The sequence below is a fragment of the Macaca nemestrina genome, chromosome 7, assembly GCF_043159975.1.
Source record: "Macaca nemestrina isolate mMacNem1 chromosome 7, mMacNem.hap1, whole genome shotgun sequence".
Taxonomy (NCBI): domain Eukaryota; kingdom Metazoa; phylum Chordata; class Mammalia; order Primates; family Cercopithecidae; genus Macaca; species Macaca nemestrina.
In genome coordinates, this window is record NC_092131.1 from 33,596,931 (window position 1) to 33,647,799 (window position 50,869).

The window sequence follows — 50,869 nt, forward strand, 5'->3', positions numbered from 1 at the left end:
GAGCGAGAGAGGCATGAATGAAGTAAACGCACAAAATGAAAATATAACCAGCTGCAATAAATGCTAGAAGCAGGGAAAAGTGAGGTGCTGTGGGAGGAAACAATGAAGGGTGGTTAGGAAAAGACTCTCTGGGGAAGGAACATTCACAGTGGGGATGGAAGGAAGAATAAAAATTAACAGAAGAGTAGAGGAAAACAAGGTTGGTTTTCTAGCCCCTAAAGAGGTTCAAACAGAAATTAGCTGGGCGTGGTGGCATAAGCCTGTAATCCCACCTACTTGGGAGGATGAGGCACAAGAATCACTTTAACCCGGGAGGCAGAGGTTGCAGTGAGCTGAGATTATACCACAGCATTCCAGCCTGGGCAACAGAGCAAGACTCTGTCTCAAAAAAAAAAAAACAGAAGTTGGAGCAATGGGCAAGGCCAGGGCATAAGAAGCCTTGAAGAGCAGGGCGCAGTGGCGCGCGCCTGTAATCTCAGCACTTTGGGAGGCTGAGGCCGGCAGATCACTTGAAGTCAGGTGTTCGAGACCAGCTTGACCAAAATGGCAAAACCCCATCTCTACTAAAAATACAAAAATTAGCTGGGCGTGGTGGCAGGCACCAGTAATCCCAGCTACTCAGGAGGCTGAGGCAGGAGAATCTCTGGAACCCAGGAGGCAGAGGTTGCAGTGGGCCGAGATCACACCACCGCACTCCAGCCTGAACAACAAGAGTGAAACTCTGTCTCAAAAAAAAAAGCCTTGAAGGGCTTTAAATGGACTGTTGATCTGGTTTCCATTTGTTCAGATTTCTCTGGCTGCTTTGTAGAAACTGGATTAGAGCAGGAGGAAATTCAAGTATAGAAACCCAGTTTCGCAGAAGGACATGAAAATGAGATAATAGTAGCTGGCCTAAAGGGGTAGAAGAGGAACCTATAAGCTAAAAGAATGTTAAATGACATATGATCAATTGCAATATGTAGACCTTATTTGGATCCCGAATTTTTTTTTTCTTTTTTTTTTTTTTGTAGAGATGGGGGTCTAGCTATGTTGCCCAGGCTGGTCTTGAACTCCTGGGCTCAAGCAAACCTCTGGCCTTGACCTCCCAAAGTTCTGAGACCACAGGTGTGAGCCACTGTGCCCAAGTAGATTGTGAATTTTTTTTTTTTTTTTTTTTTTTGAGACCGAGTCTCGCTCTGCCGCCCAGGTTGGAGTACAGTGGCCGGATCTCAGCTCACTGCAAGCTCCGCCTCCCAGGTTTACGCCATTCTCCTGCCTCAGTCTCCCGAGTAGCTGGGACTACAGGCGCCCGCCACCTCGCCCGGCTAGTTTTTTGTATTTTTAGTAGAGACGAGGTTTCACCGTGTTAACCAGGATGGTCTCGATCTCCTGACCTCGTGATTCGCCCGTCTCGGCCTCCCAAAGTGCTGGGATTACAGGCTTGAGCCACCGCGCCTGGCCAGATTGTGAATTTTTTTAAAACCTAGAAAAGAAAAAAATAAAATAAAAAGAAAATATCGATCACAGTTATGAGCTAATTAGAAATTTGAACTAATTTTAAGTTGGCCCTAAACCTGGTGGCTCACACCTGTAATCCCAGCACTTTGGGAGGCTGAGGTGGGCGGATCACAAGGTCAGGAGTTCGAGACCAGCCTGGCGAATATGGTGAAACCCCGTCTCTACTAAAAAAACAAAAATTAGCCAGGCGTGGTGGTGGACGCCTGTAGTCCCAGCTGCTTGGGAGGCTGAGGCAAGAGAATTGCTTGAACCCAGGAGGCAGAGGTTGCAGTGAGCCAAGATCGCGCCATTGCACTCTGCCTGGGCAACAGAGCGAGACTCCGTCTCAAAAAAAAGAAAAAAAAAATTGGATCTTATCCAAAAGATAACTCTGAAATATAAACTCAAATATTAACAACCAATATGATATATGGCCTTTTGCTATGCTTCATTGTGATTTTTTCTATACAGATATTTACATCTATATTTTCATAGTTGAGATCACACTTTACATCAAGTTTAGTATTGGTGTAATACTTTTTTTGTTCAATGCAATACAATCTGTTTTATTGTGAAAGCTGAATTAAAATTAAAAGATCTATAAAAAACTGTCATTTTTGGCTTTCAAAAGCACCAACTTTCATGATCAAAAAAGGCCACAACAGGGCCAGGCGCAGTGGCTCATGTCTGTAATCTCAACACTTGGGGAGGTGGAGGCGGGTGGATCAACTGAGGTCAGGAGTTCAAGACCAGCCTGGCCAACATGGTGAAAACCCATCTCTACCAAAAATACAAAAAATTAGCCAGGAGTGGTGGCGGGTGCCTGTAATCCAACTACCCAGGAGGCTGAGGAGGAGAATCACTTGAACTTGGGAGGCAGGGGTTGCAGTGAGCTGAGATCCAGCCTGGGCAATAAGAGTGAAACTCTGTCTCAACAACAACAACAACAAAAAAGGCCACAACAGTTAAGATTGTATTACTTGATTTTATTGTATACTAAGTGGTGGGCACAGAGCAATTCTCCTTATAAAGTACACAATTACTCAGAACATTTTAAATAATGCACATTAAAGCAAGTATTCATTTTACAAGTTGTTCTGCAATCTAAACATACAATAGCTTGGAGAACAACAGTTAGAAAACAAAAGCCGGCCGGGCGCGGTGGCTCACGCCTGTAATCCCAGCACTTGGGGAGGCTGAGGCGGGCGGATCACAAGGTCAGGAGATCGAGACCACGGTGAAACCCCGTCTCTACTAAAAATACAAAAAATTAGCCGGGCGCGGTGGCGGGCGCCTGTAGTCCCAGCTACTCAGGAGGCTGAGGCAGGAGAATGGCGTAAACCCAGGAGGCGGAGCTTGCAGTGAGCCGAGATCGCGCCACTGCACTCCAGCCTGGGCGACAGAGCGAGACTCCGTCTCAAAAAAAAAAAACAAAAAAAAAAAAAAAAAAAAGAAAACAAAAGCCAATGTAAAAAGACAGATTAAAACAACTAGAGGCCAGGAGCGGTGGCTCTCCCCGGAAATCCTAACACTTTGGGAGGCTGAGGCAGAAGCATCGCTTGAGCTCAGGAGTTCTAGACCAGCCTGGGCAACATAGTGAGACCTCTACTGAAAAAAAAAAACTTAAAAATTATCTAGGCATGTTGGCACACACCTGTAGCCCCAGCTACTCAGGAGATTGAGGTGGGAGGAGTTGGAGACTGCAGTGAGCCATGATTATTATCCCACTGCACTCTACCTGGACCACAGAGCAAGAACCTGTCAAAAAAAAACAAACAAACAAACAAACACACACACACACAAACCAAGTACAATTAGAACAGTATAGGTTTTATACGGCTTGGATTTCACAGTTTTCTTAACTGCATCATCAGTGTCAGAAATCTGTTCCTGGCCAGGTGCAGTGGCTCACACCCATAATCCCAGCACTTAGGGAGGCAAAGGTGGATTACTTGAGCCTAGGATTCAAGACTAGCCTGAACAACACAGTGAGACACCTCCCCCCACACTTGCCTTCTCTACAAAGAAAATTTTTTTTTTTTTTTTTTTTTTGAGACAGAGTCTCGCTCTGTCGCCCAAGCTGGAGTGCAGTGGCCGGATCTCAGCTCACTGCAAGCTCCGCCTGCCGGGTTTATGCCATTCTCCTGCCTCAGCCTCCCAAGTAGCTGGGACTACAGACGCCCGCCACCACGCCCGGCTAATTTTTTGTATTTTTTTTAGTAGAGACGGGGTTTCACCATGTTAGCCAGGATGGTCTCGATCTCCTGACCTCGTGATCCGCCCATCTCGGCCTCCCAAAGTGCTGGGATTACAGGCTTGAGCCACCGCACCCGGCCAAAAAATTTTTTTTTAATTAGCTGTGTGTGATGCCAGCAAGCACCTATAGTCCCAGCTACTAGGGAGGCTGAGGTGGATCACTTGAGCCCAGGAGATGGAGGCTACAGTGAGCTGTGATCCCACCACTGCACTCCAGCCTGGGTAACAGAGCAAGACTCTGTCTCAAAATAAAAATAAAAAAAAATGTGCGTATATATATATGTGTGTGTGTGTGTGTGTGTGTATATATATATATAAAATCTTTAAATTTAAATTTTAAAAAATCTTAAATTTAAATTTAAATTTTAAAAAATCTGTTCCTTCAGCTGGCTCCTTTGCTCCAGATTCAAGGAAATACCTTCTCTTCCTGGTTTCATTTCACCTTCTGGATCCATCCAATTATCTAATATCAATTCCCCTTTAAAATCCCAAACACTGGCGTGGCATGGTGGCTCACACCTGTAATCCTAGCACTTTGGGAGGTCAAGGCAGGCAGATCAGTTGAGGTCAGGAGTTCGAGACCAGCCTGGCCAACATGGTGAAACCCCGTCTCAACAAAAAAGACAGAAATTAGCCAGGCATGGTAGTGAGTGCATGCAGTCCCAGCTACTTGGGAGGCTGAGGCAGGAGAATCACTTGAACCCCGGAGGCAGAGGTTGCAGTGAGCCAAGATCGTGCCATTGCACTCCAGCCTTGGGGGACAAGTCTAAAAAAAAAAAAAAATCCCACACACTAATGTACTTCATTTTCCTAACCTGAAACATCAGGTTTTCATCTGTGCTGCTGCTGCTGTTCTCTTTGGAAGATGACAGAGCTCTTCAAGTTTCACCAGTCTTTTGCTTCTTTACAGGTCTTTCTGGAGCAACCTGCTTTTTCCTCTTTAACTTTTTGTCAACATCACTGTCAGAACCACTGCTAGAAGAGCTTGAAGAAGCAAGTTCCTTTGATTTGCGCATTGCTGTCCTCCACTGCACTCCAGTAGCCAAACACCCTCCTGCTTGCTCACTGGCAACGCTGGTGTATTACTTCTTCTTCTTCTTTTTCTTCTTTTTTTTTTTTTTGAAATAGAGTCTCACTCTGTCACCCAGGCTGGAGTGCAATGGCACAATCTCAGCTCACTGCAACCTCCACCTCCCGGGTTCAAGCAATTCTCCTGCCTCAGCCTCCCAAGTGGATGGGATTACATGTGCCGCCACCACACCTGGCTAATTTTTGTATTTATAGTAAAGATGGGATTTCACCATGTTGGCCAGGCTGGTCTTGAACTCCTTACCTCAGGTTATTTGCCCGCCTCAGCCTCCCAAAGTGCTGGGATTACAAGCGTGAGCCGCCGTGCCCGGCCTGCTACTTCTTTTTTTTTTTTTTTTGAGACGGAGTCTCGCTCTGTCGCCCAGGCTGGAGTGCAGTGGCCGGATCTCAGCTCACTGCAAGCTCCGCCTCCCGGGTTTATGCCATTCTCCTGCCTCAGCCTCCCGAGTAGCTGGGACTACAGGCGCCCACCACCTCGCCCGGCTAGTTTTTTGTATTTTTTAGTAGAGAGGGGGTTTCACCGTGTTAGCCAGGATGGTCTCGATCTCCTGACCTTGTGATCCACCCGTCTCGGCCTCCCAAAGTGCTGGGATTACAGGCTTGAGCCACCGCGCCCGGCCTGGCCTGCTACTTCTTAAAAGTTTATAGTAATAGATAATGCTGAGGCACCCTGGGACAGTAATGCCACTGAATACCAAACTAGGACTTTTTTTTTTTTTTTTTTTTTTTTTTTTTTTTTGAGACAGAGTCTCGCTCTGTCGCCCAGGCTGGAGTGCAGTGGCCGGATCTCAGCTCACTGCAAGCTCCGCCTCCCGGGTTTATGCCATTCTCCTGCCTCAGCCTCCCGAGTAGCTGGGACTACAGGCGCCCGCCACCTCGCCCAGCTAGTTTTTTGTATTTTTTAGTAGAGACGGGGTTTCACGGGGTTAGCCAGGATGGTCTCGATCTCCTGACCTCATGATCCGCCCATCTCGGCCTCCCAAAGTGCTGGGATTACAGGCTTGAGCCACCGCGCCCGGCCCAAACTAGGACATTTTTTAGAGTGAAAGGGGACAAGATCTGTAAACCTAAATTACCCTAGAGAGGTGAGGTTGCTTGCTTTAATACTTTGGTTGCCTTATTAATTTTTCAAAAATTGTATCCTACTTTTTTGGTTTTCAAAATAAGAAAGACATACTTGAATAAAGTTATTTCCTCTTCAAAGTCTTCCTAGATTCCACTTTTCCCCATGCTGAGTTAAATGCCTCTCTTTGGTTCTGGGGCAGTGGTTCTCAATGCTAGGGGGTGGAGTAAAGTTCCATTACAGTAAAGCTGGAATTTTGGTCCTTTCTCCCCAAGGGACATTTGGCAATGTTTAGAGACATTTTGGGATGCCTGGGTCACAGGGAATGCTACTGGCATCTAGTGGGTAGAGGCCTGGGATACAGCTAAACATTCTACATTGCAGAGGAAAGCCTACTCAACAAAGAATGATCAGGCCCCAAAACTTAATGGCGCCAAGGCTGAGAACCCCTGCTGTAAGATATGTTTGTCACAGCACTTCATAAAGACAGCTGTAGGCCAGGCGCGGTGATTCACACCTGTAATCCCAGCACTTTGAGAGGCCGAGGTGGGCGGATCAACTGAGGTCGGGAGTTCGAGACCAGCCTGACCAACATGGAGAAACCCCGTCTCTACTAAAAATACAAAATTAGCAGGGCATGGTTGCACATGCCTGTAGTCCTAGCTACTCGGGAGGCTGAGGTAGGAGAATCGCTTGAACCCGGGAGGCTGAGGTTGCAGTGAGCCGATATCACGCCATTGCACCCTAGCCGGGTCAACAAGAGCAAGACTCAGTCTCAAAAAAAAAAAAAAGACAGCTGTAATTGTCAACTGGTTGACCTACCCAGCTAGACTGCAACTTCCATAAAGACAAGTGATACATGTATGTTGTGGAGTGTTTGGCATGCTGTTGAAACTTAATAAGGATTGAAGGAAAGTGAGAAGATACATCCAGATTCAAATTTAGGGACCTGTGAGATCATGCGGGTTTTTTTTGTTTGTTTGTTTGTTTGAGCCATTTCCCACCTCCCTTTGGGTACTAATCAGTCAACTGATAAGCATTTCATTCATTCAACTATCTATCTTATCCATCGATCATCATCATCTATTTATTTATTTTTGAGACAGGGTCTCTCTCTGTCACCCAGGCTGGAGTGCAGTGGCACAATCACGGCTCACTGCAGCCTTGACCTTCCGAGCCCAAGTGATTCTCCTGCCTCAGCCTCCAGAGTAGCTCGGACCACAGGCGCTCGCCACCATCCCCGGCTAATGTTTTTATCTTTTATCTTTTGTAAAGGCGGGGTCTTGCCATGTTGCCCAGGCTGGTCTCGAACTCCTGGGCTCAAGCGATCCTCCCGCCTTGGCCTCCCAAAGTGCTGGGATTGCAGGAGTGAGCCACCGCGCCCAGCTGGAAGCCTAATTTATACTTTTTTAAAGATCATGCTGGCTCCTCTGGGAGAATATATAAAACATCTATTATACTCAGAATCTAAAATACTTGCCATAAGGTAGTTACACTCTCGGCGACCTATTGTCAAAAGGGAAGCCTCCCAGAAAAGATGGGGGCGCTGTAGCCGCCGGGTCAGACGAGTCCACTCTCTGGTACGTTTAGAGACGTCGGTCGCTTCCGGGAGAGGCCGCGTCTCCCGCGCCTTCCTCTCTATCCGCCGCCGTCTCTGTGGTCCCCGCCCCCGCCGCCCCCCCCAGCCCCGCCGCCCCCCCCCGCCCCCCCCCCGCCCCGCCCCGTTTCCCCGGACTCTGCCCAGTGCTGAACTCGGGGCCGCCGGGTTCCAGAGTCCCTCGGGTCTCAGGTCATGGCGGTCCCGGGGCCAGCGCCCGGAGCTGGCTCCAGGTAAGCAGGGCGGTCGGGGAGGAGGTTTGGGAGCAGGAGATCGGGGCTGTGGGGAATGGGCTTTCCTGCCCACCGTGCGTCGTCCGACGCCCTGGCGCCTCCGTCTCGCACCCACGACTTCTGAGAGAAAGAGGAGCTCTTGAAGGGGCGTCCGCCCTCCCGCGGCTCGAGGCCGTTCCGCACCGGCCGCGGCCCCCTCGGTTCTTGGCTGGACTTGTGCCATCTCCTGCACCCGGTGTGGGACCCTCTCTCTCGCAACTGGCTTTCTTTTTTTGAAAAAAGAACCTCAGGTGCACAAAATTGAGTTAATCCTTCTCAGTTCTTGACACCCTGTGGGCCAATGCAAGGCTCCTTGTTTATTTTATCACTTCCTCTCTTCGTTCCTATTCCCAGACCCCTTTCACTCCCCTTTTCAGACAGCCACTCTGGTGTGTTATATAAGTGGCTTTACGGTCCAACTTGTGTAAATTTGTGCACGTGTTACTTTGAAATCTATATAGTGGTTTCGAATTCCTAGATAATATGCTGTGATTTTTCTTTAAACCTTTTTTCCCAACGTTGTGTTTTTGAGTCCATCCGTGCTAGTCATCTCGTTTTCACTTCTGAGTGCTGCTATGTGCATAGACTTATTCCCCTAGTGGGGGATACCTAGATTTTTTTCTTTTTTTTCTTTTCTTTTCTTTTCTTTTTTTTTTTTTTTTTTTTTTTTTTTTTGAGACGGAATCTCGCTCTGTCGCCCAGGCTGGAGTGCAGTGGCCGGATCTCAGCTCACTGCAAGCTCCACCTCCCGGGTTTACGCCATTCTCCTGCCTCAGCCTCCCGAGTAGCTGGGACTACAGGCGCCCGCCACCTCGCCCGGCTAGTTTTTTGTAGTTTTTAGTAGAGACGGGGTTTCACAGTGTCAGCCAGGATGGTCTCGATCTCCTGACCTCGTGATCCGCCCGTCTCGGCCTCCCAAAGTGCTGGGATTACAGGCTTGAGCCACCGCGCCCGGCCAGTTTTCTGTATTTTTTAGTAGAGACGGGGTTTCACCTTGTTAGCCAGGATGGTCTTGATTTCCTGACCTCGTGATCCGCCCGTCTCGGCCTCCCAAAGTGCTGGGATTACAGGCTTGAGCCACCGCACCCGGCCATCTAGAGTTTTTTCTAATATTAACACCCTAGAGGCCACACTGTCATGAATATTCTGGCAGTTGTCTCCTTGTGGATATTGGTGCATTTCTCTGGGTATCCACCCCAGAGTTGGGTCCTGGTCATAGCTAATTTTGCTGGATTGTTCTTTGGAATGGTCACACCAGTTTATACTTCACGACGGATAGTACCTAAAGCTTCCTGTTTCCCAGTATCCCTCCATCGTCCAGTGGTGGTTGGTTTTGTAATGTTGTCTTTTTTGGTTTTTGTTTGTTTGTTTGAGACGGAGTCTCGCTCTGTTGCCCAGGCTGGAGTGCAGTGGCCGGATCTCAGCTCACTGCAAGCTCCGCCTCCCAGGTTCACGTCATTCTCCTGCCTCAGCCTCCCGAGTAGCTGGGACTACAGGCGCCCGCCACCTCGCCCGGCTAGTTTTTTGTATTTTTTAGTAGAGACAGGGTTTCACCGTGTTAGCCAGGATGGTCTCGATCTCCTGACCTCGTGATCCACCCGTCTCGGCCTCCCAAAGTGCTGGGATTACAGGCTTGAGCCACCGCGCCCGGCCAGGTTTTGTAATGTTTATCAGTCTGGTGGGTGTAAGGTGGTATCCCATCGTGTACATTTTCTTTCTTTCTTTCTTTCTTAATTTCTTTCTTTCTTTTTTTTTTTTTTTGAGACAGAGTTTTGCTCTTGTTGCCTGGGCTGGAGTACAGTGGCACGATCTCGGCTCACTGCAACCTCCGCCTCTCGGGTTCAAGCGATTCTTCTGCCTCAGCCTCCTGAGTAGCTGGGATTACAGGCGTGCGCCACTATACCCAGCTAATTTTTTGTATTTTAGTAAAGACGGGGGGTTGACCAGTCTGGTCGCGAACTCCGTACCTCAGGTGATCCACCCGTCTCGGCCTCCCAAAGTGCAGGGATTACAGACGTGAGCCACTGCGCCCAGCCTGCATTTTCATGTGTTTATTAAACATGTGGGTTTTCCCTTTTTTGAATCGCCTGTTTATATCCTTTCCCACTTCTCTATGGATTTCCTATGTTCCTGGCTTGCAGGAATTCTTGTAGGCTCTAGATATTACATCCTGGCCATGCCCGGTGGCTCACACTTGTCATTCTAGCACTTTGGGAGGCTGAGGTGGTTGCACCACTGGAGTCCAGGAGTTCCAGACCAGTCTGGGCAACATGGTGAAACCCCATCTCTACCAAAAATACAAAAATTAGCTGAGCGTGTTGACGCACGTCCGTACTCCCAGCCACTAAAGAGGCTGAGGTGGGAGAATCGCTTGAACCCGGGAGGCAGAGGTTGCCCCGAGCTGAGATTGCACCACTGCAGCCTGGGCAACAGAGCAAGACCTTGTCTCAAAAAAAAAAAAAAAAAAAAAAAGATTTTAGGCCAGGCACTGTGGCTCGCACCTGTAATCCCAGCACTTTGGGAGGCCGAGGCAGGCAGATCACCTGAGGTCAGGAGTTCGAGACCAGCCTGACCAATATGATGAAACCCTGTCTCTACTAAAAATACAAAAATAGCCGGGTGTAGAGACATGCGCCTGTAATCGCAGCTTGTCAGGAGGCTGAGACAGGAGAATCTCTTGAACCGGGGAGGTGGAGGTTGCAGTGAGCCGAGATCGCGCCATTGCACTCCAGTCTGGGCAATGAGCAAAACTCCGTCTCAAAAAAAAAAAAAAAAAGAGATTTAAAGTCCTTGTTGGTTTTGCACTCTGCAGATACCACCTCCAAGTCTTTTAACTTAATCTATGGCACTGTGTTGAATAAAAACATTTAACTCTAATGAAGTTAAATTCATCAATTTCCCTTGTATAGGTTTTTAAGGTACCTTCATTAAGATATTTTTCTACATTTCTTTCTACTAACATAATATTGTTACTTTTCACATTTAGATTTTTAATCCATTTGTAGTTTTTTAAGGTTTTTTTTTTTTTCTTTTGGGGACGGAGTTTCGCTCTTGTTGCCCAGGTTCTTGTTGCAATGGCACAATCTCGGCTCACTGCAACTTCTGCCTCCCGAGTTCAAGCAGTTCTCCTGCCTCAGCCTCCCAAGTAGCTGGGATTACAGGCATGTGCCACCAGGCCTGGCTAATTTTGTATTTTTAGTAGAGATGGGGTTTCACCATGTTGGTCAGACTGGTCTCGAACTCCTGACCTCAGGTGATCCGCCCACCTCGGCCTCCCAGAGTGTTGGGATTACAAGCATGAGCCATTGCTCCAGGCCTTAAGTTTATTTTTGTAAATGGTTTGAGATAATGACCTAAGATTTTTTCCACTGTTTTCGATTACCACCACACCTGACCCAATTAATAACTAATTAATTAGTTAAAAATTAGAGAAGCTGTATAGCATAGTCAAGAGTGCAGATTCTTGGAGCAGGTTGACTGTGTTCAAGCTCTAAGGCTGCCACTCACCAGGTGGGTGACACAAGACAAGTTACTTCACCCCTTTTTGCCTCCGTTCCTCATCCATAATATAAAATATAGTCCCTATTTCCTAGGGTCATGGCCATTAAATGAATTACACATGTAAAACATTTAGAATAGGGCACATAGTGCATGCTTCATAAGTGCTGGCAGTTATTAGTATTAATGTGTCCTTTCTTGTGTTGTAACCTCTATTGTGTGCCTATGTGAACATAGGTGTTTGTTCTGTGGGTTTTTTGTGCGTGGTTTTTGTAGGGTTTTTTTTGTCTGTCCTGTTGGTCTTTTTGTTCTTGTGTTAATACTGTAGTATTATTCTAGCGCTGTAATTTGATATGTCTTAATAACCTGATGGTTTGGGTCTCTTCCTCCTCCTCTCCTGTTTTTCATAATTGCCCTAAGCTAGGGACCTTTTATATTTCCATACAAAGTTCCTCAGAGAAGTCCTGCTTTTGATTGGTATTACAACGAATTTATAGATTGCTTTTGTTTTTTGCTTTTTTTGAGACAGGGTCTTGCTCTATCACCCAGGCTGGAGTGCAGTGGCAAGATTTCTGTTCACTGCAGCCTTGACTTCCTGGGCTCAAGCAATCCTCTTGCCTCAGCCCTCTGAGTAGCTGGGACTATAGGTGTGCGCCACCATGCCCGACTAATTCTTGTATTTTTTGTAGAGACAGAGTTTTGCCATGATGCCCAGGGTGGTCTCAAACTCCTGGGCTCAAGTGATCCGCCTCTCTGGGCCTCCCAAAGTACTGGGATTACAGACGTAAGTCACCACGCCCGACCTATAGACTGCTTTTGTTAGAACTGAGGTCTTTGGGCTGGACGCGGTGGGTCATGCCTGTAATCCCAGTGCTTTGGGAGGCTGAGGCGGGCAGATCATGAGTTTGAGACCAGCCTGGCCAACATGGTGAAACCCTGTCTCTACTAAAAATATAAAAAATTAGCCAGGGGTGGTGGCAGGCACCTGTAATCCCAGCTACTTGGGAGGCTGAGGCAGGAGAATCGCTTGAACCTGGGAGGAGGAGGGTGCAGTGACCTGAGACCACACCACTGCACTCCAGCCTAGGCAACAGAGGGAGACTCCATCTCAAAAAAAGAAAAGAAAGAAAGAACTGAGGTCTTCATAATGATGGGTCAAGCCAGGCCTGTCTTTCTAGGTCTTCTTTCATGTCCTACAATAGAGCTTTTCATTTTCCCTCTAAAATGTCTAATATGTTATTTTATTTATTTGTTTTTTTAAGAGACGGAGTCTCGCTTTGTCACCCAGGCTGGAGTGCAGTGGTGCCATCTCAGCTCACTGAAACCTCTGCCTCAAGGGTTCTAGCAATTCTCCTGTCTCAGCCTCCGGAGTAGCTGGGACTACAGGCGCATGCTGCCACGCCCGGCTAATTTTTTGTATTTTAGTAGAGATGGGATTTCACTATGTTGCCCAGGGAGGTCTCGGACTCCTGAGCTCAGGTAGTCCACCCGCCTCAGCCTCCCAAAGTGCTGGGATTACAGGCGTGAGACACTGCACCCGGCCAATATGTAAAAGTTAACTCCTGGATATTTGATAGTTTTTCTGTAGGTTTTTTACTTATTTTCTTTATATTTTATAATTGATTATTGCTGGTATAGAAGAACACTATTGATATTTGTATATCTAATGACATTGGTAAACTCTTTATTTTCAACAGTTTGTCTGTCAATTTGCTTGTTTCCTGTGTAAATGATCACATCATCTGCCAGTACCAGTTTTGTTTTTTGAGATGGAGTCTCGCTCTGTTGCCCAGGCTAAAGTGCAGTGGCATGATCTCAGCTCACTTCAACTTCTGCCTCTTGGGTTCATGCGATTCTCCTGCCTCAGCCTCCCAAATAGCTGGGATTACAGGCGTGTGCCACCATGCCCAACTGATTTTGTGTTTTTAGTAGAGATGGGGTTTCACCATGTTGGCCAGGCTGGTCTCAAACTCCTGGCCTCAAGCAATCCTCTTGCCTCGGCCTCCCAAAGTGCTTGGATTACAGGCATGAGCCACTATGCTTGGCCAAAGAATTTGCTTTGTATCCATGGTCTGTTCCCAGCCTACCATCTTCAGCATTTGGAAACCATTCTTTCTGCATGGCCTGGACCCTTTGCAGAACAATGTGGATACGCTTAATAACTGCTTCCTAAGGCTTAATTACATCTTGGGCTTTTCTCTGCCTCCCCACCTTCTCTTCAGGCCGAGGTTGGATCTGCAATTTCTCCAGCGGTTCCTGCAGATACTGAAGGTTTTGTTTCCTTCTTGGTCATCACAGAATGCCTTGATGTTCCTGACCCTTTTGTGCCTGACCCTACTGGGTGAGCGAGTGAGCCCAGACTAGAGGAGAGAGGGGAGCTCTTGTTTGGGGTCCCTTTCCATCTTTTTTTTTTTTTTCTGAGACAGAATTTCTCTCTCGTTGCCCCAGGCTGGAGTGCAGTGGCACGATCTCAGCTCACTGCAACCTCTGCCTTCCTGGTTCAAGCGATTCTCCTGCCTCAGCTTCCAGAGTAGCTGGGATTACAAGCACCCATCACCACGCCCGGCTAATCTTTGTATTTTTTAGTAGAGACAGGGTTTCACCATCTTGGCCAGGCTGATCTCGAACTCCTGACCTCAGGTGATACACCCTCCTCAGCCTCCCAAAGTGGTGGGATTACAGGCGTGAGCCACCGTGCCCAGCCCCTTTTCATCTCTTTGGGGTGCTGGTGAGGCAGGGACTCAGGAAGAAGCCTCACTTCTTTTTAACCCCTCATCACTGATTTCTTACTCCTCTCCCTCCTTTCAGAACAATTGGTGATCTACCAAGTTGGCTTGATCCCCAGTCAGTACTATGGTGTCCTGGGAAACAAAGACTTGGAAGGGTTTAAGGCTCTGACATTCCTGGCTGTCATGCTCATTGTTCTGAACTCCACGGTAAGATCTTTCCCTCACTCTGTGTCTCTCTTCCTCTCCAGTCCAGTGTGATTGTAATGCCTAGTGGGACTTAGCCTCCAGGAAGCAGGAAGCAAGCTATAGGGGTGTGTTTCCTCCCTTTTCTGGGAACTAAAGGCATAGTTGCCCTTATTAAGCACATTGATCTTGCTACTGGCCCACGTGGAATTGATTCCTCAGATGTTTCTTTTTTTTTTTTTTTTTTGAGACGGAGTCTCGCTGTGTCTCCCAGGCTGGAGTGCAGTGTGGCGTGATCTCGGCTCACTGCAAGCTCCGCCTCCCAGGTTCACGCCATTCTCCCGCCTCAGCCTCCCAAGTGGCTGAGACTACAGGCGCCCGCCACCACACCCAGCTAGTTTTTTGTATTTTTAGTAGAGACGGGGTTTCACCGTGTTAGCCAGGATAGTCTCGATCTCCTGACCTCGTGATCCACCCGTCTCGGCCTCCCAAAGTGCTGGGATTACAGGCTTGAGCCACCGCGCCCGGCCGATTCCTCAGATGTTTCAACTCCTGGGCCCAGGCCACAGGTTCTGGTTTAAATCAGCATTTAGCAGAACTGATCATTGCCCCTTTCCTTCCTAGAACTCTTGTTTCCGGCAGCTCATTAAAACTGGGCTCGGCAGCCAGAGCTGCTGCTCCTCCTCTGTGGGACCGAGGCTGTGACTTATCCTGGCACCATGTCACACCTCCCAGCCTTTGAACTGGTGCTTTCTTGCACAATGGCCCCCTCCCCTACCCCTCATTCAGTAGGGGGCTACCGCCTGCTCACTTTTCATCATCCCTCCGTTGTCACCTCTTTCAGGTCTTCCTCAGCTTTCTCCTTTGTGTCGCCTCCACCAAACTCTACCCTTTTTCTGTACTTAACTAATTCCTTGAGTTTACCTCTGTTGTAACACTCCTTACACCCTTGTAATTGTTTTCTGGCTAAACTGTGAGTTCATGATGTCCCTAGCGCTTAGCACATAGTTGCTCTGGAAGTGGTAAATGAGTCTGGCAGACTCAAGGCTCTGCCAGAACTCAAGCCTAATGCTCTCTGCCAGGCTGTACCACCTGTTTTTTTTTGGGAAGCCACTTCTCGTCATACCGTGGCCACTTTTGTTGGGTCTTCGTTCAGTAAGCACCTATGCATACAAATCTCTGTCCCAAGCTTGGGGGACAAAGGAGTAAGAACTAAATGGAATCGACAATATGGTCTCCAGTTTTCAGAAGCTCATCTACTCTCAAAATAACACAGTGTAGAAAGAGGCTTGAGGGTCTTGCCTCTGGTAAGCCCTTTAATGTTTGGTGAAGGAGGCCGGGCGTGGTGGCTCACGCCTGTAATCCCAGCACTTTGGGAGGCCGAGGCGGGCAGATCACCTGAGGTCAGGAATTCCAGACCAGCCTGACCAACATGGAGAAACCCCGTCTCTACGAAAAATACAAAATTAGCTGGGCATGGTGGCACCTGCCTGTAATCCCAGCTACTCAGGAGGGTGAGGCAGGAGAATCGCTTGAAACTGGGAGGCGGAGGTTGTGGTGAGCCAAGATCACGCCATTGCACTCCAGCCTGGGCAACAAGAGTAAAACTCCGTCTCAAAAAAAAAGAAAACTTTGGTGCAGGAATGAACATGTGAGTCAGTGAGTGAGGAAGGGCAAGTCTCATGACTTGATGATTTAAACAAGAAAAGAGCTGAGTGGACAGAGTAATCAGAGTCAGAGTAGGCTGGGATGGGTCAGTGGAGGCTCTTGCCAGCCATGAGCTTTGAGCTGAGATTTTCAGGAAGCCATCTCTCCCTTCCGCTTGCTTCCCCCACTGCACAGCTGAAGAGCTTTGATCAGTTCACCTGCAACCTGCTGTATGTGAGCTGGAGGAAGGACCTCACTGAGCACCTCCACTGCCTCTACTTCCGGGGCCGTGTGTACTACACCCTCAATGTGCTGCGGGATGACATCGATAACCCGTAGGTGCCCCAACTCAGTCCTTTCTATACTCTGTGTGGTCCTTTCCATCTGGCCTAGCCCTGGAGACTCCTGGCGGCAGACCCCATGGAGATGTCTACAGTTGTTTTCAAATGCTGCTGCCCAGAGTCATGGGGGAGGGTGCCCTGCAGAGGACCCCTGGAGAAGCTGCAGGCTGCTAAAAAGGAGCCTGCCAGGTGCAGTGGCATGCACCTGTAGTCCCAACAACTTAGGAGGCTGAGGCAGGAGGATCACTTGAGTCCAGCAGTAGCACACCGTGAGCACGCTTGGGAATAGCCACTGTACTCTAGCCTAGGCAGCATAGCAGAAACCCCCACCTCTTAAAAAAAAATGTCAGGAGCAGCTTCCTTTTGTCCTTTTCATTTTTTATATCTTAGTCTTCCAGTAAGGCACCCTCTAAAGAAAATGTCCTTGCTAGAAAAACTAGCTCTTAGATTTTCATCAGTAAAAAAAATACCGCTATCCAGGACTCAGTCTAGGATTCAAATCCCATTCTATCACCACTCAGCTTATAGCTCTTAAAGTCACCAAGCCCCAGGTTCCCCTTCTGTAAAATGAGGATGATAATAGTTCCTATCTCAAAGGATGTAGTGAGGATGAAATGATATCATTCATATAATGCACATGTACAGTGCCTGACACATAGCAAGTGTTCCACTGTAAGTTAGCTATTGTTATTTTACAGATGAGGAAGCTGAAGCCCAGAGATTGCAGGTGACTTGCCCAAGGTCACGTCGCTCATTGGAAATAGGAAGCAGTATAGCCCTAGTGGTGAGATGAGACATATGGGGTCTCCTTCACACCCATCCCCTCACTTACCGCCTTCCTAGCAAGCACTTTGTTGCCTGGGGTGCCTCTCAGCTCAAGCTGAGCTTTGGTGCAAAGATGCCTGGGAGGCTGCTGCTGCTACCTAACTTCTAGGCCCCTTTCTGATGGCTGTGGCTTCCATCCTGCCTTTGCCCCCGGAGTAGCTGGTACTACAGGTATGCCTCACAGCCTGGAGCTTTCACAGCCAGATAACTACAGGGGCCAGGGTAGGGTTTATATAAGAGAAATTTGGGAAGATTGAGATAAAGGGGATAGTTTTCTTCATCATCCAAAAAAAGCAGCTCATCTACCTTCAAGTTTTTCTTTGGCTCTGCTCAGAGCTGGCTCAGACCCCTGGGTGCTGGACCTTTCAGTTCCCGCTTTTTCAGGGGATTAACTGAGGCACCGTAAGGTGCAACTCTCTAAAACCCTGTTTAAAGGCCCCAGGATTTAGTTGCCCCTAGGCAACCAGCCTTGTCTGGTTCCCTCTTCCCACAGGGTCAGTGCTCACAGTACTGCGAGGCAAGGTCAGGAGCAGAGGTGATGTGAAAGTGTCTTGCTCTCTCCACCTTTGGGCCCATCTCCCTGGGTCCAGCTACTCTGTGTCATTGGCTCCAGGGACCAGCGCATCAGCCAGGATGTGGAGCGATTCTGCCGGCAGCTCAGCAGCATGGCCAGCAAGCTGATCGTCTCCCCATTCATCCTCGTCTACTATACTTACCAGTGCTTCCAAAGGTGAAGTCTCCCTCCTCCCCAGCCTGGTGTTTCCAGAGAGTCCTCAGCTCTCCCACGTCAAGGTCCAAGAGAAGCTTATTTCCCTTCTCTCCCACCTAAACCTTAGGGAGTCTTCCCATCCCCTGTGCTCAGGCCCCTGCCCTTCCTTTGGCCCTGTGTTGTTGCAGTGTCACAGGTATCCTGGCTCTGACAGCTCATGCCAGATGCTCCCACATAGGAGCAGACGGCCCAGTGGGCTACTCAGATTGACAGGGGCTACCCAAGAGGGTATAGGAATAAGGGCTGAGGCCTGTGGGGATAGGTGGCACCCCACACCCTCTCTCCCTCTCTCTATTTCAGCACAGGCTGGCTCGGGCCTGTGAGCATCTTTGGGTATTTCATCCTGGGGACCATGGTGAACAAAACTTTGATGGGCCCCATTGTGACGAAGCTGGTGCATCAGGAGAAGCTGGAGGGAGATTTTAGGTGTGTCTCCCTCACCTGAGGTTTCTGGGCTGGGGCATAATGGTTAAAGAAGGGGATGTGGAGTAAGACTGCCTAAGTTCAAATCCTAGCTGTGCCAGTTACTAGCTGTGTGATCTTGGAGAGGTCTTTAACCTCTCCAGGCTTCAATGTTCTTGTCTCCAAAGTGGAAATGGTACCGTTGCCTACCAAGAGGATTGGGAGGATTAATGAGATCATACCTGAGAAGGACTGAGAACCGTGTCTGGCTGGCCATCACCATCATCATTGTCATCTCTTAGCCTTCTCACTGCCCTGGCGTAACCACCCTGTCTTGGATCAGTTGGGCGTAGCAGCCGATGGATCCAGCGCCTACCCTGTGCTTCTTGTCCCCCTCCTTCAGGCCAGGCCCTGGGAGGAGGAGATGCTGTGAGCAGGAATACCCCCGTCCTCTCTGCAGAAAGCTGAGGGGCAGCCCTGTCTCTGCAGAGCTCCTGCCACACCCCCTAGCCCCGGGGTTTTCTACCCAGTAACAGTCCAGGAAAGGGTCAGACTGAGGCAGCCACAGTTTTCAGGCAGAGCTGGGCTCCACTTGGCGGGGGTCTTCTTGATCCAGGACTCCAACAGGAGTGGGGCCAGTACTCCCTGTGGTCAGCACACATTTCCCTTTGGTCCGCCCAGGTTCAAGCACATGCAGATTCGGGTGAATGCGGAGCCTGCCGCTTTCTACAGGTGAGTCTGGAGAGATGGTTCCCCTTCTGCCTTGCCAGAGCTGAGAGTGGAGAAGGAAAGATGAATCCTACAACTCTCCCACCACCACCGAGCTCAGGGGCTGAGTGTTGTCACACTTGGCTGTGACCCTCTCCCTCTACCTCCCCCTGCCCTTGTCTGCCTCGTCCTAAGGTACAGGGGTTTGCTTCTGAAGTTGGTGGTTCCTTATTGTGGCCAGCTTTAGTCTTAGTGGCCTAGCATAGGGCCTGAAATTGTCAAATGAATGAATGCCTCGTCCTCTTGCTGGTGACTGTAAGACATCCCTCTGCCTCTGCTCTTCTGTCTGTTAAGAAGCTTTCTTGCCAGTCTGAGGTCCGGGCCTGATCCTTTGTCTCTGTAGTGTGGGATGGAACGGGAGCTTCTCAGAAAACCAGGAGACCTCCTCACAATGCTGTCTAATGGAGCCAAGCGTCTGGTCTCCTGACAGCAGTAGCAGGAGCAGCAGCAGCATGAAATCCCATCCCTTCCCTCCGGTGCCAGCGCCAGTCCCTGTGCTCTGCCTTAGTGAGGCCTCTGAAATCAGCATTAGGATTGTGTAGGCGGAGGTTTGCGTTTAAGTGGAAGCTACTCCTCGGCTCACCTGTAGTTGGGGTGGATCTGATAGCCCTGGGACCTTTGCTCCTCAGTCTCTGCTGCAGTTTGCAACTCCACCACTTGAGGGCACCAAGAATACTGCGACTCTGCACTGGGGTGGGATTGTGAGGTGGGCAGGGCTGGGTGTGTAAAAAAAATTGCTTTTGGAGGCTGGGCATGGCTCACGCCTATAATCCCAGCGCTTTGGGAGACTGAGGCAGGTGGATTGCCTGAAGTCAAGAGTTCGAGACCAGCCTGGCCAACATAGTGAAACCCTATCTCTACTAAAAATACAAAAAATTAGCTGGGCGTAGTGGTGGGCACCTGTAATCCCAGCACTTGGGAGGCTGAGGCAGGAGAATCGCATGAACCCGGGAGGTTGAGGTTGCAGTAAGCGGAGGTCCTGCCATTGCACTCCAGCCTGGGTAACAGAGCAAGACTCCATCCCAAAAAAAAAAAGAAAAGAAAAGTTGCTTTTGGATTCTGTAACCTCTGCTCATGAAGCTCTGGGAAGGCAGGTTAGTTCTTAGAGTTTCAGATGAATTCTTCTGTGGCCTCTGTGCAAAATCTGAAAGGCCCCCTCTCTCCTCCCTCCACCTTTTCTGCCTTAGCGAATTTCTTCCCATCCTTGAAACCCCGGATCACCTCCTCTGGAGAGCTTTCCCAGACTCCCTTAATGGCTAAGCCCATCTGCTGCCATGGCCCTGAGGGCACACTTAGTACTCCTGATTCCGAATGAAGAATGCAGTGTGCCTGCCTGCCCTCTGGACTGAGAGCTCCTCAAAGACAGAGATAATTTTCTTATCTCTTTATTGCACTAGCTAACTAGTGCAGTGCCTGATACACCTAGTGACTGCTTTGTGTATGTTTATTTAACAATAGTTTTTATTTATTGAGGGCCCCTTATATTTATTGAGGGCTTGGCATTTTATATTTAGAAACTTTTAATTTTCACTCTAACTTATTACATAGGTATTAGTGGCTCTATTTTATAGATGAAAAAACTGAGGCTTGGAGGCTTAAGTAGCCTGCCTGTGTCACCCAGCTAGTAACTGGCCAGAGCCAGGATTTGAACCAGGTCTGCCCAACTCTAGAGTTTATGTTCTTCACACAGACAATACTATAAGGCATGACTGAAGCCGTGAATGGGTGCTAGTGGTAGACAGAGCTTGAGACCAAGACCATTTGGATGGCCTTGGTTTCTAAAGGAGGGTGTGATATGGGACAGGGGCCCCCCAACCTGGCAGAACCTCTCCAGCCCTGTGGACATCCCAGCCTTTCCTTGTCAGAGCTGGGCATGTGGAGCACATGAGGACAGACCGCAGGCTGCAGATACTCCTTCAGACCCAGAGGGAGCTGATGTCCAAGGAGCTCTGGCTGTACAGTAGGCGAGGGGGCCCAGGGAAGTGGGAACCATGGGGTTGGACTGGTCTGCTTCCCTTCCCACACCTGTCTACCTCCTGTCTGCAAGGATAAATATGCCGTGATGAAGGAATTCACCGGGGGCCGGGGGCTGTTGCCTTTCTGTGAGTATCCTCAAGAGAATGAGGATCCAGGGAAGGCATGTGGCCCTATCTTAGGGTTGTGTCCCCTGCAGGGCATGTGGATGGTTCCTGGGTGTCTCACGCATCTGTCTTCTACAGTCGGCATCAACACCTTTGACTATCTGGGCAGCATCCTGAGTTACGTTGTCATCGCAATCCCCATTTTCAGCGGGGTCTATGGAGACCTGAGTCCTGCAGAGCTTAGCACCCTGGTCAGCAAGGTGAGACTCCCTTTTGGTGACCCCTCATGCTGTCCCCCCTCCGTCCTTTGGTCCAGTGCCTGTGGGCTGGAGTCAAGACCTGCTTGACCACTCCCCATCCTGTCCAGAATGCCTTTGTGTGCATCTACCTCATCAGCTGCTTCACCCAGCTCATCGACCTGTCCACGACGCTCTCGGATGTGGCTGGCTACACGCACAGGTGAGGCTGGGTCCCACCCCTCTGGCTCCTGAGCAGAGTGTGTGCTGCTGGAATAAGTGGCTGAGTGAAAAAAGGAACAGAGACATACCATGTACTCGTGGGTGTGAGATAGGAAAAGGAATTCGCCTTCACCTGGCCCCCAGACCCTGCCTCAGATTTTCTTTTCTTGCTTAGGATTGGGCAACTTCGGGAGACGCTGCTGGACATGTCCCTGAAGTCGCAGGACTGTGAGATCCTAGGCGAGAGCGAGTGGGGCTTGGACAAGTGAGTAGTGGGCTGGCAGAGCAGTAGTTGAGGCTTCAGGCTCTGGCATTACCTGGCTTGGGTTACCCTGGAGCCCTGCCCTTTCCCAGAGTTTTCCCAGGGCAGCAGAGTTGTGAGGAGTAGATGGAAATGGAATGCCAGGCACATGTAAGTTCACAGTCGATGTTGCTGTTCCGGCATCTGTTGTGTTAATTTACACCATTCCCCCAGCTAATGGAAGCAAAGTACACACACCTTCTGCCTGAGATAACAGGAATCTGCAGTGTCCTCCTCTTCCTGTGCTTCCTCCTCCCACTGAGTCCTTTCCCTGCCCCTTTCCTTGGGGCATATCTGTCTTTGTTCTCCCACCTCACTTAGCCCCAGAGATGTCTGTATTCGTGTATCTGTGTGGATCTGTAATGTTTCTGTGCATTCAGGATTTGTTTGCTCTCCACACTTTCCTTGGGCAGATTACCTAACTGTTCTGTTTCCTTTTTTTTTTTTTGAGACGGAGTCTAGCTCTGTCGCCCAGGCTGGAGTGCAGTGGCCGGATCTCAGCTCACTACAAGCTCCGCCTCCCGGGTCTGTGCCATTCTCCTGCCTCAGCCTCATGAGTAGCTGGGACTACAGGCGCCCGCCACCTCGCCCGGCTAGTTTTTTGTATTTTTTTAGTAGAGACGGGGTTTCACCGTGTTAGTCAAGCCTGTCTCGATCTCCTGACCTCGTGATCCGCCCATCTCAGCCTCCCAAAGTGCTGGGATTACAGGCTTGAGCCACCGCGCCCGGCCCCCAACTGTTCTGTTTCTTCATGTCTGAAAAGGAGGTCATAATGGAACCTTCCTTCACTTGTTGTAAGGATTAGATATCATCATCTCTGGAAAGTGCTTGGACAGTGGCCACATCATAAGCTTTCAAAAATCAATCTGAATTCCAGGGCCTACACTCAACTTGCTTTTCTTAGGAGTTGATGCCTTAACTCTTGCTTCTGTTCCAAATGAAAGCTTCATGCAACCATGAGTTCAGAGGCTAGGCATAAAGGAGGGTCTGTAGGAAACTGGAATTGCTGTTCTGTGGGTTGCCAGGCATCCATGCAGAGCCTGAAACTCCAGAACCGTTTAGCTTTAACCACTCCCATTCTTGTTATTAGTACTCTGGTCATACTGTGACACCATGAAGACCCACCAGCATTAGAATTAGATGACCTCTAATTCTACCGCTCTGTGACCTGGGCAGTTACTTAGCCACCTGACTCTTAGTGTCCTCATCTGTGATGATATTTGAGATTCATGGGCGTTAGACTGATTAAGATCAGTCCCATAAGGGGCTTTGTCCACCCAGGCACAGAGTAGAAGTTCCACCCCTACCCCTGTATTAATGTGCTCAGGCTGCCGTGACAGAATACCCCAAGCCGGGTAGCTTAAACACTAGAAATTAATTTTTTCACAATTCCGGATGCTTAATGGTCCACGATCAAGTTGTCAGTAGGGTTGGTTTCTTCTGAGGCCACTCCTTGGCTTGTAGATGGCCACCTTGTTGCTGTGTCGTCATGTGGCCTTTCCTCTGTGTATGCATGTCCCTGCCACCTCTGTCTTCAAAGGACACCAGTCATAGTGGATTAGGGTCCCGCCCTAACAGCTTCATGTTAACATCATCTCTTTAAAGACCCTGCCTCCAGCCGGGCACAGAAGCTTCCACCTATAATCTCACCACTTTGGGAGGCTGAGGTGGGCGGATCACCTGAAGTCACAAGTTCAAGACCAGACTGGCCAACATAGCGAAACCCTGTGTCTACTAAAAATATGGACGCAGTGGTGGGCACCTGTAATCCAGCTACTCAGGAAGCTGGGACAGGAAAATCACTTGAACCCAGGAGGCGAAGGTTGCAGTGAGCCGAGATTGCACCACTGCACTCAAGCCTGGGTGACAAGAGCAAGAGTTTCTCTCAAAAAAAAAAAAAAAAGAAGAAGACCCTGCCTCCAAATGTGGTTACATTCTGAGGCACTGGGGGCTGGGATTTTGGGAGGATGCAAGTCAGCCCATAACAATCCACAGGTGGTGGCTCCCGGGAGAAGTGCCTCCCCCACAGCAATACTGACCCTGCCCATCTTCCTCACGTCCCCTCTCTTCTCTGACACAGAGCCTCAGGGTGGCCAGCGGCAGAGCCAGCAGACACAGCATTTCTCCTTGAGCGGGTCTCCATCTCTGCCCCCTCCTCTGACAAACCCCTAATCAAGGATCTGAGCCTAAAGATCTCCGAGGGACAGAGCCTGCTCATCACAGGCAACACGGGCACTGGCAAGACCTCCTTGCTCCGGGTTCTGGGCGGCCTCTGGACAAGTACACGGGGTGAGAGCCAGGCCCTCCCTCCCTCTGACCCAGCCTGGGCCCTAGGGGTGGAGTGAGGGTGGAGACAGTGTAGTAGAATCCATTCTTTTCTGTTGGGGAACAAGGAAGAGAGGAGACAGGCAGTTGCCTCTTCTGGGAGATCTCACAATGAAGGTTTCTGTGGGCTCTGCAGGCTCAGTGCAGATGCTGACGGACTTTGGGCCCCATGGGGTGCTATTCCTGCCACAAAAGCCATTCTTCACTGACGGGACCCTTCGGGAGCAGGTCAGCCTAGTTCAGGGGGCCCACTCCTCCCTCCTCAGCCCCACCCGCCCACAGCTGGGACCTTTGGCACTGTGACAGGTCTCAGGCCCTAGAGTCAGGGCAAAAGGTGAGGTAGTAAAGTGGCCCGAGCCTGGGACCTGCTGGCTCTAAGAACCTTGTATTCACATCCATGGATTGGGCCCACTACTCAGAGCAGCTCCTGAGGCAGGTAAATGGGGCAAGGACTCACGCCAGATATCACACGCATAAACACCCGAGGTGGGTTTGTGGGGCCCCTGCCCTCAGGAGGCTGTTCCACTCTTCCCACTAAACACACTTCTGAAGGTTGTAGGGACCTTGCCCTGATGTCTGCGGGCCAGAGCCTCTCCCATCTGACCCGGGCCAGGCGTTCCCACCTCTCCTCCTTGGGAGGTTCCAGTGGGTTCTGGAGGGAGGGTGGGCTGTGTGCAGCTCCATCTCTTGCTCTCCCTCCTCCTAGGCTGGTGTGGTTTTTTTCTTTTCTCAGGTGATATATCCCCTGAAGGAGGTCTACCCCGACTCAGGTGAGCTGGTCCTCCTCAGGTCATGTCCTCTCCTTCTGTCACAGTTGTCCCTGCTCTACCTGACTGTGACCTCACCTGTGCCCTTTGGGAGAGGCCCCAGCCAGGCCGCTGATTGAAGGAAGAGGGACTCCTGTCTTCCTTTGACTGTTCGGGGGTCTGCACCCAGATCTCACCTCATTCTGTCTTTCCGTCCTTAAGGAGAGACGCCCATTGGGACAAGGGAAGTGATGCCTTCCTTCACCCACCCCTTCCCTTACCAAGGGCTGCAACCTGTGACTTCAGAGGCTTCACCCAGCATTCTGGGGCCCCCACCCCTGCCATGTGCCCTGTCTATTCTTTTTTTTATTTTTTGAGATGCAGTTTCACTCTGTCACCCAGACTGGAGTGCAGTAGTGTGATCTCAGCTCACTGCAACCTCCACCTCCTGGGTTCAAGCAATTCTCCTGCCTCAGCCTCTTAAGTAGCTGGTACTACAGGCGCATGCCACCATGCCTGCCTAATTTTTGTATATTTAATAGAGACAGGGTTTCACCATGTTGGCCAGGGTGGTCTCCATCTCTTGACCTTGTGATCCACCCACCTCGGCCTTCCAAAGTGCTGGGATTACAGGCGTAAGCCACTGTGCCCAGCCTTGCCCTGTCTGTTTTGACCAGCCAGGAGGCTCTGGCTTTTTGCAGAAGGCTTCTCTGTTGTGCAGGTTCTGCTGATGATGAGAGGATCTTGAGGTTCTTGGAATTGGCAGGCCTGGTAAGTGGGGGCAGGGACCCTCAGGACCCAAGCCCACCTGGGAGCACCAGCTACAGGTAGGCAGGTGCTGGCCCTGCTGTGCCTGGGCCCAGGACTGGAAGTCTGAACCTGGGGTGGAGAATGGGAGTATCAATTGACAGTGTGTGCTGTTGGCCAGGTTTAGGCAGGAAGCGGGTAGTGCTCTCACTGGAGAATTTTTTTTTTTTTTTTTTTTTTTTTTGAGACGGAGTCTCGCTCTGTCGCCCGGGCTGGAGTGCAGTGGCGCGATCTTGGCTCACTGCAAGCTCCGCCTCCCGGGTTCCCGCCATTCTCCTGCCTCAGCCTCCCGAGTAGCTGGGACTACAGGCGCCCGCCACCTCGCCCGGCTAATTTTTTTGTATTTTTTTAGTAGAGACGGGGTTTCACCGTGTTAGCCAGGATGGTCTCGATCTCCTGACCTCGTGATCCACCCGTCTCGGCCTCCCAAAGTGCTGGGATTACAGGCTTGAGCCACCGCGCCCGGCCTTCTCACTGGAGAATTTTAAAACAAGAATAGGACTGACAAAGGCAGTTTGCTTTTTTGTTATCACCATACTCCAGCAAGTCTAAACAGCGTCATTGGTAGAATATATTCCTCTCTGGCTGGGGCAGACTGTCCCACAGCCCCCCACCTTGGTATGCCACTGGGGCATATGTTTGTCTTAGAGATGTGTGTGTGCGCGTGCTGGGGAGTGAGGGAGGTTCCCCATGATGGCAGGTAGCAGGGCTGGCCATTTCATGGACATCGTGCCCTCTGGGTCTGTTACAGTCCAACTTGGTGGCAAGGACAGAGGGTCTGGACCAGCAGGTGGACTGGAACTGGTAAGAACAGAGCTTGGGTGCTTCAGAGATAGCTCCACCATAAAGACCATTGGTTTCAGGGTCCCTGTCAAGGAATGGAACGGCTCCTGACCCCAAAGTCCAGATGTTTGGCTGGTCAATCGGGTGCAAGTTTATGTCCTTGGGAACAGAGTTTTGCCTCACTCTGTGAGGGCTGTAGGCCTATGGTTGAAAGGGGAGGGGCTTCTATCTCCTGGGGCTCACCTCTCTACAGAGAAACCTCTTCCCACCCAGACCATTCTAGGTAAAAGCTAAGCTATATCCTTCCTCTTCCAGCAGTCCTCTCCCCTCCCTTTCCTCAGGTATGATGTTCTGTCCCCAGGGGAGATGCAACGGCTCTCCTTTGCCCGACTCTTCTACCTGCAACCGAAGTACGCAGGTAAGGTCTGCCTTGTGGCTGCACATGCATGTGTTGTCTGCACTCAGGGGTGTAGCAGCATGTGTTCACGGGCACCCAGGCACACCTGTGCATGACTGGGCTTCTCCGAGTTCCCTGCTGGAGAGGACAGCAGGCCCTGCCCTTGTAAACAGTGCTTGGCATCTTCAGAGTAACACTGAATATGCTGTACTGCCTGCTCATAAGCTTTCTTTTCTCTTTTTTTTTTGAGACAGAGTCTCACTCTGTCACCCAGGCTGGAGTACAGTGGCACAGTCATGGCTCAGTGCAGCCTGGAAATCCCAGGCTTGAGTGATCCTCCCACCTCAGCCTCCTGAGTAGCTGAGACTACAGGCATGTGCCACCACACCCTGCTAATTTTTTTATTTTTAGTTTTGTAAAGACAGGGTCATGCTGTGTTTCCCAGACTGGTCTGGAGCTCCTGGACTCAGGCCATCCTCCCGCATTGGCCTCCCAAATTGCTGGGATTACAGGCATGAACCACCATGCCCAGCTCATAAGCTTTTTGCCTGGCAGCAGCTGGAGCCAAGAGCCAACCTTGAAGGGTTGTAATTTTATGCTCTTCTGGCTCCACCATCAAATGAATGGGCACCCATCCTCCTCTCCTGCCAAGCTGTGCCTGGCAGGGAGATGGGTGTGGACTTTTCCAAAGACTGACCTTCTTGCGGGGGACTGGGATTCCCTGGATTGAGTGGTCCCAGGAAGTGGCTGATGCTTATCTGTAGAAGCTGAGAGATTTCATGCAGCTGCTTACAGGCGATTCCCTCACAGAGTCTGGCCCTCTGCTCCTCTGACCCATCCTTCTCCCTGAGGCAGGGCTTCTGGAAGCCAGAGCAGCTTTCAGCCTCCCCTGGGTCCCAGCCGGGGTTGAGTGTGGGTGGGAGGAGAAGCAGCAGCAGCAGAGGGCAGGGCTTTGATCTCTTCCTCTGTGCTCTGCCCCCAGTGCTTGATGAAGCCACCAGTGCCCTGACAGAGGAGGTGGAGAACGAGCTCTATCGCATCGGCCAGCAGCTGGGGATGACGTTCATCAGTGTGGGACATCGGCAGAGCCTTGAGAAGGTACCTGTGCTCACAAGGATGGCCTAAGGAGGAGAGAGAACCCAAAGGCTGAGCCTGGCCAGAGCCAGAGGCTCCTCAAAACAGGGAGTAGCAGTAGCAGAGAGAACTGAGTGGCCTCCTGTGCCAGTGGCCAGGGCAACCTGATCTCCGTGTGGTGGTGGTCTCTTGTAGTTTCATTCCTTCGTTCTGAAACTCTGTGGAGGAGGAAGATGGGAGCTGATGAGAATCAAAGTGGAATGAAGCTCCAGCTTTTAGAAGGAGAGCCACACTCTGGAGGGTCGGCAGCCCTCAGGAGTGACCAGGAGGACTGGCGGGGAAGATCGAGCTCAGGTTCGCCACATAGGTCCTGTGCAGGAGCCCTGGCGGTGTTGGGCTGAGCCCGGGTCTGGATTTCTGTGGGGGACACTGAGTCTCCCAGTGTTCAGTCTCCCAGGACTCTGCTGCCTCAGCCAGAGCCTCCATATGCTTAAAGTGTTGATTACCTACAAATGATTTCAGATCGTGTTTGCTAAAGAGAAATCTGGAAGTGTGAGATCTATAAGAAATGAAAGGTCAGGGTGGAAAGAGATCTCTTGGAGTCAAGAGATCTGGAAATCTTTTAATCAGTTATATTGTGCAGCAATAGATTTTTAACTTTAACTGACCATTTAAGTTTTTTTAATAAGTTTTTTACAAAGAAAAGTTAAACATTAAAAAGAGTTACAGCTTTCTGTCTTCTCTATCATGGAATGATCTTTTTTATTGAATCTCCAGACTTGTATTTGAGAGCTTGGTGGGAAGGGAAGCATGCTCTGCTGTTGCCCAGGGTTTTTCACTTCTCCCTACATCTCCCTTTCCATTCATCAGTGTTGTGTGGTTAGAACCTGAACCACTAACCTCTAGGGACCTTTAGTCTGTCCTGTCTTCACCCAAATGAAAGTAAATCCCTTTCCCCTTAGCCAAAATAAGGTTGGGTTTAAAAAAAAAAAAAAAGTTTATATTGGGGAAAAACAACAACAAATTAAACAGACAAAACCCAGAAAGCACAAAGCATGAGGTGGAGTTACTGTGCCCAAAGTCCTCACTCAGACCAGTGCCCCTCCAGTTCAGTTGTCTACGTATTACCTCCCTCACTTTCATGATTTTTGCCAGGCTTCTGTACTTCTTGTACTTAATTTTTTGTTTGTTTGTTTGTTTTGAGACGGAGTCTTGCTCTGTCGCCCAGGCTGGAGTGCAGTGGCGCGATCTTGGCTCACTGCAAGCTCCGCCTCCCGGGTTCATGCCATTCTCCTGGCTCAGTCTCCTGAGTAGCTGGGACTACAGGCGCCCGCCACCATGCAATTTTTTGTATTTTTAGTAGAGATGGGGTTTCACCGTGTTAGCCAGGATGGTCTTGATCTCCTGACCTCGTGATCCACCCACCTCAGCCTCCCAAAGTGCTGGGATTATAGGCGTGAGCCACCGCACCCGGCAAGTTACTTAATATTTTTAAAAACAAACTCACCTTTTAAGTTTAAATGGATTTTTAAGTGAAATTTTACACTTCACATAAATGGAAAGTAACTAAAAATAAATACAAGAAAAACCACCAGTGTTATTAAATTACAGCTAGATGCTGTTGCCTGCATAGACTCTGGGCCTGAGGCTTGTTCTTTTTGTAAAAAAGGGAGGTGAGGAGTTAGATGGACCGGCACTCAACTGAGATTTTTCTCCTTAATAAAATTAGAAAGATGGAGCAAGAATTGTATTTTCTCACTGTAAAATTTAAGATTATTTAACGCCTTCTTGGTACCACCTAAAAATGGCTTTATTACCGACTTCTTCAACTCCTAAGCCTTTTTCACAGGTGCTGCTGATGCTGCCAGACTATTTTGTTTATTTTTATTATGTATTTATTTATTTATTTTTGAGACAGTGTCTCACATCTCACTCTATAGCCCAGGCTGCAGTCTAGTGGCACAATCATAGCTCATTGCAGCCTTGACTTCCTGGGCTCCTGTGATCCTCCCACCACAGCCTCCCAAGTAGCTGGGACCACAGGCAGGAGCTCCCATGCGCCGTGTCCAGATTATTTTGGAGACCAATTCATTCCTAACTCAGGGTCTTTGCATTTGCTGCTTCCTCTGCCTCTAACTGGTTCCCAGTGCTGTTCTGTTCTTTACTCTCAGCCTTCTCCCCACAGAAACTGCCCAAGAAAGCTACTCCTAGGGGCACACTCCTCCTAGGGGCACACTCCGCACCTGCTTCCCTCCCTTATGTCAGAGATAGAGACTACTCAGTGTTGTAGATGTGTCGATACAAACGTGCATGGAAGAAAATCGGGTCTTGGGTCCTTCATAGTACATTATGAACAAAATGTTTGTTTTAAATGCGTCGTACGTTAGCCAGGCAAATAGTTTCCCAAACTTAAGGCCCATTTTGGCCACCCAGGAATCTACAGTGACCCATGTGGATGAGACATAAAGATAGCCGTAGGTTTCCCATCACTCTTCTGGAGGCTCCTGGGCTGCGGGACAGGCAGAAAAGCCATCTTTTGTCATCTCTATCCACTGTCAGCTTACCATGTCAATGTGTGTCTAGTAAAGGCACCTCAAACCCAGCATGTCCCAAAATGAACTTAAGAGCTTCCCCTGGCTGGGTATGGTGTCTCATGCCTGTAATCCCAGCACTTTGGGAGGCCGAGGCGGGTGGATCACAAGGTCAGGAGATTGAAACCATCCTGGCCAACATGGTGAAACCCCATCTCTACTAAAAATGCAAAAATTAGCTGGGTGTGGTGGCACATGCCTGTAATCCCAGGTACTTGGGAGGCTGACGCTAGAAAATCGCTTGAACCCAGGAGGCGGGGGTTGCAGTGAGCTAAGATCATGCCACTGCACTCCAGCCTGGTGCCAGAGCAAGACTGTCTCAAAAAAAGAGCTTTCCTCACTCACGCCTGTAATCCCAGCACTTTGGGAGGCCAAGACGGGCAGATCACAAGGTCAGGAGTTCAAGACCAGCCTGGCCAATATGGTGAAACCCCATCTTTACTAAAAATAAAAAAGTTAGCCAGGTGTGGTGACAGCCATCTGTAATCCCAGCTACTGGGGAGGCTGAGGCAGGAGAATCACTTGAACCCTGGAGGCGGAGGTTGCAGTAAGCAGAGATTGTTCAGGGCACTCCAGCCTGAGCAATAGAGCGAGACTCCGTCTCAAAATTAAAAAAGCTTTCCTCAGAGCCTTTTCTAGCATCTCCTCTGATGGCAAGTGGCGCCACTCACTGTCCATCTGGATACATGAGTCAAAACTTTAGACCTAGCCTTGGTGCACTAGGTCTAAAGTACACCCTTGTCTAGTGCATCACTGGGTACCGTCGATCTGACCACATAAGTCAATCTTCCAGCCATTCACTTCTCTCACCTGCTTGAATCCTAGCTAGAAGCAGCTCAGAGGGAGCCAGAAAAATGAGAAAAACCACAAGGAGAATCGAGAAACAGGAGCCTGGACGGCAGCTGGACTCTGAAAAAAAGAAGTATCAGGAGGCAGCCTGAGCCTGCCACGTAGGGAATGTTAGTAACTGGTGGCACAGCCATTCTGTGGGCTATGGGGCAGCTCTTGAAAGTGAGGGCACTTTGATTTGCTGCACACCAGCCATGTCTGAGGCACCATTCTCAGTTCCAGGGTTACAGTGGGGAGCAAGATGGACCTAGCACCTCTGCTGGAGCTCGTGTGTTCCATGTGGTACATGGTGGGTCTGAAGACAGAAAACCGCAGGAAAACGCTTTGGGCTCAACTACAAGTAGAAAACATTTACAAATTCCTATGTCTGTTGTGATACTCTAGCAGGTCTTCTTGAGCTGCCTCTAGAACTCAAGCATTCTAGCATTCCCCAAAACATCAAGTCAAATACAAAACCATGGAACACTATTACAGAATGTTACCAGATGGTTCATGAGTGTGTAGGGAGTCCTAGTTTCTGCTGCAAAGCAGGCCACCTTTTTTTTTTTTTTTTTTCTTTGAGACAGTTTCACTCTTGTTGCCCAGACTGGAGTGCTATGGCGCAATCTCGGCTCACTGCAATCTCCGCCTCCCAGGTTCAAGCGATTCTCCCACATGGGCCTCCCTAGTAGCTGGGATTACAGGCATGTGCCACCATGCCCAGGTAATCTTTTGTTGTTGTTTTTTTTTTTTTTTTTTGAGATGGAGTCGCTCTGTCCCCTAGGTTGGAGTGCGGTGGCGCAATCTCGGCTCACTGCAAGCTCCGCCTCCCGAGTTCACGCCATTCTCCTGCCTCAGCCTCCCGAGTAGCTGGGACTACAGGCATCCACCACCACACCCAGCTAATTTTTTGTATTTTTAGCAGAGACGGGGTTTCACCATGTTAGCCAGGATGGTCTCGATCTCCTAACGTGATTCGCCCACCTTGGCCTCCCAAAGTGCTGGGATTACAGGCGTGAGTCACCACACCCGGCCTTTGTTTTTTTTTCAGTAGAGACAGGGTTTCACCATGTTGGCCAGGCTGGTGTCGAACTCCTGAACTCAGGCAATCCAACTGCCTCAGCCTCCCAAAGTGCTGGGATTACCAGCGTGAGCCACCGTGGCCTGCAAACCATCTTTAACATCCCCATTATCTTTCCCTCAGTTTCACTTTTTATGCAGCGGCCTGTGTCTTCTCCCTCTCCTGTCTGTCCCCTGCAATCCCTTTAACCCCTCCGAAAGAATTGGGTACTGGAGGGGACAACTTGGATTCCGGGACAGATTATCTCAGGAAAGACCAGAGAGGATGGAAGTGATCTTAGCTTTTGAACAAAAATTCATGAATGCGACATCTGTGGGGCAGGCACTGCGAACAGAAGTCCTCATACACAGCTGCCGCACGTCCCCCACATCCAGCATTTTCCAGACATTTTTTCATTTATGTATATGTGTATGTATGAGTGATGGGGTCTTTCTCTGTCATCCAAGCTGGAGTGTAGTAGCACAATCATAGCTCACTGCAGCCTCGACTTCCTGGGCTGAAGCAATTCTGCCTCAGCCTCCTAAGTAGCTGGAACTATAGGTGTGCACTACCATGCCCAGCTAAATTTTTTGTTTTTGGAGATGGGGTTTCACCACGTTGCCCACACTGGTCTTGAACTCCTGGGCTCAAGCAGTCCTTTTGCCTCGGCCTCCCGAAGTGCTGGGATTACAGGTGTGAACCACTGTGCCCTGCCCATTTTTTCATTTAGTTGTCACCACAGACCTGGCAGCGAGGAAGGCTGCAGGGCCTGGGATATCACTGATGGCCAGTTGAGAAGGAAGCAGAGTGGGAAACGCTCCGGGCAGAGGAAGGAGGGAGGGAGATGCTTCTCATGGGCAGAGGATAAGGAGCCCCCACGAGACTCGGGCTGGTCACTCTGGTCATTTTGAGGGTGGCAGGGACTGGCAGGTCACAAATAAGCCTCTGTTCCTGCCATAGGCCAGAGAGAGCTGTGCTCTGTGTTCTGCATCCGCAAGAGCTGAGCTTGTCAGTTCCAGGAAGCCGGAGAAACACAATACCAGTTATTCTCTGTAAATGTTGCCTTTATGGAAGCACTGTCTTGTTGGTACCAGGAGCTCCTGGCTGATTCCGTGCTTGGATTTTGGGACAATGCATGTTCCTGAGCTAATCCCTGGGACAGAGAGGACCCTGTGGAGGCACGTGTAATTGTTGGGACAGCCTGCCCTTGGAGAACAAGTCAGCTGAGAGGGCGCCGGTACCCTTGTGGGAGGCTGCAGCAATGCCCTCCTAGGGAGTGGGGTAAAGCTTATCTAGGCCCTGGCCCTGGGCATCAAGCAGGAGGACATGGGCTTGGGAACATTGACCTTGAGCCTGCAAGCCTGGTGAGGCTGGCCAGGGTGGGCCAGTGAATTTGTTCATCTGTAGGTAGGAAAGAGTCTTGAAGGTTGGAAGCCTCAGGGAAGGCTCGAGTTCAGGGCAGGACAGAGGGGTTCATTTGTTTTTAGCTCCTGGCATTCAAGGAAATCTCTCAAGGCACTAGCTGAACAGAGACCACACATGACAAGGATTACTGACTTTGCCAAAACAGTTCGGTAAAGTCACCAAACAAAGAGGCAACTACAGCCTTCAGCATTTAAAAACAGCAAACTGGGGAAGGAGGAGAGACTGATTTCTAGGGTTGCCATATTACAATATTCAAATGTCTAGTTTTCTTTTTTTTTTTTTTTCTTAAGACAGAGTCTTGCTCTCTCCTAGGCTGGAGTGCAGTGGTGTGATCTCTGCTCACTGCAACCTCTGCCTCCCAGATTCAAGTAATTCTCCTGCCTCAGCCTCCCGAGTAGCTGGGATTACAGGCGCTTGCCACCATGCCCATCTCATTTTTGTATTTTTAGTAGAGACGGGATTTCACCACGTTGCCCAGGCTAGTCTTGAACTCCTGACCTCAGGTGATCCGCCCACCTCAGCCTCCCAAAGTGCTGGGATTACAGGCGTGAGCCACCGTGCCCGGCCTTCAAATGTCTAGTTTTCAATAACAAGTAGAACCTCACAGATTATACAAAGAAATAAGAAATGATGGTCCATTCAAGAGGAAAAAAGTTAATTGACAGAACCTGTCTCTAAGGAAGCCTAGACATTTAAATATGCTCAAAGAGCTCAAGGAAAGCACAGGCAAAGAACTAAAGGAAACCAGAAAAATGATGTACAAACAAAATGAATATCAAGAAAGAGAAATTATAAAAAGGAATTCAGGCCGGGTGCGGTGGCTTATGCTTGAAATTGTAGCATTTTGGGAGGCCGAGGTGGGTGGATCACCTGAGGTCAGGAGTTCGAGATCAGCCTGGCCAACATGGCAAAAACCCATCTCTTTTTTTTTTTTTTTTTTTTTTTTTCCTTTTTTTTTGAGATGGAGTCTCACTCTGTCTGGAGTGCAGTGGCCAGATCTCAGCTCACTGCAAGCTCCGCCTCCCGGGTTCATGCCATTCTCCTGCCTCAGCCTCCCAAGTAGCTGGGATTACAGGCGCCCGCCAACTCACCCGGCTAGTTTTTTGTATTTTTTAGTAGAGACGGGGTTTCACCGGGTTAGCCAGGATGGTCTCGATCTCCCAACCTCGTGATCCGCCCGTCTCAGCCTCCCAAAGTGCTGGGATTACAGGCTTGAGCCACCGCGCCCAGCCGCAAAACCCCATCTCTACTAAAAATACAAGAAATTAGCCGGGTGTGGTGGGGGGCCCCTGTAATCCCAGCTACTTGGGAGGCTGAGGCAGGGGAATCACTTGAACCCGGGTGGGCAGAGGTTGCAGTCAGCCGAGATCGTGCCACTTCACTCCAGCCTGGACAGAGAGTGAAACTCCATCTCAAAAAAAAAAAAAAAAAAAAAGGAATAAAGGAATCCAGTAGAGCTGGACCTGAAAAGTATAGCAACTGAAATAAAAAATTCACTAGAGGGGTTCTACAGCCAATGAGAACAAGTGGAAAAAAAGAACCAGCGAACCTGAAGACAGGATGATTGAAAGTCTCCAGTCTAAGGAGCAGAATGAAAGAAAGTAAACAGAATCTAAGTGATTGTGAGACACCATCAAGTGGAATAACATCCTGAGACTGTGGGACTCTCAGGAGAAGAGAAGAGGAAGGGGAAAGAAGAATATTTCAGGAGGTAATAGCTAGAACGTCTCAAGAGAGTGAAGGGTAGAAAATATTTGCAAATCAGAAATCTGATAAGAGTCTAGTATCCCGATAATATATAAATAACTCTATATAAAGAACTCTTACAACTCAACAACAAAAAGACAATCCAATTTAAAAATTGACATTTCAGGGCCAGGCGCAGTGGCTCATGCCTGTAATCCTAGCACTTTGGGAGGCCGAGGCGGGCGGATCATGAGGTCAGGAGATCGAGACCATGGTGAAACCCCATTTCTACTAAAAATACAAAAAATTGGCCGGGCGCAGTGGCGGACGCCTGTAGTCCCAGCTACTCGGGAGGCTGAGGCAGGAGAATGGCGTGAACCCGGGAGGCGGAGCTTGCAGTGAGCCGAGATCGTGCTACTGTACTCCAGCCTGGGCGACAGAGCGAGACTCCGTCTCAAAAAGAAAAAAAAAAAAAAAAAGACATTTCTCCAAAGAAGATATATAAACGGCCAGAAAGCATACAAAAAAAAGATGATCAACATCATTAGTCATGAGGGAAATGCAAATAAAAACCACAGTGAGATATTTCATACCCACTAGGGTGGCTATAATTTAAAAAACAGAAAATAACAAGTGCTGATGAGGAATAGAAAATTAGGTCTGGGCGTGGTGGCTCACGTCTGTAATCCCAGCACTTTGGGAGGCCAAGGCAAGTGGGTCACCTGAGGGCAGGAGTTCGAGACCAGTCTGGCCAACATGGTGAAACCCCGTTTCTACTAAAAATACAAAAATTAGCACAGAGTGGTGGCACACATCTGTAGTCCCAGCTACCCAGGAGGCTGAGGCACAAGAATCGCTTGCACCTGGGAGGCAGAGGCTGCAGTGAAGCCGATATCACACCACTGCACTCCAGCCTGAGCAACACAGCAAGACTCCGTCTCAAAAAGAAAAAAAGGTAAAGAAAAATTGAAACCTTTGTACATTACTGGCAGAAATGTAAAATGGTGCAGCCACTATGGAAAACATTCTGGTAGTTCCTCAAAAAGTAAAATAACTACCATATGACCTGACAGTTCCATTCAGGCATATCTCAAAAGAACCAAGGATGGGTACCCCAACCAATACTTGTATAGGAATGTTCATAACAGCACTATTCACAATAACCAGAAAGTGGAAACAGCTCAAAAATGTCCATCAACAGATGAACTGGCACTGTCTCTATCACTGGATTTGGTGCTGAAGCTGCTTCTAGCTCTGCAGCTGGCAGTCATTCTGGCTTTAGCTTGGGGATGAGTGCTGTGGTGGGTGCTGGAGCTAGCTCCTTTGTAGCTGGTGCTGGCACTGGCTGTATTGCTAGTGCTAGACTAGGTGCCAGAACTGTCTAGCTCTGGAGCTGGATCTAGGGCTGGTGCTAGAGCTGGAGCAGGCTCTAGCTTCAAAACTGCCATTGGAGCTGACTCTAGCTCTAGAGCTGACACCAAAGCTAAATATAGCTCTGTGACTGGTGCCACAACTGGCTCAAGCTCTGGAACAGGTGATGGAGCTAGATCTAAAGCTAGCACTGGCTTTAGCTCTGGAGGTAGTGCCAAAGCTGGCACTTCAGCTGACCTAGGCTCTGAAGCTGGTGCTAGAGCTGGCTCTAACTTCTCATCTGGTGCTGGAGCCAGTGATGGAGCTGGCTCTAGCTGTGCTCCTGGTGCTGGAGCTGGCATTAGCTCTGGACCTAGAACTTGCTTTAGTGCCAGCATTAGTGCTGAACCTGCTTCTGGCTCTGGAGCTGGCACTAGATCTGGCTATGGTTCACGAGTGGATGCCAGAGTTGGTGCTGGAGTAGGTGCAGAGCTCGCTGTAGCTCTGGAGCTGGAGCTAGTGCTGGTACTAGTGCTGACATTGGCATAGGAGCTGGAGTAGGCTCTAGCTTTGGAGCTGACTCTAGCTCTGGAGATAGCACTGGGTCTGGAGCTGGCTCCCGAAGTTGAATGTAGCTCTGGAGTTGGCACAACAACTGGTTCTAGCTCAAGCTAGTGCTACAGCTGACTCACTCTATAGTTTGTGCTGAAGCTGATGCTAGAGCTGACACTGGATCTGGCCCTAGCTCTGGACCTGGTATCAGAGCTGGCACTGGTGCTGGAAGAGGAGAAAGATTTGCCAGCATGATTGGATTCCATGTGTCTTTTCAAAGACAGAAAGCATCCCACTGCAGGCCAGACATGGTGGCTCATGCCTGTAATCCCAGCACTTTGGGAGGCCAAGACAGGTGGATCACTTGAGGTCGCAGTTTGAAAACAGCCTGACCAACATGGTGAAACCCCGTCTCTACTAAAAATACAAAATTAGGCATGGTGATGCACACCTGTAATCACAGCTACTTGAGAGGCTGAGGCAGGAGAATCACTTGAACCTGGGAGGTAGATGTTGCAGTGAGCTGAGATTGCACCACTGCACTCCAGCCTGGGCAACCAGAGCGGAACTGTGTCTCAAAAAAAAAAAAAAAAAAAAAAAGCATCCTACTGCTTTAAGAGCAGTCCCAGCCAGGCATGGTGGCTCACGCCTGTAATCTCAGCACTCTGGGAGGCTGAGGCGGGTGGATCACGAGGTCAGGAGTACGAGACCATCCTGGCCAACATGGTGAAACCCCATCTCTACTAAAAATACAAAAATTAGCCAGGCGTGGTGGGTGGTGCCTGTAGTTCCAGCTACTCAGGAGGCTGAGGCAGGAGAATCGCTTGAACCCAGGAGGCGGAGGTTGCAGTGAGCTGGGATCGCGCCACTACACTCCAGCCTAGGCGACAGACCAAGATTCCAACAAAATAAAAGGAGCAGTTCCAGCACAAGAACCGTGCCCCCAGCAAGTCTTCTCAGTCTGCAGCCCACCAAATGAGTGCTCCAAGCTTACTCTCTGCTCCTGTCCAACACAGCTCGTCCCTGGTGGCCCAACCCCAGGCCCCTCCCCACACATTCCCGCACACCCACCCCAGTCCTCTTCATCCTCTTGCTCTACCCCAGTGGTCCCTAGGTGCTTGAGCTGAGCAAGAAGAAGTCAGGCCTAGCACTCCAGGTACCAAGCCGGCATGATGAGCTGAATGTAGCCACCAACAGCCTCAGGCAGGGCAAGTCTTGAGGCTGACAGAATTCTCCAGGCACTAGTCCAGACAGGAGCCCAGAATGAGGAGATGACGCTGGGACAGGTGAGTGAGCAGTGGAGTCAGAGGCCTCGCCTTTCCTCCCATGCCACCCTCCTGTGGCACCCCTGCAGGGGTCTAGGCTCCCATGTCTTCCCTTGCCCACTTCTACCCCAAACCCCAGCCCCAGTCTAGCTGTTCTGGCAGCAGCAGACCTCGTCACCAAACGTGGGGCTAGCAAGGAGCCTCAGGCCTAGGGAGCTCTCAGTAAATGTCTGACCAGCCAGGTGCAGTGGCTCATGCCTGTAATCCCAGAATTTTGGGAGGCCGAGGTGGGCGGTTCACCCGAGGTCAGGAGTTCCAGACCAGCCTGACCAACATGGAGAAACCCTGTCTCTACTAAAAATACAAAATTAGCCAGGCATGGTGGTGCATGCCTATAATCCCAGCTATTCGGGAGGCTGAGGCAGGAGAATTGCTTGAACCTGGGAGGTGGAGGTTGTGGTGAGCCAAGATCGCGCCATTGCACTCCAGCCTGGACAACAAGAACGAAACACCATCTCAAAAAAAAAGGTCTGACCAGCTCCCCAAGGCAGGCCTAGACAGTCTGGGGAAGACCCTCCCCATCTAGGGACACGTGGGTCACCCTTGCCCTTCTGCTCAGGAGGTACCAGAGGGCCTCTTCCTGACTCCAGTCCTCCCAGCCCAGGCTGTCTGCTCACACACTGCTCACTCGGTCTGTCCACATTCTTCTTCTAATTTTTTTTTTTTTTTTAGACGGAGTCTCGCTGTGTTATTCATGCTGGAGTGCAGTGGCATCATCTCAGCTCACTGCAACCTCCGCCTCCCAGGTTCATGCAATTCTCTCACCTCAGCCTCCGGAGTAGCTCGGATTACAGGCATGCGCCACCACACCCAGCTTATTTTTGTATTTTTAGTAGAGACAGGGTTTCGCCATGTTGGCCAGGCTTGTCTCGAACTCCTCACCTCAAGTGATCCACTCACCTCGGCCTCCCAAAGTGCTTGGATTACAGGTGTGAGCCAGTGCACCCAGCCAGTCTGCCCACATTCTTGACATCTGTCTCTACTCACTAGCCACACTGCAGCTTCCAGAGAAGAGTGAGCCTGGCCCCCAGCTTCGCCAGGGGTGGTCAGATGGGTGGGCACCTTCCAGTTCTAGCATGGCCACAGAGTACACTCCTACCATCTGTCTCCCACTTCCAGTGGAAAAGATGATGCTGCCCCAGGGGACCTGGCACCAGGCCACCAAGCTCAACCACAGCCCTCTCTGCACCCCACTAGGCAGACAGAACCACCAGAGGAGTCTGGCTTCCCTTTAGTTCCAGACTGGGGAGGCCATCATCACACCCCTCTAATCCTGATGTACCACGGCCAGGGAGCCACATGCAGCCAGTGGCCTCACAGAGCTATGGTTAACTCTGGACACACATCCACTATGCAGTCACGGACTAATATAGGCAGAAGCCCAGAAGGCTCTCTGGCTGATAGCTCTGCCTTCTGTTACTCAGTTGGAAGTATGCTAAGTCATCAGCATACTTCCACTTCACCCAGTCTCCTGGGGAGGATCAAAACCAAATCCTACTGTCTATTTTAGCACCTGGCTTTAGCCTCAGCTTTCTGGAATAACTATACCCTGCCCCCACCACTGTAAGTTGATTGTGTTTGAAATCTAGACTGCTACACCCCCAACACCTAGAAGAGTAGACACTCTAGTGTCCATGCTGATAAATCCTTGGTTAGGGTTCTAGCACATGCTGCCTTTATTAAAAACTGCCCCAAACCCGTTTACAAAAGTAGTAGCTAGTGCAAGGGTGAGTGGCTTATTATGGGGCAGGCTGGACTTGAAACTAGAGAAAGCCTAATTCTTGCTTATTTCAAAGGTTCATTCCTGGGGTATGAGTGAGGTATTAGCTACATGTGCTTGGGGACATCAAAGTACCCTGGACCCCTCCAGTCAGAGAAAAAGGGTCTGGGAAGTCTTTCATGCCAGGATATTCAAAATGTATCTGTGGCCGGGCACAGTGGCTCATGCCTGTAATCCCAGCATTTTGGGAGGCTAAGACAGGAGAATTGCTTGAGGCCAAGAGTTCAAGACCAGTCTGGACAACATATTAAGCTACAAAAAATGTAAGTGTTTTTTTTTCCTGCAAAAAATTTTAAAATTAGGCCAGGCGCGGTGGCTCACGCCTGTAATCCCATCACTTTGGGAGGCCGAGACGGGCGGATCACGAGGTCAGGAGATCAAGACCATCCTGGCTAACACGGTGAAACCCCGTCTCTACTAAAAAATACAAAAAACTAGCCGGGCGAGGTGGCGGGCGCCTGTAGTCCCAGCTACTCGGGAGGCTGAGGCAGGAGAATGGCGTAAACCCGGGAGGCAGAGCTTGCAGTGAGCTGAGATCCGGCCACCGCACTCCAGCCTGGGTGACAGAGCGAGACTCCATCTCAAAAAAAAAAAAAAAAAAAAAAAAAAATTTTTAAATTAGCTGGATGTGGTGGCACACACCTGTAGTCCCAGCTACTTGTCAGGGCTGAGGTGAGAGGATCACTTGACCCTGGGAGATTGAGGCTGCAGTAAGCCTCATCACACCACTGCACTACAGCCTGAGCAACAGTACAAGACCCTCTCTCAAAAAAATAATAAAATTCAATGTAAAAGTTAAAATAAAGTGCAACCGTAAGCACTATACAATGTGTTTTCCCAACTCTGTCCCCTGAGAAGGCCTAGAAGCAATTGTACCACAATAACAGTAAGCATACCTGGTGCCCAGATTTTGGTACCTAAGTACCATTCTCCACTAAAAAGCCAGACAAGAGGCACCAACAGATGTTAAAACTAGTGGATTAAAGTTTGATGAGGAATAAGATATTTATATAGTCTCAAAGCATCATCCCACAAAATACTTTTTAATAAGTACATGATACTCATTAACTTCACAATGGAAAAACCTGGCAGGTACTATCTTTTTTGTTTTTGTTTTGAGACAGGGTTTCACTCCCATTACCCAGGCTAGAGTGCAATGGCACAATCTTGGCTTACTGTAACCTCTACCTCCTGGGCTCAAGCAATTCTCCTGCCTCAGCCTCCCAAGTAGCTGGGACTACAGGCACACATCACTGCACCCAGCTAAATTTTGTATTTTTTGTAGAGACAGAGTTTTGCCATGTTGCCCAGGATGGTCTTGAACTCTTGAGCTCAAGCCATCTGCCCCACCTTGGCCTCCCAAAATCCTGGTATTACAGGCATGAGCTACTGCACCTGGCTAGCAGGTACCATCTTAATTGAATGATAAACATTAACATCACCGGTAATGGAACAACATGGTGTGCTTCCTGATATATGATGCACTGAGAATGGAGAACGAGTTCCATGGAATTTTCTCCAAAAATTCAGATTCAGGTATGCAACCTGAGTCTTATGAGGAAATATCAAAACCCAAATTGAGGACATTCTATCAAGTAACTGACCTGAAATCATCAAGAACGTCAAAGTCATAGAAGGCAGTTCCAAATTGGAGACTACAGAGACTGGGTCAGTCAATTCAGCATGCAGTCCTGGATCAGATCACAGTTGATAAAGGACATTTTTGAATGATCAGGGTTCTGTGGATTAGTTGATAGTATTTAATACACTTGTGGACAAATCAAAGTCAATTTCTTGATTTTATTGGTTGTATTTGGTTATGTGGGAGAGTATCCTCATTTTAAGGAAATATACACTGAAGTATTAAGTGGTAATGGGGTATCAGGTCCCCAGCTTACTATCAAATGGTTTAGAAAAAAATGCAAAAATAGGCCGGGCAAGGTGGGTCATGCCTGTAATCCCAGCACTTTGGGAGGCCAAGGTGGGAGGATCACTTGAGCCCAGGAGTTTGAGACCAGCCTGGGCAACATAGTGAGACCCTGTCTCTACAAAAAAATTAAAAAATATTATCTGGGCATGGTGGTGCACATCTGTAGTCCCAGGTACTTGGGAGGCTGAGGTGAGAGGATCATTTGAACCCAGGAGGCTGAGGCCACAGTGAACCATGATCACACCACTGCACTCCAGCCTGAGGTGACAGAGGAAGACCCTGTCTCAAAAAAAAAAAAAAAAAAAAAAAGTAAAAATAGATATACAGAGTGAATAATTAAAAAATGTAGTGAATTAGATTTTAGGTTTTGTTTTTGTTTGGAGATGGAGTTTCACTCTTGTTGCCCAGGCTGCAGTCCAATGGCGCAATCTCAGCTCACCACAACCTTCGCCTCCTGGGTTCGAGCAATTCTCCTGCCTCAGCCTCCCGAGTAGTTGGGATTACAGGCATGCGCCATCACGTCCGGCTAATTTTGTATTTTTAGTAGAGACAGAGTTTCTCCATGTTGGTCAGGCTGGTCTGGAACTCCCGACTTCAGGTGATCTGCCCTCCTTGGCCTCCCAAAGTGCTGGGATTACAGGTGTGAGCCACCACCACTCCCGGCTAAGAGTTTTTTGTTGTTGTTGTTGAGACAAGAGTCTCACTCTGTCTCCGAGGCTGGAGTGCGGTGGCACCATCTCGTCTCACTGCAGCCTCAACCTCCTAGGTTCCAGGGATTCTCCTACTTCAGCCTCCCGAGTAGCTGGGACTACAGGCATGCGCAACTACGCCCAACTAATTTTTTTATTTTTAGTAGAGACAGGGTTTCACCATGTTGGCCAGGCTGGTCTCCAACTCCTGACCTCAAGTGATCCACCCGCCTCAGCCTCCCAAAGTGCTGGGATTACAGGTGTGAGTCACTTCACCTGGTGAGTATTTTTTAAAGTACTGCTAAAAGAGTAAATCCTTCCCTTTATTTCTACCTGACTCCCTGACTATCCTACCAACTGTATGGTCTATGTGCCTGTGGGAGAACTTCCATTCTTCCAGCTGTCATTGCACCTAGCCCAGCACAAAAGACTGGAAGAAAATACATTTAATATTTTCAGCTGGGCGCTTGAATCTGGGAGGCAGAGCTTGCAGTGAGCCGAGATCGCGCCACTGCACTCCAGCCTGGGCGACAGAGCGAGACTCCATCTCAAAAAAAAAAAAAAAAAAAAAAAAAAAAATTTCATTGCCTCTCTGCCTAACCACTCACTCACTCCTCCAGTGCTTACTTGACACTTCTGAAGGTAGAGGGCAGAGATGAAGAGGAAGGTGCCAGTTACAGGAGAGACGCAGAACCATGGCCCAGGAAGGCTAAACGTTTAGTTCACAGACCGCAGAGTGTTTTTGGAAGCCTCTTCGCAAGAAGGGATTAGTAAGAACCAGGCAAAACAAATCCAAACAGATAACTGATGTCAGGACCAGGGGAAATGTCCCAGCAGGAAACTGAGTGGGGCAGTGACCACCAGTCATAGAGAAGGATACCAAAAAGCCAAAGGCTTAAGAGGTAACATGTTATTCCCATTTCACAGCCCTTTATAGTTTACAAAGGAGCTTTTATGACAATGATGGAGTAGGCTGGTAAACAATTCTGATTAAGAACACCTAGAGGTGAATAAAATATAACAAAAACAAGTTTTATGCATGACTGGAATAGGAAACAAGAAAGGGAATCCCAGGTATGACAGTCAGAGTTGGATGGTGACTATTGACTAGGACTTGCATTTTATTTATTTATGAGATGGGGTCTTGCTATGTTGCCCAGGCTGGAGTACAGTGGTGCAATCATGGCTTACTGCAGCTTCAACCTCCTAGGTTCAAGTGATTTTGTGATTTTTGGGTTTTTTTTGTGTGTGTGTGGATTTGGAGCTTTGCTATGTTGCTCAGGCTTCTGTCAAACTCCAAGGCTCAAGTGGTCCACCTGCTTTGGCCTCCCAAAGTGCTAGGATAACAGATGTGAGCCACCTGCCCAACCCTTAGGACTTACATTTTATTTTTTCATTTTATTTTAATTAATTTTTTTTTTTTTAGAGATGGAGTCTCGCTCTGCCACCCAGGCTGGAGTGCAGTGGTATGATCTCGGCTCACTGCGACCTCCGCCTCCCAGGTTCAAGCAATTCTCCTGCCTCAGCCTCCCCAGTAGCTGGGATTACAGGCACCCACCACCATGCCTGGTTAATTTTTTGTATTTTTAGTAGAGATGGGGTTTCACCATGTTGATCCGGTTGGTCTTGAACTCCTGACCTCAGGTGATCCACCCGCCTCAGCCTCCCAAAGTGCTGGGATTACAGGGTGAGCCACCACGCCTGGCCGGGACTTGCATTTTAAATGTGCATGTGGGAGAAGAGCCGACCTCATGGTGAGGACTGGAAAGGACACTGACGCAATGCAAGTATTCGCACAGAAAAAGAGAAGGAGAAAAGCTCATTGTGGTCAATAACAAAACACACAAGCAGACAGTATATCATGAGAGTAAAAAATGCAACAAACAAAAAGCAGAATTACAAGGCAAAATTGGCAAATCCACAAAGCAGAAGATTTTAAACTCTAATTTCCCAAAATTGGAAAAAACATGTTTAATCACAAATGGAATATTTATGAAAATTAACCACATACTAGCCCTAACCAAGTCTCGATATATCAAAAGAGCAAGATGATGAACCGTGATCTCTGATCATAGTGTAATAAAATTAGACTGAGCACAGTGGCTCACGCCTGTAATCCCAGCACTTTGGGAGGCCAAGGTGGGTGAATCACCCGAGGTCAGGAGTTCAAGACCAGCCTGATGAACATGACAAAACCCTTCTCTACTAAAAATACAAAAATCAGACAAGCGTGGTGGCATGCGCCTGTACTCTCAGCTATTTGGGAGGCTGAGGCAGGAGGATGCTTTGAACCCAGGAAGCAGAGGTTGCAGTGAGCTGAGATGGTGCCACTACACTCTAGCCTGGGCAACAGAGTGAGACTCTGTCTCAAAAAAAAAAAAAAATAGCAAAAATTAGCTGGGCGAGGTGGCTCACACTTGTAATCTCAGCACTTTGGGAGGCTGAGGTGGGTGGATCACCTGAGGTCGGGAGTTCACGACTAACCTGGCCAACATGGCAAAACCCCGTCTCTACTAAAAATACAAAAATTAGCGGGGCGTGGTGGCAGACGCCTGTAATCCCAGCTACTGGGGAGGCTGAGGCATGAGAATCACTTGAACCTGGGAGGCGGAGGTTGCAGTGAGCTGAGATCATGCCACTGCACTCCAGCCTGGATGACAGAGTGAGACTCTGTCTCCAAAAAAAAAAAAAAAGAAAAAAATTAGAAGGCGATAATAGAAAGAATCACTTCCCTCACGAAAATCCTAGAGCCTGGAAATTTCAAAACATTCAGAAGCTTAAAAATGGAATTTAATAAATATGTGAAACTGAAAATAAGTGAAAACTCTGTGCAGTCTTTTGGGATGCAACTCTAATAAAAACGACATGTATGCTTTTTAAGATCAGGCGCTGTGGTTCACAGCTGTAATCCCAGCACTTTGGGAGGCCGAGGAAGGAAGATCGCGAGCTTAGGAGTTTGAGACCAGCCTGGGCAACATGGTGAAACCCTGTCTCTACTGAAAAAAGTATAAAAATTAGCCAGGCATGGTTGTGCACACCTGTGATCTCAGCTACTGGTCAGGCTGAAGTGGGAGAATCACTTGAACCTGGGAGATGGAGGTTGCAGTGAGCCATGTTCACGTCACTGCACTGCAGCCTAGGTGACAAAGCAAGACCGTCTCAAAAAAAAAAAAAAAAAAAAAAGTATGATTTTTAATGTCTGAGATAAGTGTTTAAGAAGTTAGCAAAAGCCCACTCTCCCCCAAAAAAGATACAAGATAGGAAAAAGTTTTTAAACAACAGCAAAATAAAACTGACTCAAGAGGAAATAAAGTTTAGTGCAAACTATCTCATCTCACTGGGCTTTACGACAGCGCTGTGCGGGACCATTAGGACTGCAGTTTTATGCCTGAGCGTACCAATACTTGAGGAAGTTAAGAGAGTAGTAAAGGCCAGACATGGTGGCTCACGCCTGTAATCCTAGCACTTTGGGAGGCTAAGGCAGACAGATTGCCTGGACTCAAGAGTTCAACACCAGCCTGGGCAACACGGTGAAACCTCATCTCTACTAAAATATGTGGTGGCATGCACCTGTAGTCCCAGCTACTCAGGAGGCTGAGGCAGGACAATTGCTTGAACCCGGGAGGCAGAGGTTGCAGTGAGCTGAGATCGTGCCGCTGCACTCCAGCCTGGGTGACAGCGAGACTCCGTCTCCAAAACAAAAAAAGAGTAGTAGAGACTGCACTTAAACTCAGGTCTTCTAGATCCATTCTGATGTTCTTTCCATTTTTAGCTCACACTCTAATCATCACGGGTTGCCCTCCCTGGGCCATGGAACCTTGCACCTATCTGTATAGGAATGGCCCCGGATGAGGGAGGGCTATTGTACTCTGCCCCTCCCTTCCTAAAAGCTTGTGCCTTCTGCATGGAAACCATGCGCGGACTGAGTCCTGAATCACAGGACATTGTGGGAGACAGAAATATGGGGTGGAGGAGAAAGAGGCGCTCCTGTTAGAGAATGCTGTTGTCCTTTGGTCCTTTGAACATCCCCCTATATCTGTTGCTGTTAAGCTCAGCACTTGTCTTAATCTTTCCTTTCCTTTTTTTTTTTTTTTTTTTTTTTTGAGACAGAGTCTCCCTGTGTTGCCCAGGCTGGTCTCAAACTCCTGAGCTCTAGGGATACTCCCACCTCAGCCTCCCAGAGGACTGGAATTACAGTTGTGAGTCACCATGCCCAGCCTTTCTTTCTTTCTCTTTCTTTCTTTCTTTCTTTCTTTCTTTCTTTCTTTCTTTCTTTCTTTCTTTCTTTCTTTCTTTCCTTCCTTCCTTCCTTCCTTCCTTCCTTTCTTTTCTTCCTTTCCTTCCTTTCTTTTCTTTTCTTCCTTTCCTTCTTTTCCTTCCTTTCCTTCTTTCGTTCCCTTCCTTTCCTTCCTTCCTTCCTTCCCTCCCTCCCTCCCTCCCTCCCCTCCCTCCCTCCCTCCCTCCCTCCCTCCCTCCCTCCCTCCTTCCTTCCTTCCTTCCTTCCTTCCTTCCTTCCTTCCTTCCTTCTTTTCTTCTTTCTTTTTTCACAGTCTTGTTCTGTCACCCAGGCTGGAGTGCAGTGGCACAATCTCAGCTCGCTGCAACCTCCACCTCCTGGGTTCAAGTGATTCTCCAGCCTCAGCCTCGCAAGTAACTGGGACTACAGGCGCACACCACCACACCTGGCTATTTTTTGTATTTTCTAGAAGAGACAGGGTTTCACCATGTTCGCCAGGCTGGTCTCGAACTCCTGGGCTAAAATGATCCACCTGCCTCGGCCTCCCGAAGTGCTGGGATTACAGGTGTGAGCCACTGGTCCCAGCCCAGCTTTAATATTTTCTTGTTCGTAAATATATCCATCAATCTAATTCCTGTGTAATCATCTCTCTGATGGCTGCGAAGCTCTCTGTTGGCTGAGCATGGATTTGCCTTTTAATAATTTGTTTCTGCATCTGAGCAGGTAAAACTTGCTCTGGTCTACCCTCACCGAGGCTGTGTGGAGGAAATAGTGAATGTTTCCTCCTCTTCCCTCTCACCTCTGAGCCCACTATTGTCCCCCTGGTCAACCACCTTTTCTCTGGCCTCAGCACCAAGCAAAGGGGTGAGTGAATATCAGCCTGGTGAGCAGCTTAAGCAATTCTGCAGCTGAACGGAAGGCCACCTCCTCATTCTTTGACCCCTTCCTGTGACAGAGACTCCCTGAGGTCTGCAGCCTGGCTCTGCCTCATGAGGAACAGAGCCATGCAGATAAATGGGAGGGGGTCCTTGGCTCAGAGGTGAGGAGCAGGGGAGGGGAGGAGGCCAACAATCAATGAAAATAGTCAGCATTGGGAGGGATTGATCTGGAGTGAGGAATTAATAGAGCAAATCACTGCTGGGCCTGCTCAGCTGTGACTAAGCAGAGACTTGCCTGACTTCACTGCTGCCTGAGTTGAGCAGCAGCCAGGCAGGAGGTGGGGACAACAGGGAGACCTGAAGAAGAAATGGGAGGCAGGAAGCTCCAGGAGACAGGGCCAGCCAGGGCCAGGAGCTCTTGACCTCAGCTTGGTTCCCCAGAGGGTGGGTCTTGGGGGCCTGGGGGACCAACTAGGGTACTTGGTAAATGGCGTCCTGGGGGGTCAGAGACAGGGAGAGGGGGAGCCCTGGCACTTGTTCCAACCCAGAGAAGACCTCTGTTGTTTTCCCTCTAGAAAACAAACTAGTTTGTTTTAAAAAATAAACTTTTTTTTTTTTTTTTGAGACAGAGTCTTACTCCATCGTCCAGGCTGGAGTGCAGTGGCATGATCTTGGCTCACTGCAACCTCTGCCTCCCAGGTTCAAGGGATTCTCCCACCTCAGCCTCCCAAGTAATTGGGATTACAGGCATCTGCCACCATGCCCAGCTAATTTTTGTATTTTTAGTAGAGATGGGGTTTTGCCATATTGCCCAGGCTGGTCTTGAACTCCTGACCTCAAATGATCCACCTGTTTCAGCCTTCCAAAGTGCTGGGATTACAGGCGTGAACCGCCACACCTGGCCTAAAAGTAAGCTTTATTTTTACAATTTTAGATTTACAAAAAAAAAAATTGTGAAGATAGTACAGAGTTCCCAGGTCCATAGTACAGAGACCTCGTAACCCCCTGCTGTGGTTTGAATGTGTTCCTCCCAGGTCATGTATTGGAAACGCAATCCCCAATGCGAATGTGTTGGGAGGTGGGGCCTAATAGCTGATTAGGTCATAAGGGAGAATGGATTAACATTTCCATGGTAGTGGGCCTGTTATAAAAGCAAAGTCGGCCCCCTCTTGTTCTCTAACACATGCTCTTGTGCCCTTTTACCTCCCACCATGTTATGACGCAGCAAGAAGACCCTCACCAGATGTAGGTCCTCAATCTTGGACTTTCCAGCCTCCAGAACTGCAGAACTGTAAGCAAGAAATTTCTTTTCTTCTCTCTCATTCTCTCTCTCTTTTTTTTTTTTTTTTTTTTTTTTTTTTTTTTTTTTTTTTTTTTGAGATGGGGTCTGGCTCTATTGCCGAGGCTAGAGTGCAATGGTGCAATCTTGGCTGATGACAACTTCCACCTCCCAAGCTCAAGTCTTGTGCCTCAGCCTCCTGAGTAGCTGGGACTATATGCATACACCACCACGCCAAGCTAATTTTTGTATTTTTCCTAGAAATGGGGTTTCACCATGTTGGTCAGGCTGGTCTCAAACTCCTGGCCACAAGTGATCCACCCACCTCAGCCTCCCAAAGTGCTGGGATTACAGGCGTGAGCCACCACACCAGTCTCTCTTTTCTTTTTTGTTTTTGTTTTTTTTTTTTTTTGAGACAGAGTCTTGCTCTGTCGCCCAGGCTGGAGTGCAGTGGCCGGATCTCAGCTCACTGCAAGCTCCGCCTCCCAGGTTCACACCATTCTCCCGCCTCAGCCTCCCGAGTAGCTGGGACTACAGGCGCCCGCCACCACACCCAGCTAATTTTTTGTATTTTTTTAGTAGAGATGGGGTTTCACCATGTTAGCCAGGATGGTCTCGATCTCCTGCCCTCGTGATCCACCCATCTCGGCCTCCCAAAGTGCTGGGATTACAGGCTTGAGCCACTGCTCCTGGCCTCTCTTTTCTTTATAAATTACTCAGTCCATAGTATTCTGTTGTAGCCACACAACAGACTAAGACACCCCTCACCCAGTGTTACCTCTTATTGACATCGACATTAGTATGGTACCTCTGTTGAAATTTATGGGCCAGGCTGCCGCAGCTCCACACTCTGAAGAGAGGTGGGGAAGGCACTGCAGTAGGTGAAAGACTTCAAGGCCCCAGTGAGCTGTTGGGTGCAGGAGACACAGGAGGCTGGAGGGCCATCAGGAGTCTGGGACCAGGTCCCAGCGATCCCTGAGATCGAGTCCCTCTTTCTTGCAGCAGCTGCTCTCACCAGGCCATAGAACTGGCCTCAGAAGCTCCCCTGCTGTCACCAGCCCTGCTTGCCACTCTCCTACCCCCAGCCAGACTCTTCCTCTTCTTTCCCTGCCAGGCCTGCTCACCAGCTCCCGCAGTCCTCATAAACCAGCCCCTCCTGTCCCTGTAGCTCTGCTGCTGTTCTTGGTGCATGCAGCCATCTCTTGGCAGCCTGTTAGCCCTGCAGAGCCTGGAATAAAATCTCCCTTCCAGGAGCCAGGTGTCAGGGTCAGAGGGAATAAGACACTCCTGGGGTATAGTCAGCACCTAACAGGACTTCTCTCTTTGTTCTGCTTCAGTTGGGCCTGGCCGTCCAGGCCTTCCTTTCCTGTCC

The 50,869-nt window shown here is 49.3% G+C and overlaps 1 protein-coding gene across 14 annotated transcripts; it reads left to right on the forward strand.

The window, feature by feature from the left end:
• Window positions 1-7,589: 7,589 nt before the first annotated feature.
• Window positions 7,590-28,635, forward strand: LOC105495800 (ATP binding cassette subfamily D member 4). Of its 14 annotated transcripts, none has more exons than XM_011765592.2 (19): window positions 7,590-7,714; window positions 13,474-13,592; window positions 14,060-14,187; window positions 16,006-16,145; window positions 17,590-17,706; window positions 18,046-18,171; window positions 18,829-18,879; window positions 20,781-20,875; window positions 21,135-21,256; window positions 21,364-21,455; window positions 21,630-21,719; window positions 23,836-24,044; window positions 24,217-24,308; window positions 24,814-24,850; window positions 25,548-25,597; window positions 26,385-26,437; window positions 26,758-26,834; window positions 27,796-27,911; window positions 28,083-28,635. In XM_011765592.2, exons 1-19 carry the CDS (start codon window positions 7,677-7,679, stop codon window positions 28,149-28,151), a joined length of 1,821 nt encoding a protein of 606 aa, XP_011763894.2. In that variant the 5' UTR covers window positions 7,590-7,676; the 3' UTR covers window positions 28,152-28,635. The 14 variants fall into 14 exon arrangements, with proteins under 14 accessions (XP_011763894.2, XP_070955955.1, XP_024653033.2 ...); XM_071099854.1 differs by lacking the exon at window positions 16,006-16,145 and adding an exon at window positions 17,470-17,498; XM_024797265.2 differs by lacking the exon at window positions 18,046-18,171.
• The last annotated feature ends 22,234 nt before the right edge of the window (window positions 28,636-50,869 follow it).

Excerpts from the sequence above, each read along its gene's own strand:
- LOC105495800 (XM_011765592.2), top strand. The coding sequence starts at position 7,677 with ATGGCGGTCCCGGGGCCAGCGCCCGGAGCTGGCTCCAG. Across the intron at positions 18,172-18,828 it reads AAGCTGGAGGGAGATTTTAG|GTTCAAGCACATGCAGATTC; the intron begins GTGTGTCTCCCT and ends TGGTCCGCCCAG. Across the intron at positions 24,851-25,547 it reads GGAGGTCTACCCCGACTCAG|GTTCTGCTGATGATGAGAGG; the intron begins GTGAGCTGGTCC and ends TCTGTTGTGCAG.